At 37.8% G+C, this 72,089-nt stretch overlaps 1 protein-coding gene across 2 annotated transcripts; it reads left to right on the plus strand.

Annotated features, from left to right (window-relative positions):
• The first annotated feature begins 8,673 nt into the window (after window positions 1–8,673).
• Yipf7 (Yip1 domain family member 7) lies at window positions 8,674–26,502 on the plus strand. Of its 2 annotated transcripts, XM_048364639.1 has the most exons (6): window positions 8,674–8,758; window positions 10,189–10,305; window positions 13,371–13,534; window positions 18,604–18,749; window positions 22,384–22,565; window positions 26,121–26,502. In XM_048364639.1, exons 2-6 carry the CDS (start codon window positions 10,190–10,192, stop codon window positions 26,281–26,283), a joined length of 771 nt encoding a protein of 256 aa, XP_048220596.1. In that variant the 5' UTR covers window positions 8,674–8,758; window position 10,189; the 3' UTR covers window positions 26,284–26,502. The 2 variants fall into 2 exon arrangements, with proteins under 2 accessions (XP_048220596.1, XP_048220597.1); XM_048364640.1 differs by lacking the exons at window positions 22,384–22,565; window positions 26,121–26,502 and having other exon boundaries at window positions 13,371–13,558; window positions 18,604–18,657.
• The last annotated feature ends 45,587 nt before the right edge of the window (window positions 26,503–72,089 follow it).

Here is a 72,089-nt window from a genome sequence, read left to right on the forward strand (position 1 = left end):
TCAGGACAAGGGGGATGCAGAGGCAAATGAACCAATGCATGTTTTATTTTAGAAGGGCCAGTACTTATATACTGTTTTAGAAATGTGGTCATAAGACATCAGTTTGGGTCATAAGACATCAGTTTACAACTTCAAGAGTAAAGTTCAAGCAGAAAGATGTACATATCAAAGCATGGCTACATTTATCAATGAATCAAAGGATTAGACTGGTCAAAGCAAGGCTACAATTATCCCCTAGCCACTGTGCTAACTATCTTAACAATAAAACTCCTTACACATACTAAAACCCTCCCCCCCTCTCCCCCCAGCAGCTGGGTAAACAAATCTTCCAAGGAACTCTCTTATCAGGGGAGGAATATTTCATGACCAGATAATTTGCCTGCCATCAGAAACAGAACTACCTTAGCAGAGGCATTCCAAAAGGTGTCAGCATGTCTGTGCTGAGGCTGAGGCCACTACAGGTCAGAGAATAATTCTACCACATTCCCTCACTACTCAAATCCTTTTCCTTTATCTCTGTCCATCTTAATATATTACTCTACATAATTAATTTCTCAAATTACATCAGATAATAACCAAGTTTCCGTAGCTTCTATTATTGATGATGTTCTTGTATCACCTTCCTGTGGTTGTACCTACACTATCTCTGTAATCTTATCTGAGTATATTGGAAATCGCGTATACTGGTATTAGAAGTAGGAAATTGAAAGGGAATACCAAAATTGAGAGACACAGGGTAAAAAAAGACAAACAACTACAAATGCAATACTTGCAAAACTGTTTGGTGTAAGTGAACTGAACACCTCAGGGGGGAAAGGGAAAGGGGGAGGAGGGAGGGGGTATGAGGGACAAGGTAACAAACAGTACAAGAAATGTATCCAATGCCTAACGTATGAAACTGTAACCTCTCTGTACAACAGTTTGATAATAAAAATTTGAAAAAAAAATAACCAAGTTTCAGACTCCTCCTTCTAGACTTCAAATATTGCCTCTTCTACTTACTAGCTGATGGCATCAAACAAGTTAGTCTCTATTTCTTGTCTGTTAAAGGGGACACCACATAATGTTTTATAAAAATTGTTTCTGTTGACTATTTCTAAATACCAATTAACCTGGCCTTGGACAGAAATTTTCATTTACTGGAACTTAGGTCTCCAAGAAGTATCAAGTCTTAGCAAGAAGAGTCAGCATGAAGTAGTACATAGAGTAGCTTGAGTGCTATCCATGAAGTGGGTGTTAGGTACTCTGTCAGTCAAATTTTTGTCACTGTGAATAATTCCTGACAGAAACTGTTTAAAGGAGTGAAGATTTCTTTTACCTCCAGGTTTTAGAGGTTTCAGGCTATGGTCATTTTGTTCCATTGCTATCAACTTGGGGTGATGCAGAATACCATGGCAGCAACAGTATGTTGTAAAGCAAATTTGTTCACAACAGCCAGGAAACAGAGTAAAACAGAAAGGACTGGAGATCAGGAATAACTTTTTCAAAACACACCCATAGAGATCTACTTCCTTCTGGACTTCCATACGCTTCCCAGAATAATGCCACAGCTAGCTACTAAGCCTGGAGATTCAAGTCTTAACTGAAGTGCCATACTTTGAAGTCAGGCCCCGCTTTACCACGCGAACCTGAGATAAGCAGGCCCTGTGAGCAAACCCAGGACAAGCCCATTAGGGCCCAGTCAGTCAAGAACTCTAACCACTGGGAATGCTTAACTCTGACTGCCCCCAGAGTGCCTTGAGCCCTGAGCCAATCAGATTTGTACCTGTGTCCCAATCTTGCTTGCTTGAACACCTGATTGTTGTAACTTTGTTTTTTGCCTTTATAAGCCTTGTGTAATCGCAGTCCAGGGCTTCCTCCTAACCTCCTCTGTGTCGGTGGGTAGGATGAGGCCCGAGTTGCAGCTCGCTTGAATAAAGCCTTGCCTTGCTTTTGCATTTCGGAACGTCTGAGTCTCAGTGGCCTTTTTGGTGGTCGTTTTGTGACTTGGCACAACAATTGGGGGCTTGTCCGGGATCACCCCAGAGACCCCCAAGACCCCAGACTCCGAAGGTAAGGGATCAGTGCTGTTCATTTGTTTATTTGTCTTGTCCTGTAATTTGTCTGTCTGTTTGTCTGTTTTGCTTTTGCTTAAAGAAGTTCTTTAAGGGGTTGGCAAAGCGGACGCGCTTACTCGGCAATCCTGGGGAGACTGGAGGACGCCCCAGACTCTGAGTCCACTTGGGTCCACTCCTCCTGCACCCTTGCGGGAGGTTGGACCAACTTAGTTCTGCTCCTGCTGCTTAGCAGGAGGAGGCTTGTGGGCCAACCTAGGAGATCTCCAACTCATAACTTTTCTTATTCTCAGGCCTGTGTGTTGTGTTTTTTTTTATTAGCCTTCTGAACTAAACATCTGATCAGAGCTATGGGTAACGTTCTATCTTGGGGATCTCCATCTAACCCCCTAGAGTTGACCCTAGCTCACTGGAGGGAAGTCAAGGAAATAGCTCAGAACCGAGGTGTGACCCTTAAGGAGGAAAAATGGATCACCCTGTGTAAGTCAGAATGGCCCACCTTTGAGAGAGCTAATTGGCCAGCTGAGGGGAGCTTTAATATAGTTAAGATCAGTACTTTACAAAGCCAAATCGAAGCCTCGTTCAGGCTATCTAGACCAGATTCCTTATATAGACACCTGGAGGGAACTAGTTGACAGGGACACTCCAGCATGGGTTCGGCCTTTCTTACCAACTCCCTCCTCCACTCCTTCCCCTACCCCAATATTCACCCAAAAGACATGGGGTGACAAGAGAGAAACCAAGAGGGAAGAGAAGAAATTGTGCCCACCTGTCCTCCAGGGAGGAAGTGTGAAGGAGGAATATTTCCCCCTCCATACTCCCCACCCCAGTTACAAGAAGACTCTGAGGAAAATGTTTCAGCTGTGCCCTCCGCTCTGGAGGGGCCCGCCCAGTCCTGGCGCCGGCAGCCCAAGGCACGGAGGCATCGGCCCCGGAGTCCTGACCTGCAGCCGCCGACAGGGGCAGACACATGGCCAGCCCAAGCCATCCGCAGGTGGCAGGGAGTGACCACACCATGCAGCGCTGTCGTCTCTGTGTTTGTAAGTCTGACAGTCTCTTTTGTGTTAAACCTGCATAGCTCATTGGAAAGGTGTACAGGCAACAGCTCACATTCAGTATGAGTGTAAAAATGTTTTACTAAGACTATCAAGCCCTGGAAAATGAGGCTGGAGAATGCTAAAATCATATATTAAAGGTTTTGTCTTAAAATTTGCGTGTTGCAGGAGTAAGATTGGCAAAAATATCTCTTGCCACTGGAAAATGTACGGCCGATGTTTATTTTGCACGCTTTAAGATCTTTTGAATATGTGTGAGGGTGAACATGCTCAAGACTGTTAGTATGATATAAAACTTAGTGAGTTTAAGTTTAAATTCAAATGGTCATCAAGTTAGGACATTACCAAATGCGTTAAAGGATTATTGCATTGTTTTAAAGAGAAACTATGGTTAAAAAATGTTTAATTAAAAAAAATCAGAGCTAAGTGTCAGAAATTTGGATTTAAAAGGATATATATTAAACTAATGGGGATAGAAGTAAACTCTCATTAACTCTATGTATGTGGGAAGTAATGGCAAAATGGGCAAATGTTTCTCATTAATATATTGGAAAGCTGAATGGATAAGTATTACTAATTGTAATTCTTGCATTAAGGAAAAATTGTCATTTGAGTTCAAAGGTCTTCATGCCATGCAGTAACTGGGACTGAAGAAAAAAAAAAAAAAAAAGAGGCTCATTTGAAACAAGCAGTCCGTAGGCAAAGGGCGGCACCTGGTTTCAGAATGCCTGTGAGCTTCAGTTTTTCCAATGCAGATAAAAGCTAAAGTGTTGGGTTAGTAAAAAGGCTTTGGAAATCAAGAATACATTTCGAGATAAGAAATTTGGAAGTAAAATTGTCCTAAATAATTATTGCAAAGTGAGAAAAGACGAATTATGGCTACCAAAATGTTTAACTGCCATTCCAGCTTCTTTGTAGGTTTTTTTTGTAACAGTTTCCAGCAGGCCCACAGAGAAGCACAGGTGATTCCTACAAGTTTGTCAAGATCTAATACTGGCCCTTAATAAGTTCCAGGTAAGAGCATACTTAGAAACTACTTCTGTGTGGACCACCTTGTTGCTTTAATTGGAGTAAAGTGGCCTCTTGTAAGACTCACTATCTGAAATCTGCAGTTCGAAGCCAGCCCAGGCAGAGAAAGGTCCCTGTGAGAGACTTGTCTCTAATCAGCCAGCAGAGTGCTGGGAACGGAGTTGTGTGGAGCTCAAAGTGGTAGGGTGCTAGTCTTGAGCTGAAGAGCTGGGGGACAGCACTCAGGCCCTGAGTCCAAGTCCAGTGGAAAGTCACTCCTCCTGGGACAAAAGTGAAAGAGCATCCAGAGGCAGTAAGCCACTGCTTGGATAGCAGAGATGGTGTCAGATCCTAGAGTCACACCTGTTTGGCCTTTCAAAAGTTAATCAAAGCCGGGAAGTCCTAGAAGAATAGTTCGTAAGCATGCCTTTCTAATACCCATGTCTGTCTACTGGGCAGGAACTTGCCAGTCATCTGTGATAGTGGTTAGTAAGGGTGAGTTCGTCAAATGAGAGGATAGTTAAAAATCTCAACCCCCACATCTACTCAAAGATCTGACTGGCAGTGAGAATTTTAAGCTGATACATCTGTTCAGGAAAGAAAGCTTGTAAACCTGAGATTGTGTCCTTATTGAGATCTGTTAAAGGCCTGCAAAGGTCATCAGAGATCAGTTCTCCAGCCAGTCAGGAAAAAGCTTTAACAAACTAGAATGTTAAAAGGCACAAATTTGGGGGGCTGGGGATATAGCCTAGTGGCAAGAGCGCTTGCCTCGTATACATGAAGCCCTGGGTTTGATTCCCCAGCACCACATATACAGAAAATGGCCAGAAGTGGCGTTTTGACTCAAGTGGCAGAGTGCTAGCCTTGAGCAAAAAGAAGCCAGGGACAGTGCTCAGGCCCTGAGTCCAAGGCCCAGCACTGGCCAAAAAAAAAAAAAAAGGCACAAATTTATAAACCTGAAGTCACCTATCTGGGCTTCATATTAAGAGAGGGCAAGCATTGGCTGTCAGATGCACGTAAAGAGACTGTGCTGAAAATCCCTGTGCCTAAATCAGCCAGACAAGTCAGAGTTCCTGGGAACAGCAACAGCAGGCTTTTGACAGCTGTGGATACCTGGGTTTGCTGAGATGGTCAAGCTTCTATATGAACAGAGGTATTGACTCTAGTAGACCCAGGGCCACGAGCTTTGCCTCTTGTGCCCCAGTATTCCCAAGAAGACTTGGAGTGGATAAAGAAAATTCCCATGGCCCACAAAACCCTGGAGAGAGAAGGAAACAATGACTGGTGGAAAACTTGTGAAGGGAAACTTATCTTGCCACAAGGGCTGGGTAAGGGGATCCTTAAGAGAATCCACCGAGCCTCTCACATGGGAACCCGAAGAATGCAGCACTTGCTCCGACACTCCAAAGTAAAAATTAGACAAGGAGACCAACTTATTGAAAATATTGTTAAAAACTGTAAGGCCTGTCAGCTCACCAATGCCCCCAATCAACCAGTTACTAAAGGAGCTCGCCTCCATGGGGATAGGCCAGGCGTGTATTGGGAAGTAGATTTAAACCTGGAAAATTTGGATAAAATATTTGCTAGTTTTTGTAGACACCTTTTCAGGATGGATTGAAGCCTATCCAACAAAGCATGAGACTGCAAATGTAGTGGCTAAGAAGATCCTGGAAGAAATACTACCCAGGTATGGCTTCCCATCCACCACTGGGTCGGACAACGGATGGGCCTTCATCTCAAAAGTAAGTCAGGGAATAGCTGCTGCACTGGGGACGGATTGGAAATTGCATTGTGCTTATAGTCCCCAGAGCTCAGGACAGATAGAGAGAATGAATCGGACTCTAAAAGAGACCTTAACTAAATAGGCCTTAGAGACTGGCGCAGACTGGGTGTCACTCCTTCCTTTTGCACTGCTTAGAGTAAGAAATTCTCCCTATCAGCTTGGCTTTACTCCTTTTGAAATAATGTACGGGTACCCCCTGGCCATTATCCCTAGCCTTCAGACTGAATTGCTTGCTGATTTGGATGATGCTGAATTTTTGTGTAAACTTGATTATTTGCAGCTCGTGTACAAGAATATGTGGCCCCAACTTAAGGCATTATATGATTCTGCTTCTGTCCCTACCCCCCATTTATTCAGACCAGGGGACTGGGTGTTCATCCGGAGGCATAACCCCAAATCCTTAGAACCACAGTGGAAGGGCCCCTATGTAGTGCTACTGACTACTTCCACCGCCCTCAAGGTAGATGGCATCGCCACTTGGGTTCATTGCTCCCACGCCATGCCAGCTGACCCCTTTGCCCTGGACGATGACTACCGTGGTGGAACATGGGAGGGCTCCAAGCACCTGACTCAGCCGCTTCGCCTCCGCCTCAAGAAAAGAAAGTTAGACTGAATATTGTTATCATTTTCTTTTTGCCTTCTTTCCTTGCTACCCTGGCTAATGTTGACGTTAACCCTCACCAGCCTTTTCAATTATTTTGGCAGCTCACTCCAAAGTGGGGTGACCCTCTTATTTTAGCAACTAAGGAAGCCCCCTTAGGAACCTGATGGCCAGACTTAGTAGTAGACTTATGTGATCTGGCCACAGGCAACTGGGATGTGCCAGATCACTTGGACCCAAACCTAAATAAGCGACTTCCCGAGTGTGATGAGCAGGAGTCCTGTCCAGTTTGATGTGTGCAGTCCCTTGGTGAAGTAGACTAAGGCTATAGGTTCCTGGCTAGGTAAGGTCAACGCCTCTCATTCAGCCTGAAGAAGCTACAGAAGATGGATGATCTTCACCCATCAGCCCACCCCTTAAAACTAAGGGACCAGAGTTGTTTTTGGTTACTACTTTGGGCCCTACTGGCCAATGCCTTATCTCTATATCATCCCCTAGACATGCAAGCCATTGAAATGGACAAAATGGAGCCATGATTCGCTCCCAAGGTACCAAAGAGAAAAAGGGGGAAATGAAGTGCCATACTTTGAAGTCAGGCCCCACTTTACCACGCGAACCTGAGATAAGCAGGCCCTGTGAGCAAACCCAGGACAAGCCCATTAGAGCCCAGTCAGTCAAGAACTCTAACCCCTGGTAATGCTTAACTCTGACTGCCCCCAGAGTGCCTCGAGCCCTGAGCCAAACAGATTTGTACCTGTGTCCCAATCTTGCTTGCTTGAACACCTGATTGTTGTAACTTTGTTTTTTGCCTTTATAAGCCCTGTGTAATTGCAGTTCGGGGCTTCTTCCTAACCTCCGCTGTGTTGGTGGATAGGACGAGGCCCGAGTTGCAGCTCGCTTGAATAAAGCCTTGCCTTGCTTTTGCATTTCGGAAAGTCTGAGTCTCGGTGGCCTTCTTGGTGGTCATTTTGCGACTTGGCACAACAATAACAGATACTGAAACACAAATTTCAGATGGAATTCAGAGTATTGACTGGGTTACCTGTGTTACAAGTAGAGGGGTAGGAAGAGAGGAGGAGTCTCCTGATAGGGACTGGGTGATAAGAGGGAGCCAACTCAGCTAGCTTTCTGGGGTAATGATGAGTTAAATAGCTTCCTGTGGGCCAGGCACCAGTGGCTCACACCTGTAATCCTAGCTACTCAGGAAGCTGAGATCTGAGGATGGAGAGACAAACCTAGCCAAGGCAGAAAAGTTGCTGAAACTCTTATCTCCAATTAACCACCCGAAAAACTGAAGTGGAGCTGTGGCTCAAAAGTGTTAGAGCTGGGCCTGGGAATGTGGCCTAGTGGCAAGAGAGCTTGCCTCGCATACATGAAGCCCTGGGTTTGATTCCCCAGCACCACATATATAGAAAACAGACAGAGGTGGCGCTGTGGCTCAAGTGGCAGAGTGCTAGCCTTGAGCAAAAAGAAGCCAGGGACAGTGCTCAGGCCCTGAGTCCAAGGCCCAGGACTGGCAAAAAAAAAAAAGTGTTAGAGCAGCAGCCTTGAGTAAAAATGCTCAGGGACAGTGCCCAGGCACTGAGTTCAAGCACCACAACCACCTAAGAGAAGAAAAAAAAAGCTTCCAGTGGGTAGTATTGGCTTGAAACTGAGATAGAACATGTTTTTGTGTGAAAGCAGTGGATCACATGAGTATGCATGTCTTCATCTCCACTGGAGGAGTAAGAAGCAAGAAAAACTTTAGAGACAGATCATATAGTCGTCTTAAAGATTATTCACATAATTGAATATTTCAGATTTGGATAAGACTGACAGGATGTTATTTTCATTGTGGTGCTGAAATTTTTATGCTAAGATCCGGCATCATATTTTGATCATTTTATTACATTTTTATCTATGTTGAAAAGCAAAGAAGAAGAATTGAATCACTTATATCCCCCTGCTTGCCTCAAATAAATGATCTTACCTCTGAGTGTAGCTGACATGTACATAAGGAAAATGCCTTTACTCTATGCACATTACCAAATTTATGTCTATATGTTATATGCTATGTTTGTAAACCATAAAAGTGTTATAAGACACTGTCTGGCTTTTGGCAGGCTTTTCTTTTGGCTGTAGCATCTGTTCAGAGTGTCAGAGTACAAATTTAGAAACTTAAATATAGCCAGCTCGTCTTTTCATCAACTGATTTGCTTTAAATTTCTCAAGTAAAGAAACATTTGCTGGAGATTATTCCTTCATCAAATACACAGAGGTATGTGTCATTTAAAAAAAAATTGGATCTCTAGAAGACTTGGCACATAAATAAAATATAAAACTGGGTTATTTAAGGACTAATTCTACAGCCAAGTTACATAAAGCCTTGCGTGTTATGAAAAGTCAGTGCACTTGAATGAAATGATTCTTTTTGCTTTATAATGAATATATCATGGACTTAGAAAGGTATGCTATTAAATTTCAAGCTCTTTATAAGTTAATAAAAGATTTATTACTAAACCTTGATTTCAGTTTACATAATTCAGAGCTAATTTTATACGTATTACTAATTTAAAAACCTTGATTTGTTAAATCAGATGTGTGAATTGAAGCATCTAGTTTTAGAAAAGCTTTCTTTATTTTAAATGAACTGAACAAATTTGATATATTTAATAATTATTCCTTGAATATTTCTGATTAATGAAGCTCTTACAGTTAAGGTTGCTTATGCAGCTTTATTTGAAATTCAACAGTATGCCCTAGATGATCATGATGATAGAGATTGCTGCTAAGATTTTTATGGGTATTTGTACCCATAAGCTCTAAGCCAAGGTCATGCACTTCTAGCACTTTCTCTATCTGGGTCAACCAGAAGACCAGGTACTGCATCTTGGGCAAAAGAAGAAAATGTCCTAAATGCTTATAAAGAATACTCAAGTACAACTAGAAAGTGGGTTTATAGATGTTTATTTCCTGTTTTGGAGAGCAGAAAAGAAAGACTGTAAGCAACTCTTAAATCTCTAGTAAAATCAAAATAGTATTATTATTATTATAAACTATTTACTTTGGGGCTCTGTTGTGTAAGAAACAGTTAAAAAACCAAGCTAACATTGCTTAAAGGGAAACTTTTCAAATGTGTACCATGTTTGAAATTTTTTTTCTTCCAACTCCAAAGAATAATGTATCTGGGGGAAGTATGTAAGTGCTTTTAGATTAGATAAAATCAATTTTGTCAGTCACAAATTAGAGCTATGAAGACTTCAAAAATAGCTGACAATAACCTGCTTTGTAAATGTCTTTCACTCTCTATCTCTTTTTGGTTCCTGTACTGGGGCTTGAACTTAAGGCTTTGTGCTCTTGCTTGGCCTTTTCAGCTCAAGGCTGGTGTTCTACCACTTGAGCCATACCTCAACTTTTGGCTTTTTACTGGTTTATTGGAGATAAGAATCTGATTTGTCTGCCTAGGCAGGCTTAAGCCACGATCCTTATCTCTTTCTTAGTCTTCTTAGTAGCTGAAATTAGGGAAGTTATCTACCAGTATCTGTCTGTAAGTGACTTTTTATCATACCTTTCCATGCTTTCCCCAATACTTATTTATTCTTCCTGCTTCTCTGATAGCAATCTAGCCATAATCATATAATCAATTAATCTTTGTAAATTTCACAAAAGTGTATTGACTCATGGACTTAATAAAGCACTTTTTTTCAGGATGTCAAACTTGGAACAATTCAACACTGACTTTTACCAATCAAATTATACTATTGATAATCAGGAGCAGAGTTATACTGCTTCTGGTACATATGAGGACCTTTATGGATCTAGTGGGTAGGTAATTTATTTTATTTATTTTTTATTGTCTTCAAGTAGTTGTACAAAGGAGTTGACATTTAACACAGTTTATATTGTTTCCATTTGAACAATAGTAATAATATCACAAGGGGCTTCAGGCTAGGAGATATTTTAAGGCAAAAGACAAAGTTATTCCCAAGCATATCTCAGAAAAGTATCCTAAAAGATATGGCACAAGAGGGCAGTGAAACTTTGCTTTGGGAATGTCCTTTATGATTTGAGGCCTAGGCCAAGCAAATGGCCTACTTATTCTTTTCAAAAGCTCTTACCAGATCTTGCACACAGGCACTACAAAAAGAGAATTTTCTTTTCATCTGTTATTGTTCATTACACTACAAGAAAAAGAACTTTCATTTAATTTACTAAACATTTATAAAATATGATTTGTGTCAAAAGTAGAGCACAAAGCCAACATGGAAGAAATCTAGCATCTTTTTCCTCATGAAATTTAGGATTTCATTGGGGGAAGGGGTATACCTGTTCGTTTGTAACCCACAGCTAGTTTGAACCTGCTATGAAGGAACTGACATGAACATATTTAAAAATAGTTATTTGAAGAGAAAATTTTATTTAAGCTGAAAAACAAAACAAAAATTAATAAAAATTTGCTATTTATCTTTAATAATGGAAAAATATGTATTTAAGTTTAGGAGAATTGGTTTCAATTCTGGCTCTAGCATTGCTTATTTTCATGACATCAGCAAGAATTTCTCTGTCTTTGAGGCATAAATATATGAGTAATATCCACTGTGTGGAATTGCCAATCATTATGTTAGTGCCAGCAATGGTTGCTCTCTCACCTGTAATCCTGGCTACTCGGGAGATGGAGATCTGAGGATTGGAATTCAAAGCCAGTCGAGGAAGTAAAGTCGGTGAGACTATTATCTCCAATTAACCACTAGAAAACTGGAAGTGGCACTGTGGCTCAAGTGCTAGTCTTGGGCTGAATTGCTCAGGGACACCATCTAGTCCCAGAGTTCAAGGCCCACCCATGACTGACAAATAAAAATTATGTTAATATGTAGAGAGGTCTGTAGTAAAGAAAATCATGGTATATTAATCATATATATTAATATGGATTGATGTATGGATACATGGCATATAGGAAATGGCTGTGCCTCCCTGTGTCCATTCACCTATCTGGTTTGGATTATACAGTTGCTTTTATGATCATGTGTGTAGACGAGTGAAAGGGTCATAACCTTCAACTTTCTTAATTTATTGGTTGCAGCATGTATTAAAAATTATTCTGAGCTTTATAAACTAACTTACTAAACTTTACAAATCAACTATACATTAACTTGACCCTACTATGATACCCATGTTACATACAAGAAAGCTATTCATATGTCATGCTTTCACAATAAAAATTATAACATGTGTTGGAGGCAGAAGGAATACCATGATATTGTTACTACAGAATAACCATCCTATCTCTAATGAGAAATATTCTGTAGGCTTCTTTTTCCTACCAGTCTTCTCCTGTTTTATAAAAAGGAATCCATTGCCTCAAAACTTCTAGTTAGGGGCTGGGAATATGGCTTAGTGGTAGAGTGCTTGCCTCACATTCATGAAGCCCTGGGGTCAGTTCCTCAGCACCACATAAATAGACTAAGCCAGAAATGGCTCTGTGGCTCAAGTGGCAGAGTGCTAGCCTTGAGCAAAAAGAAGCCAGGGACAGTGCTCAGGCCCTGGGTTCAAGCCCCAGGACTGGCAAAAAAACAAAAACAAACTTCTAGTCATTTTATCTATTTGTTTTTCCAAACAGCATATACATACTTGGGTATCACATATGTTTTCATAGTGAAATGAAGTGAAAGGCCCAACTAAAGAAAGACAAAACTTTCTAGGGTCTTACTTCAAGCTAGGACCTAGGCATCACAGTATTCTCTCCTTATCTCACCCAACTGAAATTTATTTTCCTCTTTGATTATTCATTATCAACAGTTTCTGGAAATCAAGAGGACAAAGAGGTAGAAATTAATATAACCAAATGAGAGAGGCTTATAATTAAACTGAATTAGGATGATGATTTAGCCTGCTTCAGATGCTTCCTATTTTAATCCAACACCTTGATTCCAATGCACACAGTAAAGGCTCAAAAATAAAGGAAGGCTTTTACCTGTGGTCATTTTAGGAAGTACAAGAAACAGCAACTTAAGTTAGTGACTTATTAATGTGCCTCAGAGGAATTGCAGAAATTGATCTCTTATTTGTTCATTGAATAATTCAATAATATATACTAAATCAAAACAAGATACTGAGCATTCAGGAGATAGTTATTGTGACATGTAGAAATTAGCAGATTATCACTAACCAATCAGTTCTGACTCCCCCTCCTTCCTTTCTTCTTCCTTATACAGGAGCAGAATACTGCTCAGAGTTTTCAGCCAGAAGCTAACACCTATAATGCTTGATTCCTACAGGTGCCCACATTCCTTGATGCTGGGAAATTGTTTGGTGTCTATAAAACAGTATTTCTTTTGAAAAATGAAATTTAAATACAATATAACTCGATAGAGTTTTCATATATCTATTCCATATATCTATGAGTTCCATATAATTCGTGTGTGTGTGTGTGTGTGTGTGTGTGTGTGTGTGTGTAATTGGGTCCAGCACATTGCACATGCTAAGATAATATGGGTTGGTATAGACTTTCCTTCTAGAAGCCTTTTCATGATCAGTTATTTTATTTTATTTATTTATTGTCAATCATGGGGCCTGGGCACTGTCCCTGAACTTTTATGCTCGAAGCTAGTGTGTTCTTCCACTTGAGCCAGAGCTCTGCTTCTGATTTTTTGTTGCTTTATTGGAGAGAGGGCTGCATGCCCTGGCTGGCTTTGAACCATGCTCCTCAGATCCTCAGATCCTCAGATAGCAGCCTCCAAAGTCACTGTGATTATAGGAGTGAGCCATTAATACCTGGCTATGTAATCACTTAAAGTAGGTAAATAAGGCACATGAGACGCTCCCGTCTTGATTTATATTCCTTTGGTAGATGTACAAACAGCAGTGTTTTTTTTTTTTTTTTTTCTGTCTAGACAACAAGCCTGTGAGCAGCCTCAGCTCAGCTCCCCGGCTCCTCCAGAGATGCTGCTGCCATTGGGTCACACAGGACAATTTTTTCAGCCAGCCTCCAATGCAAATTGTTATCCACAATCTCCTTACCTTGAGAGTTTTGATGAAGAGCCTCCTTTGCTAGAAGATAAGTTAAGGAAATGTTATTAATGTGTGTATAGCTGAGAGAATAATAGCAATAATTATCGCTTAATATGTCTTGTCAGCATGCTGCATGCAATGTATTATGTGTAGTTGTTCCACATATTACAAGAGTTTACCCAACCATGACACATAAAGCAATGAGCCTTTGTTGCATGTTTGTATAGGGAAATATGGAAATATATGCTATACTATGGTGCTGCTGAAGTTATTCAATATTTCTTCACTATTTCTTGAATTTGAACTTGCTGGCTACATTTGAAAAGTAATCAATGCATCTTACGACCACCTGCTAATATCAAAGCAACCACTCTTTCGACTCCAATTAATGAACCAATTACTAACAGCATATTTAATCTTTTGCAATGTTTGCCTAAGAGCAAACAGGATAGTTTACTTAGACTAGGATTTTATATATATATATATCTTAAATATAGTACATAAATAAAATACAATATATTTTCTAATATATAATATATAAATAATATATAATATATAAATAACAACATTTCCATAAAATATATAAATATTATATGCTTATATCTTATGATTTATAGTATAATATATTATTTATGATATTTATATTTTAAATATATATAGTTATTATAAAGGTGGTATACAGAGGGGTTACAGTTACATAAGTCAGATAATTAGTACATTTCTTTTTGGACAATGTCACCTCTTCCCTCAATCTTTCCCAGGTTTTTCCTGTTGCTGAAGTGGAAACAAGCCAGGTTTTATTCTTTGACTTACATGTGCCCTCTTGCATTTAGAAGAGCTGGGCAGAGAAGAATGTGACCATGGGGCGTAGTACTGCTATTGGGAGAGATTCTGAGGATTTAGTAGCTTAAAGTCCTTGAGAGATGTCCGAAACTTTATTCATTGTTGTTGTTGCTATTGTTATCATTTTGGCCTACTGCACTCCATCACACTTTTTGCTCCTAAGAATGTCAGTGTGATTTCAGAAGCATGAGTGCTTAAAAAAAATAATTGAACTGAAATTGATTTAATTTTCAGCAACAAGTATACCAATGCTGTCATATACACAGGTCATTTATTTGAAGCCAAGTGATAAGAAATAGATTATAATCTATGATATTTTATATCAAAGAACCATTTTCATTTCATTCATATGGATATACCCATTCATCTGGAATTAATGCATTCTTCTTCCTTTTTCTAAAAATACATGTGAAAAGTGAATAATTTACACTCTTTGTATCTGCATAGAAAATATTCTTTTTGATTTGTTGATTCTATAAAAGGCCATTAAAGGAGACTTTTGGTCAGGTATATATATTTAACCAGTTCATTATGTTTTTCTCTGAAATTAATAAATTCCTGAAAGTTATAAACTACTTTCAGGAGACATTTCTTAGGCTCCCTTATCTGTGCTTTTAATAAACTACCAACTAAGTATATTCATTACATAATTTAGAAAATATAAAACTTCAATTCTTATGAAGAGGACATGACTTCCATAAGCACTCGAATATTTCCTTCCATTCTTTTTGGGTTTTTTTACCCCAGAGCTGAGGACCAAACTCCAGGCCTTGCACTGGCCAGGCAGGTGCTCTTCCACTGAGCTAAATCCCCAGCCCCTCCTTCTATTCTTTAACTGGTTACTCCTCATATATGTATGTTTTCTCCTTGTGTTGGACATCAAATTTCCCATGAGCCTATAGGCATATGGAAATTTCAGTAAACTTTAAAATCTGGAGTATTTTTAGAACTTTTCTTTCTTATTGATATTTTGTTTGAAATCTATTCCCTAGATTCATATACTTCTGATATCCTTTAGTGGATTTACAAGTTTTAATTTTATCTCTTTGTTTAGATGTTTTATTCAAGAGTTGTTTTACCTTAACTATGTGAAATAAGGCTTTAATTTTATCTGTACCTTTAATCGTTCATGGACATTTTTCTACAACATGTACTGAAAATATACTTTTCTAGTTATCTGAAATGCCTTTGTTTTTCTATACTATACTCTTATATGTCACCATCCCCCCATGTCTGACTTTTAAGAAGACATAGATTTCTCATCTCATTTCATATAGCTCAGAATGAATTATAGGTCCTTTATCACTTCATTATTACATCTACTGAATATATAAGAGTAAGCATCTATTTAGTTGTATATTTAGAATTTATGAAATGTCTAGAATTCTGATTGAAAGTATCCTTTAGGTTGGTGAATTTATAAAAATCAAAGGACCTGCCTAAAGATAAGAAAAAGCCATAAGCACATTTCCAGAATAAGATGATAAATAAGATTTCATAGTTTTCAATCAAACATATAACAAAACAACCTATAAAATAATGCAGCTATAATATTGAATAGTCCATGTCATTTACTTGTCAAGTAAACTAATCGTGTTTGGTTTTATATAAGAACAATAGTGTCCAATATGTTAAATGCATGTACAAGAATAATAGTCAAGGAAATGGAGATGTGGTTCAAGTGGCAGAGCACCAATCATGAGCAAAAAAAAGCCAACCAAGAGCTCAAGGCCCTGAATTCAAACCCCACCACACACACACACACACACACACACACACACACACACACACACACATACACACACACACACGAAGAAGAAGAAGAAGAAGAAGAAGAAGAAGAAGAAGAAGAAGAAGAAGAAGAAGAAGAAGAAGAAGAAGAAGAAGCCGCCACAGCAGCATGGTCCAACATTCCTAATCATAAACTGTTTTAAATACAGGGTAGGGATGAGCAACAGAGGGATTTACTGTAATTTAAATATAATATTTATATTATATGAAAGCTATGAAGTATCTTCGTATGAAATACCTTGGTGAACCCTCTTGTAAAAAAAAAAGAAAGAAAAGATAGATAGAGAGAGAGAAAGAGAGAGAGAGAAGACAGAGGCAGAAACAGAGGGAGAGTAAGGAAAGATGGGAGGAAGAGAGAGAGGAAGGGAGAGAGGGAGGGAGGGAATAGAAGAAGAACAAGAAAAGAAAGAATAAATGGATGACAGGGAAGTACAATCAGTCTTGCTAGTTAATGAGGAGAGGAAATGGAGAATGCAAATGACAGTGAACATAAGTGATGTAGTTTGTATTTGTATACAAAAGCAGAGGAATGAAGCCTGTTAGAATTGTTCTTGAATAGGATGCATCATATGCTAACATAGAAGCTAACATTAAAACATTCCTCTTATACAACTGAATAAACAACTCAAGCTTCCACAAATAAAAGGACTATCCACAAGTCAAGTGTGTCAAACTAGAGAGATTACTGATATTTGGTAGTTGTGGCATAACCTGCTGATTATAAATGAAAAGTCATTGTCACAATTTGCATAAAAAATAAAGATCTTAATTTACTTTCAGCATATATCTTACACATTATGACCACTAGATGACAGCAACACAATACAATTGCCAATCAAAATTTACAATAGTTTCATCTTTTATTTTGTATGAGATTAATTTATAATCTCTTTCACACACGTTATACTTTAAAAATATATGGAAATATGTATCAGTGGAAAACTATCAAGTTTTTTTTACAGAAAAATATTAAATAGATCCTATATTCACTGTTTCATGAATCAGTATTGAAATATGCAGATATTATGTCATCAAATAAATAACAGAAATCAGCAATGATTTTGCTATACTATTATACTATTAATAAATATACAGTCAATATTTTAAAGTGTAAGACAGTTTCTGTGGGATTCTTGACTATTATTCCAAATTTTCTTAGAAATAACCTTTTAAAGGGATACATAAAGGGCAATTTTGTTGTGGTTAATAGTGAAAATATAATTATTAAGAAGTCAAAATTGGACTGGGAATATGGCCTAGCGGTATAGTACTTGCCTCGCATCATACATGAAGCCCTGGGTTCCATTTGTTAGCTCCACATATGTAGAAAAAACTGGAAGTGCACATGAGAGGTGTGACAAGGATAATGAATACTCCTTGTATCCCATTCACATTGGTATCTGGCTGAACCTCTGAAAATTTCTGGGTTCTTAAAGACTCATCTGAATCATGATAGTTAGACATCTAATTTTTTGCTATATACAGAATGTCAGCTTTGCAGGGCAGTTAGTTGGACTTTGCCACTCTATGTTAAAAAAGGAAAATCTGAGGGCTGGGCATACTGCTCAGGGCCAGAGAGCAGGTCTGACATGACTGACAGGCCCTGCCTTTGATCCACTGTGTACAAAAGAAAACCAGAAGCCTGAATTAGTCTCTGAAATATGGTTGCTGATCATGACAGTCACTGGAGGAGGACAGTTGATTTCAATATATAAATGAATTTAGGAGGAAAATTGGAAAATTTAGGCTCAGTTAAAGAGCATGTAACTACTGATGAGAATTCCTTGGAAAGTAGGCACTGAAAAAAATATTAGAAATTTCTAAATGATTCTGGACTGATGGCCATTGAGCTCATATCAGGATATTTTATTCTCACACGATTACCCCTAAAATAGAAAGATGGACTATTCTCAAGAATCTATTTTTTGAGTACATTGATTCATTCTCACAGTGCATTGACTTTATAAAAGTATGCATGCATATTATGGTTAATTTTCCTTGCAAAAAGTGCCCTCTCCTTTCCTTTTGTTGAGTTTCATCCCTGTAATACAAAATTAGTTTCCTCATTAGTCAGAATAATCTAGACTGTTGATTAATAACTTATGCCATTGTTGATATGGCAGGATTTTAGAAGTGTTAATAACAGAGACATCTAAATTGACAGCAGGAGGTATTGAGTTTCTTAGCCATAATTTTGTTTTGCACCAAACTATATCAGCTTTCTGGTTTTAAACTTACATTTTGCTGCATAATGCAGAGAAAATTTTTCTTTATGGTATTTTTTTTCTGTGAAATTCTTTTTTTTTAATTCCTCAGCAAAAGTTCCTCTTTCAGTTTGTTTTAAAGATGAGAGGTTATCTAGACCTTGAGATTATGAAAATGTAACACCCAGGTTAAATGCACAGTATGATAATCAAATATGATAAAAATTTTACTAATTTCATTAAAAATATTTATGTCTTTATTTCCCCCTTTTTGCAGAACTTGGAATAAATTTTGATCATATATGGCAAAAAACCTTGACGGTGTTAAACCCAATGAAGCCAGCAGATGGCAGCATTATGAATGAAACAGACCTCACTGGACCCATCCTATTTTGCATAGCCCTGGGAGCCACACTGCTTCTGGTAATCTACTATCCCAGACACTTAACTTTAATGGTTGGCCTTAATCCATATTGAGTTTGAAGAGGTCATCGTAAAGAAGAATGGAGCATATGTTGCTTTATCTAGTGAAAATTATTTACTTCATGACTTTTTTTAGTGAGACAGACATGTTTCATGAACAAAAAGAACTTGCATTGTGTGTTACAAGAGAAAAATATGTTGAATGATGATTTTAAGAATGAAATCCCCAAGTGATCTGATCATTTATATCTTTCCTATTGCTAGGAAAAGACTCAATCTGGAATTGTTTTTGAAAAAAACACATGTGACTTTAGGAAATATAAGTTCTTGGACTAGTGACACTGAACATTTCTCTTTGGTCATAATTTTCTTTGCTGTGGTATACTTCAAGAGTATTTCTAATAATCTATTTTTTAGGTAACTATACATAAATGTAGGTGTGATGATAACCTAAGATGTGTTTAATCAGCTTGCATACTGTCCAGTAATCTTAGTTCTCTGCTGTCTATGAAGATGTTTGCTTCCTGCCTCCAGCCTATGTCTTATGTTTCTTTTCTTAATAGAGAGAAATAATGTTAAGAATTACCAAAAACATAAAAAAACCATTTCAACCTAAGTTTAGAAGATAATCAAGTTCATAGTTCAGAAAATTGTTTCATTATATAAAGGAAGAAAAATAAACATGGGAAAGGATCAAAGGATTTTTATACAATGGAAGAAATTAATTGTTCTCTTTTAAATGAATTAAAAAGAGATGGAAAAGAGGATCAAGTAGCTGTAAAACATAGTTTTAAGGCACAATGAAATAAACTTGGAAGGGGAATAATATAGGAAATCAAAGATTCTAGGAAATGTGCTTAAAAATAGTGATTCATTCATCTCCTTCATCCTGCCACCCATTCCTCATAAAAATAAATGTCCCACAACATAGCCATAATGTTCAAATTAGTTTAAAATGTATTTGCACATACATATATTTTACCTTTCTTGGTTAACTTCTTAGTCAAAATAGTAAGCACAACCTAGTTTCTGTATGGTACAGTGGCCAGTGATTACTCTGTATTTATCGATTAGGTTGTATAGTGATAACAAAGCTTAGTGATAAACTGAGAATGAACTAGAGTTTTCACCCACGTCTCCAACCTCCCATCTCTCTTTGTTTTAGTGATTTGATAATCTAGGATTAAGCTACTCAAGCAAGGTCAGAAACAGTAAACTTAATGAATTAACTCACTTTACTTTCTCAAGTCATTTATAATATAAGAATAGTTTGGGGTTTATTTTGTAGAAAATATTACTGCTACCATCCCTTAAAGGACTATTAATCTCATGATGATCCCTCTGGGATGTGAGTTAGTTGAACCCATTTAATATTTTGTATTTTAGATATAAGATATAAATATAAACATAGACACAAAGAAACCCTAACTGGAAGCAAGAAGAATAGATGTACCCCTAACTGCCTATAACTGTGATGTTGGACTTTTGACTTTACATTTTTCTTTTTAGGTGTAGGGAGGTGACAGATAAAGTTCCTTTAGTTTCTGAAATTATGAGAAATAACTGAAAGTATGGTTTCTGAATCTTTTATGTGTTAGTGGTTGAATTTTTAAGTGGTGTGATTTCAGTATTGATTATAGTAATATATAGAATAATAAGGACTCTCTAAAATCCCAACTGTATGTTAATTGATGTATGATTGAATTCTGAATATGGTGCTAGATTAATTCTTCCCTGGGCATCGTCTAGAATTACATGGTCATTTTATAAGTTGGTACAAACATGTATCAATAAAAGCAAAACTAAATTAAGAACTAACATCCAAATCTTTTTTTTTTTTTTTTTTTTTTTTTTGGCCAGTCCTGGGCCTTGGACTCAGGGCCTGAGCACTGTCCCTGGCTTCTTCCCGCTCAAGGCTAGCACTCTGCCACTTGAGCCACAGCGCCGCTTCTGGCCGTTTTCTGTATATGTGGTGCTGGGGAATCGAACCTAGGGCCTCGTGTATCCGAGGCAGGCACTCTTGCCACTAGGCTATATCCCCAGCCCCCAAATCTTTTTAATATGTCTCGAGATATAAGATTCAAAAACACATAATTTTTATGAGTAATATTAACCACCTTGTGGAATTTTTTTATTGTTTTTATTGTTTTTTATTGTTTTTATTGTTATTTCTTCAGATTGGAGTAAGAAAGCCAAAGAAAACCGCTTTAAGTGCCAAATATGTTTGATTTATTTATGTTTACCAACTGTTTATCAAGCTTCTATTGCTGTAACAAAATACCTGAGATATCCAACTTTTTATTTGGCCAGTCCGGGGGCTTGAACTCAGGGCCTGGGCACTGTCCCTGAGCTTCTTTTACTCAAGGCTAGCACTCTACCACTTGAACCACAGTGCCACTTCTGGCTTTTTCTGTTTATGTGGTGCTGAGGAATTGAACCCAGGGCTTCATGCATGCTAGGCAAGCACTCTATCACTAAGCCGCATTGCCAGCCTGAGATATCCAAGTTACAAGGAGAGAAGTTTATTTTGATTCAGTTTCAGAGGTTTCTGTTGAGGTCAGTGCACCTTGGAGGGGGAGGTTTGGCCAGTTCAATTTATGACAAAAAGGAAGTAGAAAAGAGCAGGAGGAAGGGGCCAGAGTCCCAACATCCCTTTCTAGGGCTCACTGTGAGTGACATAACTTCCTCCTACACCCCCCTCCCTTAAAGATTCTATCACTGTCCAATAATAGCACTTAGTCAGCTGGACTAAGTCTTAAACACATGGGCACTTGAGGGTACCTATCTGAACCATAGCAATCCCAAAGAGACAAGTAGTGTAAAGCTATTGGCCCATTTAATTGGTTTAACCATTTAACTATGAACATGGTCAGGGAAAGTAGTATGTGTATGAACTATTCATAAATTACAGTCTACTGGAGGCAGCGACAGAAAGATTCTCAGATCAAAGCAACCAGAATTATCTAGTGAGACCCTGTCTCAATAAATAAGGACTGAGGATATAGCTTAGGGATACATCACCCGCCTACCCTACTCAAGGTCCTGGGTTTGATCCCTAGCTCTGCAAAAACAAAAAACAAACAAAACATTCCCAATTAGAGGAAAATCAAGTGTTCTAAGCCAAGATATGGAATAAAGATTACTTCAGGAAGGCTCTTGAAAATGTTTAAGGTTCAAAGAGAATATTTGTCTCCTATTTCAGTGGCAAATTTTTATTAGAATTAGAAAAAAAATAAATGGCAGTAGTACTAATCTGCGTTATAGAGCTCCAAAACTAAATTGGACTTTTATTACTTTATTCAATGTTCGCCAACATATATGATGAGGAAAGATGCTCTGCTTTGTGACTTGTATTCCTTATATACAATGTGAGATAAAAGGAATATTTCATCTTTTCTGTAGCACTTTGCTCATCCCAAGTATTGTCAGGGTGTTTGTTTTCAGGATTGAAATTCATATTACAGGCAGTATTGTTGTTGTTGTTGTTTCCCCACCAGAATTCCCTGATGATGCTCTTACAAAGACAGAGGTTGGGAAGCATTGATCTGCTTTCACATGCTCGCTGTATTGTTGTCATTCCAGTTTCTGCTCATGTGTGGCATGCATTCAAACTCTTTCCTTTGCATTGTTCCAGGCAGGTAAAGTTCAGTTTGGTTACGTGTACGGCATGAGTGCCATCGGCTGCCTTGGGATGTATGCCTTACTGAACTTGATGAGCTCTGCTGGGGTGTCCTACGGCTGTGTGGCCAGTGTACTGGGCTACTGCCTTCTCCCCATGGTCATCCTGTCCAGCTGTGCCATCTTCTTTTCACTGCAGTAAGTGGCTGTGTACACTCATCCACCTCACATGCACAATCATTGGCGAGGCCTACCAGACCTGCACAAACATTATGAGCTTTCTGATCATTTTGTCAATGAAATTGGAAAATCTTGTCTATTAAAAGCTCCACGTGGACTCAGAAATGTAGGTCAGTCAGGCTCAGGTGCTGTTCTTATTTTCCATGGTTAAAATAATAAATTAGGCCGAGTGATGCTTACAACTGGCGCTTTTTAAGTTGCCACATTCTTCACTCTGAAGTATTGTCATGAGTAATATAGCAAATACAGAAAATTCACTTATTTGATTTTGGAAGAGTAAATACCTGCTGAACATTGACAAATTGTTTCAGCTCCTGGGCACACTTTGAGGCAGGCAGCAAGTGTTCTTTCTCAGCTGGGCTCCTTGCAGGGTAGAATTCCCACAAACACTGATGAGGATATTAATTCTAGAAAACTTAATAGCATATATGCTCAGGCAATACTTTTTTTTTCATTTTTCTTCCTCCATTTTGGCAGTTTGTATCTGAAATTCAAAACTATTACTAAGGATAGAATCCATATGTTTCTGCAGTGTACTTTTTAGGAGCTATACACACCACTACCAGTTTAGTGAAAGAGAGAGCACCAGAGCAATGATTTCATAGTCCTTTGTCACCTCCCATGTTCCAAACCCACTTGGAGGTAAACGCTTGCCTTCAGTGCTCATTCTTTGACATCCAAAGGAGAAATGACTAGAATACTTTTCTTGGATGGTCTAGGTCTTAAGTTATTAATGCTACAGGAGCTGGGAATATGGCTTAGCGGTAGAGTGCTTGCCTAGCATGCATGAAGCTTTCATTCCTCAGTAACACATAAACAGAAAAAGCTGGAAGTGGCGCTGTGGCTCAAGTGACAGAGTGCTAGCCTTGAGCAAAAAGAAACCAGGGACAGTGCTCAGGCCCTGAGTCCAAGCTCCAGGAATGGCAAAAAAAAAAAAAAAAAGAAGTTATTAATGCTACATAGGTGGGATATTACATAAAGAATTTACCAGTACAAAGATAAGCAGCCCATGAAATATTTTTCTCTTTGCCTATATTTTAAAAAGAAACAATCATTTGCAGCACATGACTGACAATGACTGAGATAAATATTTTTGTCTAAATATGATCTCCTTTTCCAAAAAAAAAGTCCTAAGAATTACTTACAGCGGGCTCTCACTTTATTACTATGTATTCTACATGAAAAAGAGGAATATGATAGGAAATTAGTAGCTGGAATGCATGACTTGCATTTATTGAATCTTATCCATGGAAAAATTCCATATTTCTGTATTGTTTGCTTTAGTAAGGTCTTCTGTTTCCTTGGTAGTTTTCTAAGGAAGTTTGACCTGTCAGGACAGAATCTGAACTTCTGTTTTGTTAGGTAATGATTTTGCAAAAGAATGAAAGTAGTATCCACCATTTAAATATTCCAAGTTTTAAACCTGATTTTCAGCCAGTGTGAGATTTAGAGAATCATAAATGACCTCAGAATATTAAGGAAAAATTAATAGCTATAACTCTTACACTTGGAATTCACCAGAAATTTGGGCTTCTTTTTCATAAGATTTTCCTCCTGAAATTCCAAAGGACTGTGTTCATCTATGTCCCATCATTATGATAAAGTACTTGAGGAATTATTTGTGAAGAAGAAATGTTTTAGCACACAGTTTCAGTCCATGATTCGTTGGCTTTGTGGTGTAAGGATGTGTAGCATGGAAGAGTAGCATGGCAGGGAGAGCACAGAGGAGCAACACTGCTGACATCATGGTAGACAGGAAGCAAAGTGAACGAAAGGAATGGGCCAGGAGCTCCCAAATCCTCTTTAAGGACATGTTTCCAATGATACTCACCAGCCTTCACCTCCTTAGTGCCACCAACTATAGTAGTGCAGAAAAAGCCTTCAGCATATAGGCATTTGCAGAAGTTTTAAGTTCCAAACAATAACAGATAGATGTAAAAATACTTTAAATTATACAAAGCGGGGATAAGCTATCTGACCCATACTATTCAATTAAAACTGCAGTTTGAGCGTATCATTAAGAGTAATCATACATAATTTCACATTTTTAATTTTTTTCCTTTATTGTCATAGTGAAGTACAGAGGGGTTACAGTTTTATATGTAAGGCAGTGAGTATATTTCTTGTTCAACTTGTTACCTCCACCCTCATTTTTTCCCCTGCCTCCCATAATTTCACATTTTTGTTTGTGGAAACATATATATTGAATTGATCTGGAAAATCCTATAATGGACATCAGTATAGTATTTGTTACATGCTTTAAATATTAGTTTAATAATACAGTGAGGCATTCTAAACTACAGTGTGCAAACTTTCACCTTTGGAGGTAACTATTATTAAAAGTAGGTATAAACACTATCTACAACTTTACAGTCAAATCAGGATTGAGCAGAGTGCTGTAGTTCAATGGTGGAAGGGCAACGTGCTTGGAGTTAGATCTTTATCTAGTGCCTGCTTAACTACACAAGTTTTATTTTTATTCATTTATTTTTGCCAGTCCTGGGGCTTGAGCTCAGGGCCTGAGCACTGTCCCTGGCTTCTTTTTTTGCCCAGGGATAGCACTCTCCCACTTGAGCCACAGTGCCACCTCTGATTTTTTCTGTTTATGTGGTGCTGAGGAATCGAACCCAGGGATTCATGCGCACTAGGCAAGCACTCTACCACTGCGTCTGATTCCCAGATGCACTACATAAGTTTTATCAGTTCAGTTCAGTGCTCTAAAAGTGGATACTATATGTCTTCTGAGGTATCTCCTAGCTATTGTGTCTTGCTTTCAAATAGAATAAATCACTCTATTTTGCACACAAGGAAAGAAATCTCTTCTTCACTACCATGCCTCTCTTTTTATTCTCCCTATGGTTAGAAGAACAGATTGCTTCCATGGTGACATTTTGAAGATATCAATGTAAACAAATTTATTGTAGGGTGGTTGGGTTAAACAATTTTAAAAGGCCTACACATGAACATAGTAACCATATATTCATTCAATAATGCATTGGTTTATACAGACATACTCTTTCCTGTTCCATTTTATACTTAAGCTATGATGGGTTTTGCTATTTGAGAAGCTTGTCAAGTAGACATGGGAGGATTGGGATCTAGGCCCCCTGTTGGAATGTAACTATCTTTTCTATCACACTGTGAATCAACTTGTGAAGAAGATGGGGAAAGGAAAGTTGTTGCTGTGCAAGAAAGCTCAAATACGATATATAAGAGAAATATCAGGAGGTGGCGTTTGAATATTGACAAATGAGAAAGAATGTCAGTAATGTTCTCTGCTATCACTAAGTGTAGCTTTACTGCAGTTTAAAATATTAGCCTCCATGGTAAATTCAACTCAAATATTTTCTAACTAGCTTAGGCCATATGAATTCATTTAGGTCTACGCCCTCATTTTATAAATGATGACAGTGATAGTAATACACCAAAATCATTCCAGAGAGAACTCTGACACAATTGTCTTATTTTTTTCTCCTGATATAAAGCAATCAATCATCTTTGTCTTCACCACAGGGGCACCTTGGGAACTGTGTCAGCCCTGGTCATCATTGGTTGGTGTAGTCTTTCAGCTTCTAAGATCTTCATTTCTGCTCTAGACATGGAAGGACAACAGCTTCTCATTGCCTACCCTTGTGCCTTGCTGTATGGACTTTTTGCCCTCCTTACAGTTTTCTAAAGAGTACATGAGATGGCTTTCCAAGATTCTATTTCTTTGCTGTTCAGATTTTTCTGAAAGGGGATTAGCACTCAAATTTGGTGATGTGTTTTTGTTTTATTACTGTTGAGAGAATAATAAACAACACTTAAGGATGGGGCTCTAATGGCCTGTTTTTTTCAGATGATGTTTTGCTTTTCACTATGGTGCTTTGAAACATTAAAAAATTTGGCTGGTGTACTAGTATGCTGATGGATACTTCTCTTCTTTCAATGTATTTCTAAGAAATGATAAGTGAATAAAATTATATGCTTGCCATTTACAAGAAATCTACAGTTAAGTCTTTTTGAGAAAGTTCCATGATTGTTCAACTGTATGCTTATGGTTAGAAGTTGCTCGGTTCAGCACTTTTTGAGAGTTGAGGAGTATGTTGAGTAAGATTTTATTTATTCCAAATCTGCTACCTTTCAGTTCACTGACTTTGAAAACTCTTTTTTTGGTGCCATTTAGGTAATGTATTGGAGTCAACTATCACTCTCCACTTAGATGCTGTGGTCCATTACAATAACTTCTCCTTTGCTTGTATCCTAAGTACATTGCTATTTTCTTCCTGAGTAGATGAAATGTTACCAGAGGAAATCTCACTTGTTTCATGGTAATTGTAATACAGATTATCAAATGGCTCCTTTATACTGGCCTCAAATCCCACTACATAAAATTCGTTTTCATTCTAAAAGGACCAAATCAAACCAGCTCTTTGCTGCTCAAATCTTCAGCACTCTTCTTTATTCCTCATTATTAACTGCTTCTTATTTCATTGAAAAATAGAAATAGCTAAGAGAAAATTATCTTATCTTCCCGTCACCATACCTATCAACCCATGGGCACTTGGCCTATCCATTCTCCTCTCACTTCCTACTCGATAGCCTGCCCCTCTACATGCTTAAACACTATTTTTTAAACCATTCTGTCAGTACAAAAACATGTCATAGTATCTTCCATCTTTGTTTTTTTCATTTCTTTATTGTCAAAGTGATGTACAGAGGAGTTACAGTTTCATATTAAGGCAATAAGTACAGAGGGGGGAGGTAATGAGTTGGATAAGAAATGTTCTCCCACCTTCTACTACAAAAAAGTCTAGGTATGTCTGTTCCTTTCAGAAGAAAAAAATAGGTCCTAGAAGAATTATCTATTATCTCTGCCTTTACTTTGACATCTCCTATTCTTCTTTCTTACAGTCCAATCAGGAATTCATCACTCTGTCCACAAAGACCACCTTTGTCAAGGCCCTAACACATGTCTTGCTATATCCAACCATCAATTCTGTTCTCTCTTCCTTGGCTTCTCAGAGGTATCGACTGATTTCCTTTCATCACCTCTCCTGGTTACTGTGCAGTTGCATTCATTCCTTCGCTTGACTTGTTGAATGTCATGCTGTCCTGTGTTCTCGTCCTGCTTGTGGCTCACACTCTCCTTGCCTTGTCCTTTCCTCTTCCTTTCAGCCTCAAATCTCAAGTATTCATTTTATAGCTAAGCTCACTTACTTGTATAGCTTTAAAACTTATGACTTCAAATCTCCATTTCTATCTAACACTTTCCCTTGAGTGCTTGGCACATGCATTCAACTTATACTTAATAACGCCAATTGGTTTTTAATACAATAAAGGTCAGATGTTTAAAAACCAATCAAACCTGGGACTTCTACACAATCCTACACGTTCCTCTCCTAAATAAAAACAACTAGCCATGCATTACCTTCATGTACAAGATAGAGTCTATCTTAATTTATTTTATTTTAATTTCAATACCTAGCCCATCAAATATTTTGATCACATATGGAAAAGGCTTGCTATTTACTGTGAAAAATGATAAAGCCTATATACAAAGGCGTGTAAAGAAAATACTAAATATTTCCATAACAGTAAAAATAAGAATAAATTCTATTTGATAATTTCTCATGAAAAACTGTGAAATTCTTAAGAATTAAAAATAAAATAACAAAATATTACAGACATATTTTAAGGAGATTTGCATGCACACACATATGTACATATGTGATATTATTTAGCTTCATAAACAGATGAATATGAATGCTTAATAAAATTAAAATTAGAATGCTAGTATATTGGGGGGAAGTTAGTAAGGTGATTCTAATGACCAAATATGGCTACAGGTGTTTCTCAGTTATACAGTGCTTGTTTAATATGTGTAAACAAGGCTGTGGGTTCAACTCCCCAACATTGCAAAAAAAAAAAAAGTAAATCTAAGCAATCTATATGTTTATTATAGTTGAGAATGAATTAAATACATAACTGATAGGGAGCTGAAAATATTTTAGGAGAATTAGGACACAAGGAAATATATCTCTCAATTTCTAGCCTTGTGATTTGATTTAGATTTTTGAGACAGTGTCTTGCTTTGTAGATAAGGCTAGCCCTGAAATCACTAGGTAGCCCTAGCAGAACTTATCCTCCAATTCAAGATCCTCCTGCCTCACCTCCAAATGCAGGAATTACAGATGTGCCTAACTGCAACCAGTAATCTTTGCCGAAGTTTAGTACTTACTGAGGAGTGCCTATAGGCAAGCCTAAATACTTCACATGTACTAACTCATCTAATCTTCCAAATAGCTGCTATTATCAATGTATTGTTATTGCCTCCATTTTATATAAGTTGGTGCTACCTGCCCAGGCTTATTCAGACAATGATCAGAATTTGAATCAAGAAAGATTAATTTCAGAGATCTTAGTCACAGCACTGCCAGTTATCAGGCACTGAAATATCTCCTGTTTATTTTTCTCGGATTTTCATTTTCCCCTTGATGTTGGTGGCCAAGATTTGCTAGAACCAATAGGCTTTCTATATGAAGAGAAAATAATATAGTAATAAGAAAGAAGTGTGAAAGAATGTTTGAAAGTATTAAAGTGGTATCCACTTCTGGATATTTTTGGTGCTTAATTGAAGATAAAAGTCTCACAGACTTTTGTGCCCATGATGGCTTCAAACCATGATCCTCAGATCTCAGCCTCCGCAGGTGCTGGGCCAAATGGAATGTTTTAAGAAGCAAATGTTATTGTAAATGGAAATGCATTTATATACATAATTAGAAATATATCATTTGGCTGCATAGACCCCCGAACAAAGTTTTTTCTCTTTCTCTTTGCCTCAGATCCTTTCAATCTTTTTTGTCTGAGAATGTAATGGGTTTTTTTCCCTTTAGTTTTCTGTCTTTACCAGTTAAATGAAAGTTACGATTATGTTCAAAGGATAAATTGTACATTTGGAGTGAAGAGCTAGCATTCATTTTGACAGAAATGATTGGGGACATGTGCTGAAAATAAAAGTCCTGAATTACTCTCCACCTCCAGTGCCCCAGTTCACAACCATTTAACTGGGGCAGTGGCCTTTGTACCATTTGGTGACAGATGCTTTTCTACTTTCTCTGCCACTAAGTGAGAAAAGCTAACTGAAAAAAATCATGTTGACAGTCTCTCGTTCCTCTTTCCTTAGAACACAATAGGTTCAACTCTAAATTTGTGCCACAATCACAAATCCAAAGCTTCCTAATCAGTTTTTATTTCTGAGCAGAAATGGGCAACATATCTTTTTTAGTTTCACAAAACAACCAGACTGCCAAATAACCTCACAAAGATGACAGTAATATATATGTTATATATATTATAATATACTACATATAATATATAAATACATAAATATTTTTATGTGACTTGTTTCATGAAGCTAGGACTCAAGGCCTTTTGTACTGCTGACGAGTCAAGTGAATAAAATATTATAGACAAAAATGTTGATAAGAAAAGAAGAATGAAAGGAAAGACAGATTAAAGGAAAGGAAACAAAAAGAAGGGAGGAAGGAAATGAAGTTAGGAGGGAGAAAGGGAGAGAAGAAGGGAGGGACAGAAGAAAGGTTTCTAAGAGAAATCCAGAGAACCAATCTGGCTGGTTCTGCATGTAAACTTTAAACAGCTTGACAACTTTGAGACCCTGACATAGTTTTTGAATCTAACTTCCTTTACATGGAAGATTAAATGAAAAATGCTGTGTGTTCAAGGTCCTTTTGAGGATTGAATAAGATACTGCAAATGAACTACTTTGCCCAATACCCTGACATACCCTAACTACTCAGTGAACGGGAACTTGCCATAGCTATGGTAGACCCTCTGGATTGTATCTTATAAATAAAATCATGAGTAAGAGATGGTGACTTCAACTACTATTTAATGAAATATAACTTGAGGGGGTGTGCTATAATTAGTAGGAGTGATCATGACAAGGCCCACTAAATTTTTGAAAGTAATTTCTGTAACTATTAACACAGTTTTGTGAATTTGAAAGAAGAATCTTTCTTGGCATTCCACCATTTGGCTACTCGACATCTGAATATGCTTCCTATTTTGAAAAAAGGACACATATACTAAAACAGACATACCCCTCTTCGGTATCTGGCTGACTGGTAGCAAACAAATTAGGATTATTTATATAGATTCATTTGTTCAAAAATGAGAATCTTGGTAAATGGGTATGATGGCAAAAGAAAATACTTGGAAATTGATGTAGAGATAGAGAGTGAAATTCTAGCCACAGTGGTTCCTATGCTCATGTAATAAGATCTGTGAGACTAGATTCCATCAGAATAGACTCTGTGTGGGAGACTAGTGCTGCATTCCCTGCCTCATCTCTTTTAGATCATGCCCTTTACTCAAGCTCAATCCTGTAGATTTGACATGGATTCTTTGACTGATTCTACATTCTTCTTATAAATCATGTTTTTTATATTAATTTTAGCAGATTTCTGGCAGGAGTGGAGAAGGTCAACTCACATCTCTTTTAGGTACATGGAGCCATTTGGTACATGACAGAATGGATGTATAGTTTCCTTGTGTGCTTTTCATTGGCTGTACTTGGCCACCTACCTCTGTTGATAATTTTGCATCGCCCATGAATGATGCTATGAATACCCAAATGGCGCTTGGCAGAAGAAAAGATTTCCCTCCTCTGGTGGTTGGAAAGACGAATGAACATTTAGTAGTCTTGAGATCACCAGATCTTGGGAGTACAACTTAGTTTATCATAGTATAGTGGATTGAAATGTTATCCTTTGCATTGTCTATAAAACATGTACGTGTGCATGATATCACTCACATGCAGTACCATTAGCACCAGAATTGGCATTATAGTGGTATTCACATCACAGAAAACAACAGAAAATGACACTTGAGTCTGATCGTCATTTAGGAAAAATATTTTATTGGTAACTAGACTATCATTCCCAATTTCTGGGAGCAGACTTTGAGCCTGGGTTTTCTCTATCTCTGAAGCAAATCTTCTGAGACTCTGCTGGATTGTGTGTACCAAGAGTCCAGCAATGCCAGAAGAAAAGCAGCATGCAAGGGAAATCATGTTTTCTTTTTATAATTTATTAATTAAACAAATTTTTTGACAAGGTGTTGTGCAAAAGGGTTACATAATAGGGCAGTGTGTACATTTCTTGTGATATCTTACACACTGTTTTTCTTTCCCTTCCCTAGATCAGGTAGACATATATACATTACACAGTGTACCAAAAGCATATACAGTAGCCACGTGGCCTACGCCAAAGGAAATTCACCTAGGACTTTAAATGTGATGTCAACAATAGAGTTTGCTTATCCTTGTCTTATATGAACGTACATACATAGCTTTTGAGCTATTGTATTCCACTGAGAGGTCTATTTTTGACCTTTATATGTTGAGTAGTTGTTTGGTTTTAGTTACATAATGTAGGGTCGCTGACCCAAATCTGTGAGAAATACCATTTGACAAGAAGTTTTTGGTTCCACAGACCTGGTCTCTACTGTCTCCCCTCCCCCTCATATATACAGGAGATCATGCCCCTTTGTTTTCTGTGTTCTAGGCTTGTCTCGTTCAACATTATTTGTTCAAGTTGTGCCCATTTCCCTGTGAATACTACTATTTCCCCATTTCTAACCACTATGTAGTATTCCATCGTGTATAGGTACCATATTTTTTAGATCCATTCATCTGTGGAGGGACATCTGGGTTTTTTCCATATTTTGGCTATTGTGAATTGTGCAGCGATAAACATGGAAGTGCAGATGGGACCTGTTGTTCAGGATAGATGCCTAGGAGTGGTATGGCTGCGTCATAGTGTAGATCTATGTTGAGCTTTTTGAGGAACCTCCATACTGTTCTCCAAAGTGGTACTAATTTGCACTCCCACCAACAAGGGGGAAGGGTTCCTCTTTCCCCGCACCCCCTCCAGCATTTGTTGTTGCCTGAGTTCAGAGTATACGCCACTCTAACTGGAGTGAGGTGGTACCTCAGGGTTGTTTTTATTTGCATTTCATTTACTGCCAGGGATGTAGAACATTTCCTCATATTTTTTTGCCATTTTTATCTCTTGTGAAGTCTCTCTTTAGCTCCTTTGCCCATTTCCTAATTGTTTTACTGGGCTTGGAGGGGGTTAGTTTTTTGAGTTCTCTGTAGATGACGGATATTAGGCCTTTATCTGTTGCTGTACTGGTAAAGATCCTTTCCTATATGGTTGGCTCTTTCTAGTTTGGTGGCTATGTCCTTAGCTGTGCAGAAACTTTTTATTTTGTAGTAGTCCCATTTGTCGAGATTCTCTCCCCTATCTGTTGTGCCCCTGGGACTCTATTCAGGAAGTTCCTTCCTGTGCCTATAAGTTCTAGCGTCTTTCCTACTCTGTCCTTCAGTAGTTTCAAGGATTCAGGTCTGATGTTGAGGTCCTTGATCCATTTTGAGTTGATCTTGGTGCATGGTGATAGGCTATGGTCTACTTTGAGTTTTCTGCATTTGGCTCCCCAGTTTTCCCAGCACCAGTAGTTGTAGAGGCTCTGTTTTTTCCATTGTATGTCTTTAGCTCCTTTGTGGAATATCAGCTGACTATAAGAGTGCGGTTTTATTTCTGGGTCTATAATTCTATTCCATTGGTCTTCAGGTCTGTTTTTATACCAATACCAGGCTGTTTTTGTTATGATGGCTCTATAATAGAGCTTGAAGTCTGGTATTGTGATACCTCCTGCACTGCTTTTTTTGCCTAGAACTGCTTTGGCTATTCTAGGTCTTTTGCTGTTCCATAGGAATTTATGGGTTGCTTTCTCTATTTCAGTGAAGAATGTAACTGGGATTTTGATGGGGATTGCATTGAATTTGTATAACAATTTCAGCAATATGGCCATTTTCACTATATTGATTCTGCCTACCCATGAGCATGGGAGGTCTTCCCATCTCCTTGTGTCTTCTTTGAATTCGCTTTTTAGATTTTTATAGTTCTCATTAAGTAGGTCCTTCACATCTTTAGTTAGGTTGATCCCTAGGTAATTTAATCTTTTTTTAGCGACTGTAAATGGTATTATTTCCATAATTTCCTTTTCTGCTTGTACATTGCTGGTGTACAGAAAAGCTGCTGACTTTTGTGGATTGATTTTGTATCCTACTACTTTGCCAAAATGGTTTATTAGGTGTAGGAGTTTGGGGACTGAGTTTTTTGGGTCCTTCAAATGTAAGATTAAGTTATCCGTGAATAGAGATAGCTTGATTTCTTCTTTGCCAATGTGGATCGCTTTGATGTCCTCCTCTTGTCTTATTGCTATGGCTACAGATTCCAGCACTATGTTGAAAAGAAGTGGGGAGAGTAAGCATCCTTGATTGTAGTTTCTCTCCATTTAATACGATATTAGCAGTTTGTCTGTTGTATATGGCTTTGATCGTTTTAAGGAATGTTCCGTCTATTCCTGTTCTCTCCAGAGCTTTTAATAAGTATGGATGTTGTATTTTGTCAAAGGCTTTTTGGGCATCGACTGAGATAACAATGTGATTCTTGATTTTAGTTCTGTTGATGTGGTGAATTACATTAATTGATTTACAGATGTTGAACCATCCTTGTGTCTGTGGGATGAAGCCTACTTGGTCATGATGTATAATTTTCTTGATCAGTTTCTTGATCCTGTTAGCCAATATTTTATTGAGGAGCTTTGCATCTGTGTTCATTAGTGATATTGGTCTGTAGTTCTCTTTTTTTGTTGGGTCTTTGCCTGGTTTGGGGATGAGTATAATATTAGCTTCATAGATTGAGTTTGGGATTTCTCCCTCTGTTTCTATTTTGCGGAAGTGTTTGAGGAGTATTGCTATTATCTGCTCACTGAAGGTTTTATAGAATTCATTGCTGAATCCATGTGGGCCTGGGCTTTTCTTTGTTGGGAGGCTCTTGATTACCTCCTGCATCTTGCTGTAAGTTATTGGTTTATTTAGTTGATTTATTTGTTCTGGATTCAGTTTGGGCAATTTATACTTCTCTAAGGATTGATCCATTTCTGTAAAATTATTTTTTTTTAGTGAGTAGAGGTTCTGAAAATAGTTCCTTTTGATTGTTTGAATAGCGTGTGTATTTGTTGTAATTTTTCCGGTCGAGTCCCTGATTTTATGTATATGAGTCTCTTCTTTTTTTTTTTTTTTGTGGCCAGTCCTTGGGCTTGGACTCAGGGCCTGAGCACTGTCCCTGGCTTCTTTTTGCTCAAGGCTAGCACCTTGCCACTTGAGCCACAGCACCACTTCTGGCCATTTTCTGTATATGTGGTGCTGGGGAATTGAACCCAGGGCCTCATGAATACGAGGCAGGCACTCTAGCCACTAGGCCATATCCCCAACCCAGTCTCTTCTTTTTTTTGTAAGTCTTGCAAGGGGTCTGTCAATTTTATTTATTTTCTCAAAGAGCCAACTTTTAGTTTTATTTATTTGTTGAATGGTCTTTCTATTTTCAATCAGATTTATCTCTTCTTTAATCTTTGTGATCTATCTCCTCCTAGTCATTTTAGATTAGATCATTTCTTGTTTCTCCAGATGTTTTAGTTTCATTGTGAGGATATTAACCTGCTCTGCTTCCATTCTTTTAATGTGAGTGCTGAGGGCAATGATCTTGCCCCTCAGTACTGCCTTAGCTGTATCCCAGAGGTTTCTTTGTGATGTATTTTCATTGTCGTTGTGGCTTATGAATTCGTTAATTTCATTCTTAATTTGGTCTGTGGCCCAAGTGTTAGATAACAATGAGGGGTTTAGTCTTCAAGTATTTGTATAGCCTCTGTGGTATCCTTTGTTGTTGAGCGTTACCTTGATTCCACTGTGGTCAGATATAATACATGGAATGAAGTCAATACTTTTGTATTTGCTGAGGTTCTTTATGTAGGCTATGACATGATCTATTTTGGAGTATTTCTGTGGGCTGCTATGAAGAATGTGTATTGGATCTCTGTAGGGTGAAAGACTCTGTACAGATCTATCAGGTCCATTTGGAGTATGGTGTTACTTAGGTCTTCAGCTCCCTTGCTAATCCTCTGGGTGTTGGATCTTGGAGAGAGTGGATTATTAAAGTCTCCCACTATGATTGTGTTTGGGTCTACCTTGCTCTGTAGTTCTGTGAGAATTTGCTTGACATATGTAGGGCCTCTCTTGTTTGGTGAGTATAAATTTATCATTGTGATGTCTTGATTCTGTATTTTTCCTTGTATTAAAATGTAGTGCCCTTCTTTGTCTTTTTGAGTTGATTTTAATGAGGAGTCCACCTTGTCGGAAATCAGGATGGCTACTCCTGCCGTTTTGGTAGTTGCGTTTGCTTGGAAGATCTTGCTCCATACTTTCATTCAGAGCCTGTTTTTGTCCCTTGCTGTAAGATGGGTCTCTTGAAGACAACAGATGGCAACTTTTTGTTTGTGGATCCATTCTGCCAGTCTGCTCCTCTTTATTGGAGAGTTTATACCGTTTATATTCAAAGAGATCATGGATAAGAGTGTTTTTTTCCCTTCCATTTTCCTGTTAGGCTGTTTTTCCTCTCCTTTTTTTTTCTTTTCTTTATTTAGCTGCTCTTTCTGTTGGGCTCTGGCTATTGTAGTTTCTTTCTGTTTCTATCTGAGGGTTCTGTAGGTTTGCTGTTGGGTGGGGTTCCCCTCTTAGAATTCGCTGTAGGGCTGGTTTTTTATTCACTTACTCCTTTAGATCCTCTTTGCTATGGAAAGATATGGTCTTTCCCTCGAAGGTGAATACTAGTTTTGCTGGATATCTAATTCTGGGATGGCAATTGTTGGCCTGGAGGACGTGGATTGTGTTCTTCTACGCTCTTCATGCATTGTAGATTTGTGTGGAGAGGTCAGCTGTGAGCCTGATCCTTTTTCCATTGTAATAAAGCTCTCTTTCGTTTTGGCTGCATTCAAAATTTGCTCTTTATTCTTGAGATCTGAAGTCTTGATTATTATGTGCCTGGGCAAGGATTTTCTAGGGTCTGGTCTGCCAGGCATCCTATAGGCTTCTGTTAAACTGGGTGAGGTCCCTTGTGAGATTGGGGAAGTTTTCTGCAATAACTCTATTGAAAATATGTTGTAGCCCTCTGCTCTGTTATTTGGCTCCTTCATCTATTCCAATTATGCACAGATTATATCTCTTGTCTTTGTCCACTAGCACCTGGATTAGTTTAACTGTTTCTTGGAGTGTGGTAATTTTCTGGTCCTTATCAGCTGCATCGTCATCCAAAAGAGAGAATATGATCAATTCTTTGTGATGTGGCTTCAAGTGTGGCGTTTATGGATGTCCACAAGCTATTTATGGTTGTCCGATATGCTCTGATCGTGGAAATTTCTTCCTTTAAAGAGTTGCATTTTAAATCTATTTTTTCATGCATTTCACTTCTCAGGATAAGGTCTTCTTTAACGGAGGAGTGCAATGTATCCATTTTTGCTTCCATTTCTTTCTTGACTTCCTGAAGGTCCTTTGAGACTTCCATTCTAAACTCCTGGAACTGTTTTCTGAATTTGTTCCTGAGGCTTTCCATCATTTCTGCTATCTTAGCCTCAGTTGTTTTGTTATTTTCCATCTCCTCTTCAGTTGTACTACTTTTTGGAGCTAGCAAGTTGGCTTGACCTTTCATGAAATTTGTAATATTTCTTTGTGATTTGCGCATCTGGTGATCTACACCTGTAGGTGGCTTGGCTTGGCTTGGCTTTGGCTTGGCTTTGTGCTGGTTCCCGCTGGTCCGTCAGTGGAGACTTGTTTGTATCCTGGCTCTGGGTTTGAGTTTGGCTGTTGAATCTTACTGCCCAATGGGTGAGCGTGACTGTCTCGGTTGTTGCCAGGGTGGTCACCCTCACTGCACTTGGGGGTGGGTAGGTTCTTTCTCTGCTGGACTGTGCCCTGCCGCTGTGTTGTGCTTACCCTAGTGTGCCCCTGATGGGGGTTTGTGGGTCGCTGATTCAGCATGGCATGGAGACTTTTCTCTTCTTTGATTCTTTTTCCACTTGGTACCGTGGTCAGAGGAGCTCGCCTCTCAGATAGAGAATTGCCACTGAGAGGCGGCTCGCCCACCTGTGTGGATTGCTCCTGTTGGAGCAGGTGTTGCTGTTGAGGGGTGGCTCACCCACCTGTGCAGAGTGCGCCTATCAGAGCGGGTGTTGCTGCTGAGGGGGCAGCTTGCCCACTTGTGCGCTCCCACTGGGGGTTGGGCAGTGGATCCTCCTGCTGGAGGGCTAGCACGCTGGCCAACGCTGGCCCTCTGGGGGGGGGGCACATGCATGTGCACTCTAGTGCTTCCTTTGGGGGCATTCTGCCCCGACTTGTTGGAGGGTGCTTGTGCCCTCTCGTGGATCTGCTGTGGGGAGCGGTATGCATGGACCCCAGCATGTTCATGTGTCTGGGCGTGGGTTGGTGCCCACAGACTCTCTGCAACTTCTTTGTGAGTGGGGCATGTGTTTGGGCCCAGGTGTCCCTGCTGGGCTGGTATAGCTCACCAGCAAGCCTGTGACTGTTGTTCAAAAAGTCCGCATGGGGGGCTGGGGATATGGCCTAGTGGCAAGAGTGCCTGCCTCGGATACACGAGGCCCTGGGTTCGATTCCCCAGCACCACATATACAGAAAACGGCCAGAAGCGGCGCTGTGGCTCAAGTGACAGAGTGCTAGCCTTGAGCGGGAAGAAGCCAGGGACAGTGCTCAGGCCCTGAGTCCAAGGCCCAGGACTGGCCAAAAAAAAAAAAAAAAAAAAGTCCACACGGACCAGGGTGCCTCAGGTGGCATTCCAAGGCCTACCAGTCCCCGGGCCCCTGCTGGTTGTGGGGGGCGACGGGGCTGCTGCGGCCAGGTTCAGGCTCCTCAGCTGGGTCTTTGGAGGATTCCTGTCTAAGGTGTTTCCCGGTCACTTTGTTGGGCGCTGCTCTGCCTCTGCTAGCTCCTGTGTCCTTCCAGAGGCTGTAGGGTCCTAGAGCCACAAGATATGGGGCTCCTTTGTTCCCTCGGGGTAGAGAGAGGGAGGGAGGGAGTTCTAGCTTCTTTGTAGGGTTTGGGTCTCTGCTAGAGCTGGTCTCCCATTATGGAGGGTGGGGGCAATGGGGAACTTACTGGTCCTGGATTGTGTATGTGTTCCGTGCTGCTGTGGGCTTTTCGGAGCTGGGGTGCTGGGGTGTGGCGATCAGTCGTTTGGTGGTGGCGGTCCTGGCTCTTCCTGTCCGGCTCTCCCCATCTGTGCCACCCGGTTCCCCTACTGTTGTTGTCTGTTCCCGGCTGTTCAGTCCCGTGCTGCCGTCTGTCTTGATGGGTCTGCGCTCCATCTGGTGTCCGTGGATCTCCTGCTGTCTGGACTCTGCACTCCTGGCGTGACTTTTTGGCTGTTGCTTCTCTGCTTTCTGATGGTCTGTGGTCCCATTTACCGGTGCCAGGTCCCCTTTCCCAGCCTGGCCCTGTTTGGGCCGGAGTCCTGGGGGGGGGGTTCCCTGGAGATTTTCTGGCTCTGTACAGGTTATAGGCTCTTCTTTTTTTGTTCTTTTTCATTTCCTGTGTTTCTCTGTTGCTTCTGGTTGTTGGGTTTGCTGGATTCTTGGTGGGGTGTTGGGTGCTGGAGTTCCCAGCTCACTATTTAGTTGGAGCGAGTTGGAATTCCTCCCTATTGTGACGGTGCCATCTTCCTCCTCTTGGGAAATCATGTTAAATATTTCATTCAGGTTGAACCCAGGGCAGCAACATCAGGAATGGCAAAGAATACCAGTCAGAATCAGAAGTCCCAAGGTCCTCTTACTGAGCAAGGGAGAAGGCTCAGTTCACACAATGTCAATCCTGGATGTTATTGACTGCATTGAGATCATCTAAAGGCACCACAAGCTTTCTTGCCTTTTTAAATGGGAAAGCTTGAGGATAAATGCTTATTTAATTAAAAAAACAGCATGCACCTTGTAGATAAATGGCCACTCTGAGCTTTGTGTGAAGGATCATTTATTGAACAGATAGACATGAAGAAACAAGGCCAAAACCAAGCAAGGTTGCTCTTGTGTCAAAAGTGTACTACAGAAATGTATAGAAAGCTTACAAATTTCTGAGATTTGCTCAGAGTGTATTTTTACACACCCCAAATTACATTTAAAGTTCCTATCTTTGGTATTATTTGTTTTCTCAAGTAATCTTCTAGAACCATTGTTAAAATTCACAGAATAAAGATGTTTGTCCACTAGGCCTAGGCCTCTCTCATAAAGCCTACTGTAATGCTTTCTGTACTGAAAACTCGTCTCTATTTATCTAATTTGGGTCCTGACTGCTAATAAGAAACATTTCCTAATTAATAAAATAAATAAACATGTAAATAACTCCTCCATGATGAATGATAGCCCTAAATACCAAATTGATCTCATTAGAAACCTGCCTGTAACAAGATTTCCCAAATTGCATCCCCTTTGACCTCAACTCTTTTCAAGAAATCTGTCATCATTTATAAACTCACACAATGTATAACCTTTAAGTAGCTATTAGGCTTTGCTTAAATATGTTTTCACAGATTATTAATTAGAATAATCAGAAATTCTATTTACTCATCTTTTCTTTCATTTGTAGCTTGAACTAATAAATTTGAGAAGGTCTCTCTTAACTTGGGCATAAATTTCTCAAGCAGAACATTTAAAAATGCTCATCAGAACTATACTGATCTATGCACACAGATCCTCAGCACTTCAGATCTAGAAGCCATTCGTGGCAACTCTCAATGTGACCCAGTACCACCAATGCTGGATACTGTACCTCTTTTCTGATTGTTCTTATATTTTTCTGAGCTAATGTTGTTGTCTTTTCCCCCTAGACTCTTTCCTCCTACTTCTACTTTGACTTTCCTTTTTACCTTCCACAGATAAGACAGAAATATGTGATGTATGTCTATAAGAGTATGAAGAAATTATTAAATAATTTACATATGGGAAGCATGTTGGCCTCAATATTTTATATTAATTGTTTTACTTTATCATCAGAAAAACCAGAGAGATATTAGTCCATGGAAAAATCTAACCTAAGAGAAAGTTTAATGCTCTGTGCCCATGATCCCAGGGCATCCTTTGCCTTGCTTATTGCAGTAAGTACCATATTTCATTTGAAATGTCTGCTTACTTGGTTACGTCTTCAATGGAGATTGGTTGTCTGAAGAATCTGACTGCATCAGTTTGCCAGAACTTCTGTGACAAAGTTTATGGACTATGTGGGAGAGTTATTATTATGTCACAGTTGTGGAGGCTGGGAGTCCTAGATCAATGTGCCAGTACGTTTGATCTCTCCAGTGGTCTCACCTGGACTTGCAATTTTTCTGGTTCCATCCTCATATGGTTTCCTCTCTCATATGTCTGGACCCTAATTGCCTCTTCTTGTAAGTACATTAGTCATCTTGGATTAAGGTCCACCCTTAACACTTACTTTGCATTAATTACCTCTTTAAATGCTGTAATTCCAAAGGCAGTGCAATTCTGATTTACTGAGGATTAGGACTTAAACATATGAAATGTGGGGTAAGAAGAGGACACAATCCATCCCATAATATCCATGACTGGAATAGGATATGTCACATACTCAGCAGTAAAAGACTAGTGTCAGAGATAATATTTATTCCAATGTATCACCTATTATCTAAGTAAATTTGAATATTTTATACCACTTATGAAAACTCCCAGGAAAAAATAGCCACTTGCTATGAATTCCTTCCTTCTGTATGTATAAGCACCACTTTCTCTTTTGAACCCAGGATCCTTGTGATTGGATTTCTGAATAGAATAGACATAAAACTGGGGGCTGAGAATATGGCCTAGTGGTAGAGTGCTTGACTCACATACAAGAAGTCCTGCATTTGATTCCCCAGCACCACATATATAGAAAGCTAGAAGTGGCACTGTGGCTTAATAGCTAAGAAGCCAGGGACAGTGTTCAGGCCTGATTCCAAGCACCAGGACTGGCAAAAAAAAATTAAAATAGATGTAAAACTGTCCCAGTTCTGAATCTAACCTTTAGGATATAGTTGGCTATTGCTGGCAGCCAGTGGGTTGTACCTATCATCCAAGCCACTCAGAAGGCTGAGACTTGGATTCTCAAAGACAACCCTGAGAAGAAAATTCTGCCAAACTCCATCTCCAAAATAACCAGCAAAAAGCCAGGCTGGAGATACGGTTGAAGTGGTAGAACACCATCCAGGAGCAAGCAAACCAAGCTACAATGAGGCCTGGAGTTCAAGCTTCAGTTTGGGGGGGAAAAATTACAGCTGACTGCTTTTGCTGAGCCACTGGATAGAAAGCTTAGGTCATTTCTGGAATAAGGGAAGTATTAGAAGATCCCAAAAGTTAGCGACAAAGATCAAGCTATGTCAACATAAAATTTCTGCCTTAAGAGGGAGCTGTTGGAAATGATTAGAGAGCATTTCTCCCTCAATCCCTCTCCCTCTCATCCACAACATATCTACACTTGTTGAGTATCACTGAGCCCCTATAGCATTTCACCCACTAGAGGGCACATTACCATCACCACGAAGAACAATTTTGCACTGGTTTAGAATGTGGAATAAGCAGTCAGGCCAGTTTTATCTTCGGTCCCCACACAAGGTTAGTTGTCTCTGCCCAAGGAGAACTCCAAGCCTCAAAACAATTTCTTAAAATGAATGCATTTTAAGGACAAATTTGTACTGTTAACATAAAACCAATTTCACCTAGTGTGAAATCTATTCACTGGAGCAAACATCTGCAAAATGGTTCTCAAATATTCTTCAACCTGAAATGCCTGCTAAGGTACAATTGCTACTGTCAACACTTCTTGCACAATTTTAATGAAGGGAAAAAATTAAAAGCAGATTTCTCTCTATGGGCAGTCATTAATCACTGCAATGAATACTGAGAAGTAAATGAACTGATACCACAAATCCTTTGCCTTCAGAAGCTAAGTAATCATAAAGGTATTTCAGAGGCAATTGTTCATATCAGAACCTACATTAGAAAGAAATAATGACACTGAAAAATGTTTTAAAAATGGAAGGTAGTTATTTTGTTTTGTTTTTGTTTGTATCTTTTGTGCCAGCATTAAGAGCTTGAACTCAGAGTCCTGTGTCTTGCTTGTTTTTTTCCAAGCAGGATTGTTCTACTACTTGAGCCACTCCCCCACTTCCAGCTTTTTGCTGGTTCTCTTTCCTGGCCAGACTGGCTTCAAACTGTGATTATCAGATGTTGGACTCTTAAGTAGTTAAGATTACAGGTGTGAGCCACAGGTGCTCAGCTTTCCTTCCTTCCTTCCTTCTTTCCTTCCTTCCTTCCTTCCTTCCTTCCTTCCTTCCTTCCTTCCTTCCTTCCTTCCTTCCTTCCTTCCTTCCTTCCTTCCTTTCTCTTTCTCTTTCTCTTTCCTTCCTTTCTATCCTTCCTTCCTTCCTTCCTTCCTTCCTTCCTTCCTTCCTTCCTTCCTTCCTTCCTTCCTTCCTTCCCTTCCCTTCCCTTCCCTTCCTTTCCTTACCTTTTCCTTCCCTTCCCTTGATTTGGTTTTGTACTGAGCTATGTCCTTTTCAAATTCATAGGATGAACCCATCACCCACAGTGTGACTGTATTTGGAGTTAGAACCTTCAAGAAGGTCACTAAGATCAGGCTTGATGGCACTGAGGACTGGCGTCCTCAGTATAAGATGGAAGACACTGTGTACACATGCACCCAGGAGGAAGACCACCTGGGAAGGGAAAGGATAGTCTGCATAGCAATGAGAGAGAATTCATTTTCTTGTTGGTTTTTTTGTTTGTTTTGTTTTTATTTTGTAATACTGGACTTTGAACCCACTGTTTTACACTTTGCAAGAAAGTTGCTCTACTACTTGAACTATGCTATTGTTGCTTTAGTTGATTAACATACACATTTCCACAGCTGAGATGGTAGACATTTCTAAATACACAGAGCCTGTGGATTGATATGGGGTCCTATTCACATCCTTGCCTTGTGTGACTTCTGTAATGGTGTCTGAGGGAGGGGACGATCCCCCATCCCTCCAAGAGTGCACCAGTCAGAGACAGTCTCAAGTAAAAAAATGGATTTATTGGGGAAGTTCCGGATGGAGCGGTCCCAGGTTTCAGAAGAACATATAACACAGAATGGGACAGTGGCACAGAGAGTTATTTCCGAAGGATTTCCAAGTACCAACAAACCAATTCAGCTCCAATGGAGAGCTGAATTGGGACGCCATGGGGAGGAGAGGCACAAAACTCGAACATGTGGCATGGCGTAATTGTGCCTGCGCTTGCCTGCCCCTAAATAGGGTCAGGTCAGGGGGCAAGGTCACAGGAAGCTCCCAGTTCCAAGCACTTGACTGACAGTTTCAGTAACCTATAGGCCATGTGCCCACCCCTGTCTCTTGGGATTCAGGAACTCCCACTACCTGGGGATGGGGCTTCCCTTCCTGTAGGAATCCAGGCACACCAATCAAGAATTGGCATGAAGATGGAGGGGGGGCACTATTGGGGAATCTTCCCCAGCCTCTGAGCAGATGGGGCTGGGGAGATAGTGGAGATGAAGGCAGCTTCTGCCCTCTTTCTCTGGCCAGATCTGACCTTCACATTACAACTTCAACCCAAAATCTCAATCAATCTTCACCTTCCTACTAGTTGGGAGTACAGCTATAGACCAACGTCCCTAGAACTGATTATTAAGATTTTCAGGAAGTTTTGTTTTAACTTTGACAGACTTTTTTCAGTTTTGAAAATACGTTTTGAAGTTCACTTATTAACCTCCACTTTGTGTTTCTTATCTATAAAATTATTTCGTTTTATTTTATTACTTTTTATTTGTACTGCTGGTATTTGAGTTCAGTTTTTCACAGATGCTATGTGCTCTATCACTGAGCTCTCTCCCCACCCCATAAACATTTGAAATCTTATAATATCCCAATATATTTTCCCTTTTCTGAAAACAATTAATTCCTGGTCCCAGTGTTCTGTCCTGCAAACAAGCTCATTCCCCACATGTTTTTTGCTGTAGTTGATGCGAATGTGTTACTATCTCTAGATAGTTCTCATGCAGAAACTGTGTCTACATTTCTGAGTTTTCAGGCTGCAGCTCAGGGAAACCTTCCAAAGCCTGAAAAAGCACCAGAGCATCTGCATCCATCAGTACCATCAGCACGCTTTTCAGAGGATGTACTTCCTGTGTCCTGCTGACCCTGTTGGCAAGATTTCACTGCCTAAGAATTATGAAGAGTACTTACAAAAGAACCTGCTTCCTTAGGTGGAGCTGCACTTCACTGACAAAGGCCTCTTTCCTGGATATGATAAATGTTGTTTGTCTAGGTCATTTTGGATATTTCATGTTTGCCCTATGGAAGGAGGCAAAATGACCTTTTCTCCTCCAATTTGGGGTTGTTGTCAATGATGGCTCTTCATCAAAAGATACATTTGTCCTCAAGAGGCAGTTGCTGCAGGAAGTATATTTTCAGTAGCCCACATAGTATCAATTTTCCTCCTACCTGAAGTTGAGAGGGCTATGTGGCCTACCTTCATAGATATGTAAGGCTTAAAATAATTTGTGTACTCATTGTTTTTTTCTTTTAAGTTAGATTGAGAGACTATATTCATTTAAATTTTAGAAACTAGGCCAATTGATATCAATTCCTTAATGTACCTCATAGCTGCTACTTGATTCTGTCAAATTCCAGAATGAAAACTAGTTTTCATTGCTGTGTTTTAGGTAGTCTAGCTTTCTTTTTCATGGGGTCCTGCTCTCATTGCAGCATTATGATTATATCATTTTCCAGAGTAAGGAGGCCATCTTGGGATATTGTGGGATTTAAGACAATATTGACAGAGGATGATAAATGCAGAGTGCAGATTAATAGGTGAATTAAAAATATATTTCCCACGATTGTGTTTGTATATGAATTAGCAGTGGAATCAGACAAAACTAATGTTTATTTTCAGAGAAAGATGATCTAGATAAAAAACTTCACAAACCTCCATGGTCAAGTTCAACACCAAATAATTTCATTTTAGCACAAACAAAATTACACCAAGCATTTCCATCTGGAATGCTTGGGAAACTTCTTAAGGTGATGTTTACAAAGAGGATTCATTATACAAATACTTGAAATGCTAGTCTGCTTTTACATAATGGGAGGATTCCTGGGCTGTGCATAGTTGACTTTTAGTTTTCTTTTTTTTGTTGGGTAAACACATCCTTAAAATAAACACTTTTAAGTGTTTTTTGGTTTAATTCATGAATCTAGCCTCAATTGTTTAGGATATCAAGATATATGTATATAATATTATAAATACATTTACACATATATTATAATTTATATTATACATATTCTATAATATAGATATTTTAGTTTTTATTTATAAGATTATATATTTCATTAAGCAAAAGGGAATTAACAAAGGTAGTGAAGCATCCTTCTGGTTGTGTGTGTTGGGTGTTTTCTGTTACATTATGAGTACTCTTACCTATTCAATGGATTAATCCATTGATGGATTGTTTTTTTTTTGGCCAGTCCTGGGGCTTGGACTCAGGGCCTGAGCATTGTCCCTGGCTTCCTTTTTGCTCAAGGCTAGCACTCTGCCACTTGAGCCACAGCGCCTCTTCTGGCTGTTTTCTAGATATGTGGTGCTGGAGAATCGAACCCAGGGCTTCATGTATACGAGGCAAGCTCTCTTGCCACTAGGCCATATTCCCAGCCCATTGATGGATTCTTAATAGTGCTGCATTATTGTGAAATGGTTAAAGGTGGAGTTGGAGCCTTGCTGAATGAAGTGGGTCAGTGTGGGTATCCCTGGCAGCTCTATCTTGTCCTGGCCTTCTCTGTACACCCTGTTTTCTGATATGAACTGCTTTGGTCCACCACACTCCCCATTCTGAAGAAATGATACCTCTGAAATCATGAACTGAAAGAAATCCATCCTTCCTTAAGTTGTTCTTACAGTTACTTTGGTCACAGTGTCAAGAAAGCTACACATATCTACAGTCATATATAGGTTTCATTATTTTCTAAATCACATATTGAGGAGTTATTGACTGAAGTAAGTAATGTGTTGTAAGGTATCTGGACATGAAAAATTAGGGGCTGGGACTATGGCCTAGTGGCAAGAGTGCTTGCCACTTATACATGAAGCCCTGGGTTCGCTTCCCCAGCACCATATAAATAGAAAACAGCCAGAAGTGGCCCTGTGATTCAAGTGGCAGAGTGCTAGCCTTGAGCAAAAAAAGCCAAGGACAGTGCTCAGGCCCTGAGTTCAAGGCCCTGGACTGGCAAAAAAAAAAATTAATAGTGAGATGCAAATGGCCAATAAAAATGAACATATAAAGATATAAATTTATGTTAACTTAGCACATTTTCAATGTGATAAAGACATTAGAATATTTGAAAAAAATTGATATTGACAACGCTTGCCAGTAATATACTACACAGAATCAAAATTTTAATATAGTATGAAAAAATTCACCCAATTATTACTGATTTAAAATCATGTCCTTAATTTAAGAGCTATTGATCCCTTATGTCCTTAATTTAAATAATTTAATTATTTATTTTATTAAAATAATTTATTTATGCCTTTAATTAAAAAAAAAATTGATGGGGCCGGGAATGTGATTTAGTGGTAGAGTGCTTGCCTAGCATGCAGGAAGCCCTGGGTTTGATTCTTCAGTATCATATAAACAGAAAAACCTGGAAGTGGGGATGTGGCTCAGATGGTAGAGTGCTAGCCTTGAGCAAAAGAAGCTCAGGCCCTGAGTTCAAGCCTCAGGACTGGCAAAAAAATAATATTGATTCCAGACAGAGCAGAGTAAATAATAAGAACTTTCAATAAAATAAACTCAGGGACATATCCTATCAATTATTCTGGGTTATAAATATATAAATATATACAATCTGTAACATGCCAGTAGCTCATACCTATGATCCTCCTAAGACCTGAGTGTCATTGTTCAAAACCAGGCTGGGCAAGAAAGTCCTTGAGACTCTTATCTCCAATAAACCTCCAAAACACCAGAAATGGAGGTTTGGCTCAAGTGGGAGAGCACTAGCCTTTAGTGAAAAAGTTCACGCCAGATCTCAGGCCCTGAGTTCAAATCCTAGGACTGACACACACAGAAGAAAATGATGGAATATAGTGTTAGATACTTGTTGATGAATTTATAATAGGATTATTTGTCTGCTTTTATGAAATGTGAAAATACATCTCAATATACTGTTCCTCATTCCTGTGCACAAATGAGGGATAATTTTGTCCACCAAGGTCAAATAAGCCTGGCAGTCTTTCAATAGAGCATATATATGTTCACTCATCACTTAGACACTTAGAACTCTGTAGACATTCTAGTTATGACGCTAGTTATAGACTCACTCCAGTTGTCTTAATGATGAAGAATTTATGGCAACCTTGTCTCTCTCAGTGGAATTAGGGAGACCAACGCTGAAATAGGATTACAAGAATGGAACTCATTGCTTCACTGGCCTGATTACAAATGGAGCCAGATACAAGACTGCACTAATGGTTCTAGCAGCAGACATTCATGACTGTGGGGAGTTTTATTTTTTTAATTGGCTAATAGGTTCTTTTGGCTAGTTTATAATTCTGCCTCTTCAAAATTTCAACTCTTTGTGACTACTTTATACCTACCATGACTCTACCCAAATTCTGCACCATTCTTGGCTCCATCTAATTGCCAGGTCTTATTACTCTAAGTAGATTATAATTCTCAGAATTCCTTGCTTAAAATCGTTTCTGGTTTAACAGATAAAATTCTTGGAAGTGCTGGATAATATAGTTTTGGTCTGTTTGGAAAGATATTTTTCCAACCAATCTATTTCAATAGATACTGGATGGCATATGAACTGGTTGTCTTAAGGTCAGACTTCATGGTTTAAATAGGTTAGATAAGGCTCTGTTATCCTGTCTGCTCTTTATAAGAATCTGTGGCCATGATTGACAAAAAATTTAATTGCATCTATTTTCTTTCATACACACCCTCTTTACTGACCTACTATTTCTTAACTATTACTTCCTTGGATTATCCAATAAGAAAGTCCAGCAATCCTGAATATTTAGTCTGAGCCTATCATATGGATAGTTTAGACTGGTGAAGAAATACGAATCAATAAAACATGATGATAAATGGTTGCGAGTGGAGTGGAGAACTTATAGGAAGCATTTACTTTTGACTGAAAAGAGCTATAGGAAGAAATGACTTTTATTCTATTAGGATATTGTTAGTGCTGGTGGACTACCTCACCAAGTATCTGTCCATAAAATCACTGAGAACTCCATTATGTCTTTTAGCCTTACCTGACTAGTGACATTTTTATCCTACTGATTAAAATAGTAATCACAAACAACTCAGGTATTACTTTTTCTGTTAAGTCTTTCTTGGTTTTGTGTGTATGTGTGTGTGTATGTGTGTATGTGTGTGTGTGTGTGTTGGTACTGGATTTTAACCCAGAGCCCGAGGGCTACCCATGGCATTTTTGCCCAGGGCTAGTTTCTCTTTCACTTGAATAACACCCCCATTTCTGTCTTTTTTTGGTGGGAATTGGTCATAAGAGTCTGAGACTTTCCTGCCTGCACTGCATACTCCAAATCCCCTGAGTACCTAGGATTACAGGTATGAGCCAATAGCACCTGGCTCAATTGTCCTATTTAATATTAGGTACCACTTATGTTTTTCTGCAGGTCTTTACATTTCCTTAGCATCACCATTTAGCATCCTACAGAATGGATTTCTGTGTCGTGTTAATTGTCTTTCACCATAAAAGAATGTGAAAGACAATTAGCGATTCTCTTTTACTTAGTTCATTACCTTATTCTCTGCATCTAGATTAGTGCCTGAAATAGGGCAGGTGGACAATAAATACCTGTTTAGTGACTTGATATTAATCTGTTTAACTTACTGAGTGACCAAGTGGATTACTAATGTTCTGAATAAATTAATAGATCTATTATTATTAAGAGATCTTCATTTTCTATGTGTGTGTAGTTAGCACTGGGATTTGAACTCAGCATTTCATACTCTTCTTGCTCCATTCTTTGGTTTCATGGTTTACCATGTGAGACATTCCCCTAGTTCCACCATTTTACTGGTTAAATGGAAATGCCAGCCTTCCAGATTTGTCTCCATGGGCTAGCTTTAGACCTCCATCAGGATCCTGAATAGGAGGTGTGACTCACCATCATGTAGCTCAAATCTATGTATTATTGAACCTTGCGCAATATTTCCAAATGTGTCTCCTAATGGTTTGACATAATTTCCCTCTACCCAGATAGAGCCAGTTTTCCCCATGCTTACTCATTGCAATAAGGTTTAGTGTATACCTTATTGATACAATTAGCCCATTTTCTATGTTTTCTAACACTGTATCAACTTGTATTTGACAATTATTCAGTTGAATATACTTCTATGCAGGGTTTTGAAATGTGTGAATGAATTGCATTTATGTAATTGGTCTGTTTTTCTATTAGTATGCATAGTTTTTTCTTTGTGTTTTCCTTTTTCCTCCTCAAAAGGCATCTACTACTTTAATGACACTTCTAGCCACTTTTCCTTTTAGCTTGCTTTTCAGATTGAGACTTGCACTTTTGTTCAAGTGTGGCTTCTGCTAGCCATCTTCCTATCCATGCCTCTCACGTGTCTGGGATTAGTCAAATACAAACACAACAAGCTTCTTTCTTGAGATGAAGGGCCTGCTAATGTTTCTGTCTAGTTTTGCCATGAACCACAATCCCCTAGCTCCATGTCTGTCCCATGTAGTTAGAAATATGTGTATGGGTCACTACCATGTCCCTCCTAATATAATGGAGCTAGACTTGGTTTTGGATTTTATAATATTTACCCCAATTTATAATTCTCTTTTGAATCTTGGCCAGTACTTGTTAAATTCATCCCTGCCTTCATGGATTTTACTTTTGCTAAGAAAACAGAGATCTGATCTTTTGAACATTAAATGATTGGCTCCCATTATCAGTGTTTTATGAACACATAGACCATCCCCATTCTTTCTTGGAAAATGTAGAATCCTCATATAAATCATTAAATTTCAAATCTGCATTTATAAATAAAAAGTTGTATCTTCCTGTTTGTTACATCATGATACAGTAGATATTTTTCTCCCATACTTTATTAGGAGTACAGCTACTTTAAACTATAAGTTGTTTATCTTAAGTCTTAAAAATAAAAGTACATAAAAACAAATATGAAAGTGAATTTTTGAAAACTTTTCAGGGAATCCTAAACACAAAAGTTTGTTTGGATTTTTTCAGGTTGTGTTTGCTAACATAGTAAATTTTTAAAAACTTTTCTTTATAGTTATTGTAAACATAATTTACAAAGAGAGAGATTACAATCACAGCCGTCAGATAAAGAGTACATTTCTTTTTGAGCAATATCACTCTTTCCCTCACTCTCTCCCTAGACACTATGTTGAAAATGAACTGTACAACTTGTTAGTGGGTTTGGGAGGGGAAAAAACAGTAAAACTTTGACTGTGACTTGCAAATCAGAAACATATAATCCTGTAGACGAAGTATTGTTTGTAAATTAAAAATGATTGAACAGAGAAACACGGTAAAAAGATCAAATACTTTTGAGCAGTTTAAGCATTTATCTGCCTTTTTACACATTATTACATAACATCAAAGTTTTAAAGGTAACAATAAAGATCTTTAGATAGACTTCACTATATAAACGATTTACTGGAGCTTGCTATTCAAAAAAATTCCAAAGGAAATGTTGACAATTATTCAAATAACTCAAACCAAGCAAAGTAGTAGAGCTCTTCATATTTATCACCTGCCGTATGAAATTTGTTGCAAATTGCTGGGACTCACATGACTTAAAATTCTGTTCTTATTCAGGTTCATCTTATTGATAAACATTTCCATAAGATAATGAAAGTCCTCATTATGTCACTTTGCCTCAAGGGCAAATATGTTTGTCTTGTATCATAGACTCCCAATCATTGTCAAACATGACTTTGAAGAACAGGCTGCACCATTCCACTGTCTAGCCATAAAGAATTTTACAATCTTCATCACAGAGTGATGAATTTTTTTCTCTAAGTTGAACGTAGGTTTTTCTTAAACACATTTAGTACTATTTTATTAGATTCTGTGAGAATGATTTTCCAGTGATGTGTACAGCCGTGGAAGTACTTCCGCGTGTGCAGGAATGTCTAATTTTTCATGTGTTACGGCATGTGGACTTTCTGACAGTTTGCTGAGATTCTGGGATTTATAGAAAAGAGATTCCAGGACTAGCATTCTTCAGGACCAGTGGCATGACAAAGCACTCATTGTTTGGAATCTCGTGGGTCAATATATGTTCCCAGTGTAATGAGCTCATCTAGCTCATTGAGCTTCAGATTCAGCTTTATGCCAACAATTCTTAAATATCACAGGTAATTCAGTCCTTGAGCAGTCAGTGCTGAGACCCCTGTAATGGAGCACAGGCCACCATGGACTCCTCCATAGAATTGCTGAGAAGTAACCTTAGAGGTCCTAAGGTCTTTTTCTCCCCATTGTTGAGAGAACTGACAAAAGGGAGCCAGAACAGTGAAAACAGTACTAGGAGCTTCATAAAGATGGAGTTTCAGTTACTTCACTTGAACACTGGAATTCAAGGAAGCTTGTTCTTTGGTCTTTCCTTAAATTGGGGTAAAATTTACCATTTCTTGCTTAAGCCAATGTTTATTGGGTTTCAATTCTTCGCAAGTAAATCAATGACACAGAAAGTACCTATCAGTGACTGCTTCAATACAAATGGTAAAGTATGGGGCTTTTGTTGTTTTGTTTTGTTTTTGCCTTGCCAGTCCTGGGGTTTGAACTCAGAGCCTGGGCTCTGTCCCTGAGGGCCTGTCTGTGCTCAAAGCTAGTGCTCTACCACTTGAGCCACAGCACCACTTCCAACGTTTTCTGAGTAGTTTATTGGAGATAAGCATCTGATGCAATTTCCTGCCAGGGCTGGCTGTCCTCAGATCTCAGCCTCCTGAGTAGCTAGGATTACAGGCTTGAGCCAATGGCACCTGCAGAATATGTTTTTAACATAGGCTTTTTAATTCAGTTCCTGAAAATACAAAAAGAAACAAAACTTAAAGAAAAACACTAAAATATATTTCTCATTGAAATGCAGGTTGAATATTTTTATTTTGAGACTGTAATTTTCAGATTTTTAAAAAGAATAAGTAGTTCTAAATCTGATATTACAAAAATCCACCTTTTCTATATTTATGGATGCTGTATTTTTACAATAGTCTTTGAGTTTAAATATGTTTTTGATTAGAAACTTGATTTTCTGTACTTATTTTTAGTGGGTGCATTCTTTTGATTTCATTTTTTAAGAAAGGAACATAAACCCAATAGCTTTTCCCATATTCATAAAGATTTTTATTTCTTATTCAAATTGTGAGCATTTAAAAACATTCTCCATCTCTGTTTTCTTTTAGTGGCCTAGAGGTTATATTTCTATTGCTTATTCTGAAAAATTTTAAGCATACAGTACTTTTCCTTTTAAATATTTTAATACTGCTAATTGTATACTAGTTGCATAGGGAGGTTGAATGTGATATTTCCACACATGTACACAATGTATTCCCATCACATCCACTTCCTCCATCACTCTCCCTCATGTCACCCCCCCATTCCTTAAAACAATGCAACCAAGTATCACTGTTTTATTCTTACTTGTGCAAATTACTTCGGCCACATTCATTCTCTTTGTTTACCAATTTTTCTTCTCACTAGTGCCTCCTCTTCAACAGAACCTGTTGTATATTCCAGTCATTATATATAATATATATTACAAAAGGGGCTTCAACATCATGTTATACATATGCATGTATTATATATTCATCATATTGAGCCCCTCTATTTCTCTCTTTCTCCCTGTCCCCTGTATTATTCAACAGCTTCCTCTAAGATTCCTTATGTCACCTTGGCACATAGATATAATGTGTTTCAATTATTCATCTTCCAACATTTTCTTTCCCTCTCTATCACTTCCTAGTGTCCCATAGTTATAACCATATTCTGTGTGTGTGTGTGTGTGTGTGTGTGTGTGTGTGTGTGTGCATGTTTATGTTTTCAGTCTAGATTCTGCATACAAGCAAACAAGAATCAAGGTCACATATTTTTTCTCAAGTAGTCCTTTTCTCTTTACCTTTGCCATTTAGAATGTGATATCAGTGTACATTCTTCTGTTTAAGTGTATTGAAAGAAACAGTTTGCAAATATCAGAGTCAATAGCTGTGATTACTATTTAAATCCTACTACTACTTCCTATGCTATAAATTAGATATTAAAATTTTGTGATTGGAAAAAAGCTTGGAGAAGACAGAGTGATGCAAATAGGTTTCTATTTTATTTAGCACCTACAACCTATCCAATATTTATTAAAATAAAATCCAATATTGAATAATATATGTAATAAATACGAATATATATATATATATGGAAACTCATGGTTCATTAACACTGCCTTTTTGCATTATTTGGGTTCTGAATTTTTTCTTGTCTGAATGGTTAATATGCTAAAATTTATATAACTAATATGCATGGACATTTCAATGTTGAAATGCTATATAACAACATATTTTATTTTATTTCTAGAATTGGCATAATTTTCCTTAGTTACAAGTTATTGTCTTCTGTCAAATGCCAGAAAGGTCATCGGTAATAAGAAAGGAAATTATCTCTGAGTATTCTTAGATTTCTGTTAAGAAATATTTTAAATTAGAAAAGTATTGAACCTATGGAAAATTTAGCAACCTACAAATCCATGGCAAACTTAATAGAATATAGTTAAGAACGTTTGTACATGATGTCAGACTGGATAAATTCCTTGAGATTTAGAGAAAAGCTTTTATAAAAAGAAGTAATTAGCCTGACATGAACCAATTTGGGAACAGAACAAGGTTAGTGGGTAGTGTGGTGGTGGTGGTGGGGGGGGACATGGTAGTAAATATAGCACAAGCAGATCTAGACCAGAATGAGGACAGAGGTGCCCTGGAGAACTTCTAGTGAAGAGATTCACTATAACTTAGAGTCAGAGTCACATTTATATTTGTTTTTATTGTCTAAAGAACACATGATTCATCTCATACAGTCATCATTCTCTCTTTTCCTCATTCTACATTTCCATCTAATGAAGGTTTCACTGTATTTAGATTCATAAAAAAGGGTTTTAAGGGGTAGCTGGCAACCACAATGCTCAGTGAGAAAGGTAAGACCCTACCTGAAGGCACTAAGACAGCATCATGAAATACATAGCTCAAAAGATAGTAATAGGTCACTTCATGAAATTCTCAGTGCTGCTTGAGTAAAGGGTGGGAGACTGGTTAGGCTTTATAAAGAGTCTGCTAGAGCTCAGTGCTGAAGAAGGGTGTTGGATCTTTGTTTTCTGTGACAAAACACTTTTGAGAAATGACTTGATCAAGGAAACGTTTGTTTTGGCTCAAAGTTCAAGCGTTTTTGGTCTAATGTTGTTTGGGAAGGAAGGGATAGAAGGACAGAGAGCAAAAGATGACAGAGGAGGAGGAAGAGAAAAGAAGAAAGGGGGAGGAGGAGGGGGAGGGGGAGGGGTGGGGGAGGAGGAGGAGGACACAGCTCTCAAGAACTGATTTACTTCTTCTAGAACCTCCAAATGTAGTGCTATCACCTTGGGACCAAGCCATAAATACAGGAGATTCCTTTGGAAAGGAGTACTTTGTATCAAATCCATAAGAGTTTGTCATGTAGATGAAATGAGGTAGAGGTGGCTAAGGCTAGCACTGTCCAGAGGAATATTCTAGAACCAAGAAGAGGGTTTAATAAGGATGTGTAAATATTCTATCACTCTCAGCTAAGCAAGTCAAATAAGCTGCTTTGCTTCTGTGACTCTTAATTTTTAAAAACAAGAAAGACATTTATTCTTTATACTTAAACATTTAAATATTGATTCAATAGTTTATTGCTTCCTTAATTTGTAAGTATGACTTTTTAAAAATTTCATTTCATTTTATTAAGCCACAGAGGACTGACCTTGAGCAAAGCAGCTTAGGGAAGGCTCTCAGGTCCTGAATTCAAGCCTTAGGACTGGTAAAAAATAATACAAACAGACACATTTACAAAGGAAAGATATAGAAACTGAGCAAGTAAAGCAATTGCACAACAATTACAAATGCTTTCCAGTTTTTTTATAATAGTCTGTAACCTTAAAATTTTCCAGATAACACTGTTGATATTCTATAATGAATTTTAAAAGATAAGTTCCTCTCATCCTTTGCAAAAGTCATAGCAGATGAAATATAAACAAAACTAGGCTTATTCTACAATTCAGGTATGTAAAAAACAAAATATGACCCTTTATTATTGAGTTGGCCCAATGCAACAAATCTCTCCATCCCAGTTTGTCTTTTGCTGGGATGTATTCCTGTAGTCAGTGCCCAGAGAATACAAACGTGGATTTTTCACAGCTTTCTGTAGGTGTCTTCATAGATAAGGCAGTTCTCTCTAAGTAATTTTGTGGAAAACAAAATTCTTTACAGGTATAAGAATCAGAATTTACCAGAGCACTGGTTACTGCTTTTATTTCCAACCATTTTTTGACACTGCCTCAGGCTCTGTTTCTTGGAATTGTTATTTAATTACTTCCATAATGTGAGGTTTGCCTTTGATTAGCTTTTGCAGCTGAGAGTCTTGTAATCCTTGACGTGAAAATATGTTAACTAAAAATACATAAATAAGTTTATTTTTTCTGTAACGTATCTCTGTCTTCAATAAGAGACTTAGGCTAAATAAGTGTAAAAGTGCCTGGATCTATTGTCTCCCCTGTTGCTCTTTTCTAGTGCCAATATGCAGACAAAATATAGATCATGTATCATTCTATTTCTTGTCCTTCAGGGTAGATATTTGCTCTTCTTAAAACTTAACACTAACTCTACTGCTTTATTTATTGTTGGAGCTATTCTAAAAATTCTGATGGTTTTAGCTCTTTTTAAGTTGATTGCAGTGTTTTCAGTGACAATAGGTTAAATTTCATTGAGTGTGTTGTTTAAGTTATGATAATGTCCCCATTACTTCTGTGTACTATCCATAGTTATGCCAAGAGGGGAGAGTAATTCTATTTATTTCAAATAGAATAAGTCTGTTTTGAATATCTTATCATGACATTCCTCCTTTGAGATTTATTAGGTTACAAAGTTCTTCTAGAATTGATTAGCTTTTTTGCTTTGTGAAAAGTAAAGACTCGGTTAAAGAAAAATTTTGAAGTAGAATAAAATGAAATTTCGAAGCTTGCATTACAACTTTTTCTTATTCATTGGCAAAAATTCACACCAGGCCTGAATATAAGGGAAAATAGCATATTGGCAAGCTATGGAAATTATTATTAATCACAATTTTTTAATGCTCTTTAAATGAGTAGGCCCTGATTCCAATGTCCACGGTAAGAGTTTATGGGAAAAGTTTTGAACAAGGACCTGAGAAAGTGATGGAGCACTCAGAGAGAAAAAGGTGCTGGGTGGGAATCTGCAATATTTCCTCAACCAGATAAAATGATGGCTGCCCCAAAGTCAGTGGTAGCCACTTAGAAAAGCCACAGGAACAGTAACATCCAGAGAAAGCCAGTGATGGCTAATACGTTACAGTAGAGAGCATAGAAGCAGCTATGCCTCAAAGACCCAACTGTAATATCAAGGCTTAGGGTGATAAAAACTGGTCCAACTCTTGTTTATGCTCCTGGGTTTTCTTATTTTGTCTGAATAATATTTGACTTGATTCTTAACAGTTCTTCACTCAGTCCTGTTCAGTCATTGTATGAATACAATCTACTTATTTTGACTAAATTATCTAAAACCCAAGTTGAGATGTTATATACCTCAGGCACTTCAGTTGTCCATCTTGTTTTCAGTGTTTGACTTTCAGCCAAGCTTAGAGAACTGAGCAGAGCAAATGTTTAATAAACACCTGTTAAATGAATGAGTGAAAGGACTGGACACCAGATATCCATCTGGAAGAAGGCAGATCTGCTAAAGATATGGAGGGACCATAATGGAAGACATTTGACATCTCCAGTCTGTGCGTAGCAGTCAAGACCCAGGTTTTCCTTTTCCAGTGCATCCTTACCTCCCTTCTCATTTGTTTCTCTCTTCCTAGCGCAGGCTGGCATAGTGTGGTTCTCATTTTCCTGCCCAGATTGTTCTGGCATGACTTCTGGCTTCTGTCACTGTCTCCTACTGCCCTTTTAATTAAAACTTGCAAAATACCATGAATTGAAAACTCTCTGCACTCATTTAAACTATCATAAATTGAGTTTAATATACTATTTTGTGTAAATAGAGAGGAATTAAGCTCTAGTCAAAATAGTGAAGATGAACAGACAAATGTGAAGAATCTGAGAAAAATATTGGAGCAGAAAGCTTATTTTGAAACACTGACTTTTTACTTAGAAATATCTTCCACCAATCACTATTCTAGTATGGTCTCTTATCAAATGGGTAAAGAAATGAAAAGGTTGAAATTTTATAACTCAAACACTCAATTTGAATGTTTGAATTTGATGAACTTGTTGCTTATAGTTTAGTGGTCAGAAAGACTGGAGCTCATTTCCTTTTCCACTTGACCCATGAACCCAGTCCTTAAACTCTATTTTGTTTTTCATATAAGATAATGGCCTTTCATTCAGGCCAACCTTGGATTGTAATTGTCTGGTTTGTGCCTCATGAGTAACTTGTATTACAGATGTGGACCATATAACCTTGCTTCATTTTGTGATCTTCTCTAAAGATCTAACCATCTCTCCCTTTTTCTTTCTGTTTATATAACTGTCCAAATATTTGGTTTTTATATTTCATGAAAAGGAGGTGTTGCAGAATTTATCTCCATATCAATGAAACTAAGGCAGTAATGCACACTGGATATTCTTTGACTTGTGGTGGTTCCATGGACACCTTCATATTTGCAGGAAAATAATAAATGGATTCATTTGTTAGCATCCAGATTACAAGTCTGAATTTTAAGATTGATTATGATTTTCACAGAAACTTTATCATGTGCCTAATAGAAATTAATGTTCTCAAGATTTGTGCATACAATTAAGGGCTATATTGGTCACTTGTTTCAGCTTACATTAAATTAAGTGGTTGGAGTTCCTATGAAAATATACATTTGCATATTAATGTTCACATTTATTATGTTTTTAAGCTTCAGTTGTATTGAATTACAATAGCTCAGTGGGTCAAAATTGGATTGCTGATAGGAAAAAGAAATGATGTCTATAGAAGCAGTAAAACTACAATTTAGAAAATATAATTCTGTGTCCACTACCCTCGTGTACATTTGTTTTATTAAGAAAAAACTTGGTCAATCTCTTTATAGATGTAAAGAATGTACTTTCCATCATTTGGAACCCAGATATTACCCAAAGGCCATGAATTGAAGGCTGGATCACTAACTTGTGGTGCTATTGGAAAGTGTTGGAGCCGTTGGGAGATAAATAATAATGGGAGGAAGTTAAGTCCTTGGAGGACTACCCTCAAAAAGGTTGTAGGTACTCTAGTCCTACCTCCATTTCACTGCTTCCTGACTGCTATGAGAGGAACCATTTCCTCAGCATTGTGATCCACACCCTGATGTGTTGCATCACCACAGGTCTCAAAGGAACAGGGCTAAATGATTGTGACCTCAACCCGTTAGCCTAAATCAATCTCTCCTCCTTAAGAATTGAATATCTCAAGTGCTTTTCCACAAAAGTTGATTCATATAGTATTTGAGCTGGAGAGTAGGAAAATACAGTAAAAATCATTCAGATGCAGTATTGGAGATTGGATTTGGGAAGTGTTTTATTTTCTGCTGATGAAAAGATAGGTGGAAGAATTAGAAGAAAGTTCATTGGGTGTGAAATAAGTGTTGTCACTGACTGTGCCAAAAAAAAAAAAAAGCTTAGAGAGAACATTCTTAGGTAATGCAATTGAAATTCAGTTGCTTCAAATATTACACCAGAACCATGTTCAATAATTCTAAATGTAAGGGAAAGAAATGATTTTTTCCTAACTTTTTAGATACAATCTTAGGTATTATCCTTAACAATACAAGATGTTCCTTGAAATATACCTTCTAAAATCTTTTTAAATATCTTGTTTTCTCTTTTTTAAAAATAAAAATTAGTTATTGAATTTTTCTATATTTTTCTATAATCTATAAATTCACATTTTTGTTCTGTTCCTTCATAAGCATCAATATTTGATACCTATTTTCTCAATGTCAGTTTTAATCTTTTCCAATCTCAAGAAACTATATTGAATACTTTTAGGTCAATTTTACCATTTTACTTTTTCTTGTGCTGTCATTTATTTCTTGTTTCATACGATGAACAAGTAAGGGACACAATAGATTGGGTATAGTAATGGACATATGTTTTATTATTTTATATTATTTTTAATTTATATATTTTATATACTTATATTTTTACATTATTTATATTTTATTAATATTTACATTACACATATTTTATTATTTTATTATAAGTAATTAATATTAATGACTATTAATGGTTATTAAAAAGGAGAAAAATGTGTTTTATTTCACATTATGGCTATCTGTAGTCACTTTATTTCAGTGTATAGATAATAATAATGTAGTCTTTATGCTGGAAAAGCTAAAAGAAATAATTTTATTTTTCTTCTTTTATTATTCTTGATAACTGAAGAGATAAGTAGCTTTACAGTTTGAAAAAAAAGTACAAGCTTACTCAGTATGTAAACGAACTGAAACGTTATGACACCCTATGAATATATATAATTTCTGTATGTCAGTTAAAATAATTTTTTATTAATTAAATTTTATTGACATGATGTTGTGCAAAGGAGATACAGTTACATAATAAGGTAGTGAGTACATTTTTTTTTTTTTTTTTTTTTTTTTTTTGGCCAGTCCTGGGCCTTGGACTCAGGGCCTGAGCACTGTCCCTGGCTTCTTCCCGCTCAAGGCTAGCACTCTGCCACTTGAGCCACAGCGCCGCTTCTGGCCGTTTTCTGTATATGTGGTGCTGGGGAATCGAACCTAGGGCCTCGTGTATCCGAGGCAGGCACTCTTGCCACTAGGCTATATCCCCAGCCCGTGAGCACATTTTTTGTTATATCTGTTACACCCTCATTTTTCTTTCCCTTCCCTAGATCAGGTAGGCTTACATACAATATCCAGTGTACCAAAGTCATAAACAGTAACCACGTAGGGTACACCAAAGGAAATTCGCCTAGAATATTAAACATAACGTCAACAATAGAATCCTCCTGTGTCCTTCTCTTGGAGTTGTTTTTGCTTATCCTCTTCTTATATAATCATGTGTACATAGACAGCTGTTGAGCTATTGTGATCCACTGACAGGTCTATTCTAGACGTTTTATGTTTGTTTGGTTTTTGATACATAATGTAAGTTGCTGACCCAAACATGTGGAAATACCATTTGAAAATAAGTTTTTTATTTTGCAGACCTGTTTGCTACTGCCCTCCTTCCCAACAGTCATATATCAAGGAGACCATGCCCCTTTGTTCTCTGTGTTCTAGGCTTGTCTTGCTCAACAATATTTGTTCAAGCTCTGACCATTTCCCTGTGAATACCAGTATTTTTATCATTTCTAATAACTATGTAGTATTCCATTTGGTACAGGTACCACATTTTTTGGATCCATTCATCTGTAGTGGGACATCTGGGTTGTTTCCATATTTTGGCTATTGTGAATTGTTCACTGACACCCTATGAATATATATGATTTCTGTATGTCAGTTAAAATAATTTTTTAAAAATATTTTTCTTCTGTAACCCTCTGTACATCACTTTGACAGTAAATAAGTAATTATTTAAAAAAAGAAAAAAAAAAGGATTCTTGAGCCAAGAGCTTCAGCCTTTATAGGAGTTACATAAGCTGAAGTCACTCTAACATGTCAGAATGCTATGCATGTAGGTCCCAGAGCAGGATGCAACAGGGGCAAAGTCCTATAAATAAAGGGCAGGGAATATTTAGTGGGTTACACTAAGATACATTCTCCTACCTAGGCTGGCAGTGTCCCTGATTTGAAGGGAGATGAATGGAAATGTCTGCTATGAGCATGTGTTGACATTCAGGTGCAGCTATGCTGAGGGATAGTACCCAAGTTTCTGCCTCAGGCTTCGAACTCCATCTTTGAGAAAGTTCTAAGCAGATAGATGGACCTTACATGCTTGGTAAGAAAACACATCAAAGGTGATCTTCTCTGCCTTCCAATGACTTAGCTTTAGGAAAGGTAGACATTTTCCTTCTAGATTAGGCCTGTTTTCCCCAAGGCTAGCAGATGTTGCATTATAGAACAAGACCACCATTTCTGATTACCTCAGAAAGCTTTGAGAACATAGAACTTTTGAAGAGGCTGATTTAGCTGCACAGAGAAGAAATGGAAGATTTTTCTAACACAGGAAGTCTTGATTCCAAAGCTTGGCCAACACCTGGAAAAGGAAGCTCTCCTTTGAATGAGACATCGCTCTTTTATATTCAAATTAACATTCACATCCAGATAACATGGAGACCCACCGATGACCATAGGCAATGAGAGTCATTATAAGTAAGTTCCTCATATGATTTCATGGTTTTTCAGGGCTGTGCCTATTGGGCCTGACATCATCAACTATGGCATAAATCCCTGCTATCTATAGAATGTTTTTCAAAATCAGTCAGTAATAGAGAGCAAATAAAATGCCATACTGTCCACTCAACAAGTAATAGATCTGCACTCAATTTCTGTCTTTTCAGGAGTTGGGCCAGGTGAACTTGGAACTTCCTATTTTCCACTCCATGCTAATTTTCACATGGCTTGACTTTAAATAAATTCATGCTTTCCATTCCGTGAATTTTTTTTCTTAATTTCAATGAGTATTATAGAAATACACACATTCATAAATTATCGATTTCTATCCCTATTTTTCTATATCTATCTCTGTGTTTTTATCTACATATGCACATCATTCATATCTATGAAAGTAGCATGTGAAGAACTATAAAAACTTAAAGAGTTAAAGAAAATGGTCAAGATCATGTATTATAAAAAGGTGATTTTGATATGGTACATGTACATGTAAATACTACAAAGGAACTTCTCTATAACAGTTGATTTGTCCTAATAATATTATTTTAAAACCTTTAGAAAATTGCCTTATTTTCTTTTGGAAATAAAAAATGATAATTTGGGGTGATTGTCTTTAAAACTTTACAACTCTAGTAACCGAAGCTACATTGAAAATAAAGAGTTATCACAATATATTAAATGGAGGAGAATCTCTCATAAATACATATGTACATTCCTACACGAAGCTCCCTTGCTGATGGATATATAACTCAGTGGTAACGCATGTTCTTAACACATGGGTTCAGTTGGGAGCAGAAAGAAAGCAATGAGGGCTGGGGATATAGCCTAGTGGCAAGAGTGCCTGCCTCATATACACGAGGCCCTAGGTTCGATTCCCCAGCACCACATATACAGAAAACGGCCAGAAGCGGCGCTGTGGCTCAAGTGGCAGAGTGCTAGCCTTGAGCGGGAAGAAGCCAGGGACAGTTCTCAGGCCCTGAGTCCAAGGCCCAGGACTGGCCAAAAAAAAAAAAAAAAAGAAAGCAATGAATGAAGAAAAAAGAAGGAAGAAAGGTGGGAGAGAGAGAATGAAAAAAGAAAAGAAGAGAACTTTTGTTACATTATCTAGCCGTATTTAATCTATTTTTACTGATTATGTTTCTTTGATTTGTTAACCAGTTTTTGAGGACTATTGATTTTTATTTCCGTTTTCTCATTTAAAAAGAAAGGCCTTGTAAGTTATGAGAAAAATAGAATAAAAACAGAGGTCCCAGGTGGGAGTCTTTGATTTATTTTTTTCCTAGTAATCATAACTGGGTATGTCTCCCAAACTTTAACAAAAAGACAAATTACCCCATAAAATTCTACAACCTGTGCTAATGTAAAAATTAAATGTTTAATTTACCTTTACTTCATTTTATTAATAAAAGTCTCACAGGCTGTATTTTTCTTCCTTAGTACTAAAGTAACCACACACAGCTCATAGTATTTAGCTGTTTAATATTTGTGTAATACAGTGTAATATTTTGATATATGTATGTGTTGTATAAAAATAAAATCATAGTAATTAATGCATGCATCACCTTAAACATTCACCATTTTTTTTCTTGCAAAAACAGGCAGAGGGAACTCAAATTGTGTAATTCCTTAGAAAGGAAAAATCAGCCAGGTGCTAGTGGCTCACACTTGTAATCCTAGTTACTCATGAGGCTGAGATCTGAAGATCATGGTTCAAAGCCAGCCCAGGCAGGAAAGTTCGTGAGACTCTTATCTCCAATTAACCACCAGAAAACCAAAAGTGGCACTGTGGCTCAAGTGGTAGCCTTGAGTAAAAATGCTCAGGGACAGTGCCCAGGCCCAGAGTTCAAGCTCCACGACTAACCAAAAAAAAAGGAAAGAAAAATCAAAGTTCAACAAAATAAACACCAAGAAGCTGAAAGGAGGGGCTGGGGATATGGCCTAGTGGCAAAGAGTGCTTGCCTCGTATACGTGAGGCCCTGGGTTCGATTCCCCAGCACCACATATACAGAAAATGGCCAGAAGTGGCAGAGTGCTAGCCTTGAGCAAAAAGAAGCCAGGGACAGTGCTCAGGACCTGAGTCCATGCCCCAGGACTGGCCAAAAAAAAAAAAAAAAAGAAGCTGAAAGGGGTAGGGTTAAGAGAAAAGAATGAAAAGAGAAGATGGGGAGAAAGTGGCAAGAATTCAATGTGTATTCTATAAAACTACGAAGAGTGAGGGAAGGGGTGAATTGGGAAGAGATGGATGAAAATGTGGAATGGGGTGACAATAGTCAAGGTGCAGTGTCTTCATAAATTGCTTTGTTAGATAGCAACTCCTTTGTACAACTACTTAAAGACAATTTTAAAAAAGGAAAGCCTTTCTTGTATTTATTTGAAATAAGCAAATACAGCATTACCCTAAGTTATATTCATCTTGTTGGAAACAACGTCTTACTTTTCACATGAACCTAAGTGTCCATTACTGAATTAATGGTAAAACAATTTACATGTGTGCACACAAACTCATACACATACATACTCATATATGTATGTACATACATGATGAAATAGTATTCTGACATACAAAAGAAAAAGAAAATCTTGACTTGAATAAAACTAGAGGACTCACATTGAGAGAAGGTAGCCAGGCATAAAATAGCACATACTGCATGATGTCACTTTAAAAAAAATTATTTGACTGAGAATTGGACTCAGGGTCTTGCAGTTGTTAGGCATGCCCTATTCCTTTAAAAACTTAGTCCAGCATGCCTGGGACTGGTCTCAGACCATGAACCTTCTATCTGTGATTGACATACAGTTATAATTCCAGGCCTGGAGACCATACCTGGCTTGGATGAAATGAATTCCCTTTAACTTTTGGCCTTGGGCTAGCCTCACTTAAGTCATGATCCTCTCAAATCAGATCCTGCTTGAGTAGCTAGCATTACAGATGTGAGCTACAATGGCTGACATTTTTTCACTGCAGGGCCAATATTTGAATAATTTTATAAACAAATTTTAAGATTATACTCTGTTGAGACTATAGTTTAACTGCTTGGGAAAGGCAATACTCTAGAGCATGACTTACGTAGAGGGAAAAACATTGCTCCTTGGAGTTTACATACTGAGGAGGAAACACAAAGCCCATTTGAACATCTCTTCTCTTTCCCTCCTGTCTAGAAACAATCTCTTATGTAATTCACACACAATTTGTTATTCTTTAATTATTTAATGAAAATAAATTCATGGAAAATAAGTTTATATACCTTCAGTAAACTTGTCACAGTAAACTCACAGAAAATTTTGACACTCTCCCAAATGCAATAATCTTTAACCTCTAAAATAGAAATATGTCTTATTTGAAGCACTGTTAAAGCAGGCTCTATAACATAGCCTGTCTATTTTTATCTATAGCATAAATTGTTCTTTTGGAAATTGTTGAAAACTAGGGATAAAGTGCCATCATTGTAATTGTTATTCAATATTTACTAACCATGTGCCAGGGTCTTTATGGAAAGATTTCTATGTCTTGAGCATATTAAACATAGAAAACAGCAGAGCTCAGCTAAATGTGAACTGTTATTTCCCTTTCCTTGGACACTTACCAAGATTTTCGGAAAAGTCATAAATTGTCATTAGCAATATATCTACAGTCTTAAACTAAAACTTACCTAAATTACTTATTCATGAGGTAGAACCAATAATCTAGGTCCTTTAATTTTTATTACTGATGAGAGTTTAAGACTGGATAAATACAACATGCAAAAGTGTTTGTGCCTAAATTCCAGCAAAAGCTTTCTCAGTCATCATTTTTCAGATATGGACAAGACTGACATGCGAGCAACTGCTATACAACTGCTTTCAGAAAAGGTTTATTATTTGCACATAACCAGTAGTCTAGAGGTAAAAGGGTTGGGTTTGTGAAGGGATTTCACAAGGCTGTTAATGTTCTGGCTCCTTTCATCTCCCTGGTGTTCCCTCCTGAATGGATGGATTATTTTTCTATCATGCTGTCATTTAGTTACAAAAAAGGTTGGTACCTTCTCAGCGTGCTATCTTCTTACAAAGAACAAAGAATAAAAAGCATGAAGGTCTGGCACTTTTACCAGAAAGGACAAACTTTCTAAGAAAGCATTAACTTTGGGGCTGAGAAGGTGGCTTAGCGGTAGAGTGTTGCCTTGCATGCATGAAGCTCTGGGTTCGACTCCTCAGCACCACATAAACAGAAAAAGCTGTAAGTGATGCTATGGCTCAAGTGGCAGAGTGTTAGCCTTGAGCAAAAAGGGAAGCTAAGAACAGAGTTTAGGCCCTGAGTTCAAGTCCCAGGACTAGCAAAAAAAAAAAAAAGAGCAATAACTTCACATCTCACAGCAGAAAATTGTTGCAGCATGTGTTCTCCTAGATGGACTATAAGGGATTCAAACTCATGGCCCATTTTTAAAGTGTTCCATTGCCATTATGAACACCAACTTTTCTGAGGAAGAAGAAAGGAGATTTTGATCTTCATTAGCAGAGATCAAGAACTGATCAAATTAAATATTGCTTACTATTCTGTGACCAAAACATGCAGTGGTGTTGGGAGCCCACAGAGTATCGTCATGGGAACTTATAGAAGATGGATTTCTTGAATGAATGCAGTGACATATTAGGACATACAGTTTGATACTAAATGATTTAGATCTCAGCCTCCATGTACCTCTTTGACAAAATTTTCTTGTTCAGTAAACAGCTGTACAGTTGTATGGTGGAAGCCCTAGAACCAGGAGAGAGGTCAAGCAGGAGGTGAATCATGATTGCTTCCTGCATCTATGACGTAGCTGCTGGAATCCTGTGCTCTTGCAGGCAATAGCAAGTATCCCTAGCAATTACAATGTGTTTGCAGTTTGCTGTGAAGCATATCAGTGATGCAGTTTAAAGCTTCGAATGGGATTTTCTTAGGACCTAGTAAAATTCAAATAGCTAATGAGAGAAAGAGCAAATATTCTCTACTTTCCTAGTATGTGTAAACAAAACTTAGAGTTACCAAATGAGGTGTAATTAAACAAATGTACGGAGCAAGAATTATGGTAGGAATATGCAGACTGTGTTCTGAGTAGATGATCTCCTCCTGTGCATCTACAAAGATGCACAAAATTCAATGTGATTGAACAGAGACAACTAAGACTCTGGCCATCCATCTTTCTCTGTCCTGCTGGATTCAGAATACTTTTTCTTCAGTGTAGAATTAGTTAACAATCCAAAAGGAGGCACACATATTGTGGCCCAGCTATGATTGTATTTACTCCATCTCCCCTGTTTGATCTTGATAAAGACTGTTGCCATCTTTGGAAAGGTGATGCTATTTGCAGAACATAAGATATGATCTCTCTTTAAATGGAATGCTTGCCAATCATCCTTAACTGCTTTCTCTCCAGGTACTTTGTCTTTTAGGCAGGGTTATCAAGAGTGAGCTCAGCTTTTTCTTTGAAGATGTCAGATCTTATATTACCTCATTACTCCTCACCCTGTTCCCATTCAGCTGGGGATACTTTGTTCTATTTTTGTAAAGAGAAATTCAGCACTAAAACACATTCTGAATAGGGAAATAGCTTTCATGATGCACATTTTATTTTCAAAGAATCATAGATGGGATGTTCAGTTCAGAAGTCATTTGGCTCAGCTTTTATTGTGTACTTGGATGATTTGTCAAAACATTGCAATCTGAAAGTTGATGGTCTCTCTCAATAATTATTTTGTGTTAATCATCCTGTTGGAAAATGTTTGTCCTATGTCCACTCACTCATTTATTTATATTTTCAGAATTTATGCAGAATTTGTTGTGTGGTATGTGATTTTCCAGGCACTGGTAAATATTTGGGAAATAAGTCACTCTTTTGCCTGAGGGAGAACTCCAGGATCCAAGATCTGTTGCCATAGTTGATTAGGGGACAGATAATAGGAATAGCAAAATGGGAGAAGTGTGGTCAAGAATAGAGCTGGTTTTAAGATTATTTTGTTCTGCTTGTCTGTTTACTTCTAGCTTGTAGTTAAGTTTGGAGTAGGCTAAGACAAGGCTCAGAAGCTCCAAACTTTGTGAAGGAGAAAAGCCCCCCACCCCCGTATTGTTATAGATATTTTCTCCTTCTCTATCCTTGCTTTATTGAACTTCCCTTACTTTTGCAAAAAATTTTCCATCAAAGATTTGGTTAGATATCTTAAGAACTTCTATCTTTTTATGCATAAATTAACATTTGTCATACTTAAAGAACTGAACTTGTCTGGTAGTTTATTTGTATAGCTTGGAAGAATGGCCATAGCAATTTGGATTTAGACATTTGTTTTTCTTTCTAAAAGTCCCCTGCCTTCCATGTTTCGTGATAAAACTAAGGCTTTAGAGAGTTAGAATAATTATAATATGTAGCTTATACATGGCATAGCCACTTAACCAGACTCCATATGCCTCTGAAATGATAAATATAGCTTAATTTTTCAGTGCATCCAATCAACATGTATTATTCATAGAAATTAATCCAGGAAACAAGACTGGCATGTCAGCAGAGCAGAACAGCAAAGCGATCAAGTTGTTTCAGAGAAAAATATTACATTAGTAGGGTGGGTTCATGCTTGAGAGACACATAGTGAGTAAGGTCAGAGGAAACAGATAAATTGTGAAATGGGCCAGAATCTACAGTGAAAGAAATCAGGTTCAGCAATAGTAAAGGAAGTGACTAAGATGATGAAGTTAGGAGAGACTCGGTCATTTTCAGGGAGAGAAATCAGCGGAAAGATTAAATCCACAGCAAGTACTATTAAAGAGATTAATGTATAATTTCCTGAAATCTTAAAAGCCAAATAAAAGTAATTGCATATAACAATTTTTAAATTAATCCGCATCCTATTCTGTCTTAAAAAATAAAAAAGAGGGCTGGGGATATAGCCTAGTGGCAAGAGTGCCTGCCTCGGATACACGAGGCCCTAGGTTCGATTCCCCAGCACCACATATACAGAAAATGGCCAGAAGCGGCGCTGTGGCTCAAGTGGCAGAGTGCTAGCCTTGAGCGGGAAGAAGCCAGGGAGAGTGCTCAGGCCCTGAGTCCAAGGCCCAGGACTGGCCAAAAAAAAATAAAAATAAAAATAAATAAATAAATAAATAAAAAGAAATTTGTCTGAGTACCAGTAGCTCATACCTATAATCCTAGGTCTTTGGGAGGCTGAGTACATAAGCCAAGGAGTATCATGCTTAAAATGACAGGAAAACTTTGAGGAATAGACAGAATACATATAATATAATATAAAATATAACAATTTAACATAATATATGTTATATATTGTAATGGTCCAAGTGTCAGTATATGGCATAGCATTATAGAAAGGACCCTAGAAGTAAATACATATATATATACATATATGTATGTATGTATGTATGTATGTATGTATATATATATATATATATATATATATATATATATATATATATATATGTCAAGAAGCCCTGTGGAGGTAACAGAGAGGATAGAGTGGATATCTGAGGAAAATAAAATGAAACAAATGCCCCCAAATAGCCAAAAATCTGAATTTTTAAAACTAGAAACTAATATTCTTACTGACTGTACAAAGAATGGTGACTTAATGCTTCAAAACCTGAACCATTTTTTCTTTTACAGTTAGGGTCTTTGTAAGATTCCTAGAGATGATGAGTTACTAAAGGGTTTATTTATAGAGATGTAAACAAGATAAAAGTTCTAGTGGAGAAGGAGAACGATTAAGCAGTTCAGCATAGTACTTGGGTCTTCATTGTCTCTAAAGAATCAGAAAACAAATAGTAGCCGTTGGCAAATGAATACTTTTCTAGATCTACACTGCATTGGAAAACTTTCCATCTACAGAATTCAGTCTTCATGATTTCTCCTTTAGATAAGAGTTTTATGTTCAAAAAAAGGTATTTTCCACCTTTCAGCATCTTCTATCAATTTCCTCCTCTGCTTTCCCACTGCTACTAAGGTTTTATCAACCGAAGCTCCTGCTGGCCTGACAACAGTGAATTCTTGGCCTCTGAAATGGCGGGTGACCCTCTGCCCAGAGGACCACATAAACTCCCTAAAAAAAAGACAAGATAAATTTAAATAACAGCACCAGGAAATTCATAGAAGGGGGAAAAAAATCCTTTTCTGATATTTCCAAATTTGCATATAATTTGCAATAATTTTAATTCTGCAAAATTAGCATTTAATTATTATTCAATCTTTTTACTCTCTCATTTCTTTGGCATTTTTAAAAGAAAACCCAGTAATTAAGATAAGAATTTAGATGAACCTATTTGTGCTGAATAAGGGGAAATAACTTGGTCTTTACTTAAAAATTGGACATTCTAAGAAATCCATTAATCGACATATTTGTACTCATTGGTGGAATTGAGTTTGAAGTGTTTAGTATCATCGTCCCTTAGTAAACTAACTTTTACATTTTTCTAAGTAAAGACTTATACTCTACAAACTATCTTATTTACTAATTCTTGCTTTGATGAGAAAAGAAAGGTGGAGCCAATTGGCATACTGCCCTTGAGAATAAAAGGACAACAATGGTTGAAGAGACAAAGAAGCTCTGTATCAATGATATTACAGAAAATACAGTTTGGGGAGTATTAATGGAGATTGAAAATGGAAAATGAAGAATGGGAATCGAGTTTTATATTAACTTTAAAATTCAGTTCTCAGTACTTAAATATAGTACATTTAACTAGTCACTAACTAGATGTTAATATAATAATTTGTTGTTATGATACTTAACTCACACATGATACTGTTCACTCCCTTACACTAACTCAGTTGCCTTTTGTTTTTTAAAATTAATTAATTTCTTTTTTTAATCATCAAGGTGAAGTACAGAAGGGTTGCAGTTACATATATTAGGTAGTGAACATGATTCTTGTCCAGCTTGATACCTCCTCCCTCATTTTATCCCACCTTCCCTCCATCCCCCCCCATGTTGTACAGTTAGTTTACAACATATTGTCACACAAGGATTGTTGTTGCATTGCTTTGCCTTTTACCCTTCGTCTCACCATTTTAATGTTCCCCTACCCTTCCCTTCCCTAATTCAGACAGTACCCAGGGTACTAGAATCAAATACAGTGACAATAAGGGCTAAATTATAGGGAAGATGAACAGAGAAAATGAAATAATTTCACCTAGTACATTGAAAATAATAACCTCAATGATAAACTACTTGCTTCCATATTTTAGAGGTCATTTCTCTTAGCTTCTTTTTATGTGATCATATGTACATAGCTATTGAGCTATTGTGATCATTTACTAGGACTATCTTAGACGTATACTAATTATTACCAATAAGGGAGACCATAGAGTTTATGTTTCTTTGGGTCTGGCTCACTTCACTTAGTATGATTTTTTTTCTAAGTCTTTCCATTTTCTTATGAACGGGGCAATGCCATTTTCTGATAGAAGCATAGAATTCCATTGTGTATATATACCATAATTTCTTGATCCATTCATTTACTGAAGGACATCTGGGTTGGTTCCATATTTTAGCTATGGTAAATGATGCTACTATGAACATGGTTGTGCTGGTAGCTTTAGTTTGGCCTTGTTTGTGATCCTTTGGGTAAATGCCCAGAAGTGGGATTGCTAGGTCATAGGGGAGCTCTATGATTAACTTTTTGAGGAACCTCCACATTGCTTTCCAGAGTGGTTGAACAAGTTTACACTCCCATCAACAATGTAGTAGTACTCCCTTTGGCCACATACCAGAGTCAGCTGCATTTTAAATAATATCAGAACTCATTATTTATCGCCCTTCTGAGCATCAGCATTAAAAGCCCACACAACACATAAGTATTAGTGTGTATAATGTTTATGTATAATTATTTATCTTATATTTATGACCTACTTATGGACTCATCTTTAGATGATTTCGCATTTTCACAAAGCAATGGGACAGAAGCTA

The sequence above is a fragment of the Perognathus longimembris genome, chromosome 16, assembly GCF_023159225.1.
Source record: "Perognathus longimembris pacificus isolate PPM17 chromosome 16, ASM2315922v1, whole genome shotgun sequence".
In the NCBI taxonomy this organism is placed as follows: Eukaryota; Metazoa; Chordata; class Mammalia; order Rodentia; family Heteromyidae; genus Perognathus; species Perognathus longimembris.

What these genes read in the sequence shown, in the direction of transcription:
- Yipf7 (XM_048364639.1), top strand. Translation starts at nt 10,190, where the DNA reads ATGTCAAACTTGGAACAATTCAACACTGACTTTTACCAATCAAATTAT. An exon ending in AGAGCCTCCTTTGCTAGAAG is followed by an intron (nt 13,535 to 18,603) that starts ATAAGTTAAGGA and finishes CCCTTTTTGCAG; the next exon opens with AACTTGGAATAAATTTTGAT. An exon ending in GCCATCTTCTTTTCACTGCA is followed by an intron (nt 22,566 to 26,120) that starts GTAAGTGGCTGT and finishes TCTTCACCACAG; the next exon opens with GGGCACCTTGGGAACTGTGT.